A 68960-nucleotide genomic window follows, 5' to 3' on the forward strand; every position below is an offset into this window, starting at 1 on the left:
GTGAGGTGTGGACGCGTCACGTGCAGCTGCTCAGTTAAGTAGGAAATTGTTGAGTTCATCGTCACCACTCTCTGCCGGCCCCGTCGTGGCCCAGAGTCAAGCCTCCCCCGGGAGCCTCCACGAGAGCCAGGGGGACATTGGAGGCCTCGCCTCTTCCCTGCATGGCCAGGGTGGAGGCCGGGCTCCTCCAGCGGCACCTTCCTCGAGTCTGTGGCCCAACCCAACATGACTCGGAATAAATGATCACGTTCTGAATTAAACACCACAGAATGTAATTACCGTGGCAGCCAGCTGAGAATAAAATGGATTATACATATAACAGTCATCAAACAGCTATTGCATGTGCCTGACTAACGTGCTGCCGATGAAATAAATCTAAGTGCAAACTGTCATTCAGAGCAACTGCTCTCCAGCTCGTCTCTGTGCCCCGGGAGCTGGCATGGGGAGGAAGGGCCTCAAAGTGCCCCCAGCACCACTGGTCCTTCAGCTTGTGGACCCCCAGCCTCAGTCCACAGGGGACACAGAGGGTCCTGCACCGACCGGGATGATGGCAGTCGAGCACACTGTGTCCAGGAGCGTCCTCGGGGCTCTGCACAGGACTGATCCATCCTCACCTCGCCTTATGAAGGGGGTCCCCGTATGGGTCCCACCTGCAGCTGAGAACACTGAGGCGGGGTTCGCCATAACTCTCCCAAGGTCAAACCACTTGTACGTGCCAGAGGCCGGGATCAAACCCAACTCCAGGGCCAGGTTTGGAACTCACTTCATGGGACAGCACTTTAGAAGTGAGCGAGTGTCTGTGTGTACGTGGTCACGCTTGCACACGCCCACATGTGTGCCCACACACTGTCATTCGATGGGGTGAGGCCCCGGATTTCAGCAGATGCCCCAGGGTCCTGCAAACTCATGTGGCATCCCACCACCCCCCTGAGGGGGGTCCTCCCCAAATCGGAGGTGGGGAACTGTGGGAAGGATGGGCTGGGACCTGGATCTCAGAAGACCCCACCGCACCCCCAGGGGAGGTGTCCTGTGAAAGGTCCCCTTGCCTGGGGGCTCCGGCAACATGGCCACAACCTGTGAGAACGTGGCCCCCCAGGCGCTCCCAGGCCTAACCTGGCTGCTCAGGTGGAGGAATCTCTGGGGGACGGGGAGGGGGAGGGTCCTGCTCCAGCCACTGGATCCGGGTATTTCTGGTTCCCCTGAGGCTCCACCCCAGGACGAAACCACACCCCAACCTGCAGTTTGCTCACTTGTATCTGGGCTAATTTCTGGGTCAATTCACACCTGTGCCTTGTAGGTTCAACTGTTGTAGCGATGACTCCCCCACGGCTCCCTGGGGAAGGGCGTTGGGTAACCTCTGCCTTTGCAATGGGTCTTGCTCCGTCCTCTGGTGGCATTTCAGGAACTGCCATCTGATGTTTGTACCATATCCCTCTTGGCGAGCTGCCACGTCTACCTCCTGCATGGGCAGGACGCAGGCCAGTTGGCCGGCCCGTGGGGTGTGCGGTGCCGCTGCCCCATTGGGAGAGCCACCGATGCCGGCCTGTCCCCCTGCAGCTGCTTCTCCAGAGTCCTGGCCATCGCCTCCTGGGCCCCACTCATTGTCCCACAAACACTACTGAGCACCGGCTGTGAGCAGGCACTGCTGCAGGGGAGCAAACGAGATCCCCGCCTTTAGGGCACTCGCATCCTGGCAACAGACAGCACAGCTACCGATGACACCATGGTTGGAAGGTGTCGGGCACCTTGGAAACAGTTATGGTCGGGGAGCAGGGGTGCCAGAGTGGGGTGTGGGCTGCCATTTCCCCGAGGCCATCAGGTTGGGCCTCATGGCGAAGGAGACGTTTGATCCAAGACTGAGGGGGAGCCGTGGGGATGTCTGGGAAGGTGGAGCTGCCCGTGCAAAGGTGCTGGGGCAGCAATGGGCCTGGTGCGTGTGTGGAGCTGCAAGGAGCCTGTCAGACAAGGACGAGGAGCCGGGTGTGGCCGGAGGGCGGGGCCTGGACCTCTGGAGGGAGCGTGTGACCCGTCTTTGTCGTAAAAGCATCCTCTGGCTACTGGTTTTCGCTCCAGACGGAGGCGCTGGAGATGTGGATCCTCCTTCCACCCTGAAAATCCGCCGGTTCTTCCTGCCGGCCCTGGCTCGCAGGAGGAGGTGGGCCTGGAAAGCCTCCCAGCTGGGCTTCTGTGTCGGGCAGTGTCTCCCCTTCAGAGGGGTCTCCGCGGAGCCTCTGCCGCTCCGAGGGCCTGGCTTCCAGTCTGCATCTCCCCCCCCCCCCCCCCCCGCCTATCCCCCAGGCTGCGTCTCCACCCCCCGCCCATCCCCCAGGCTGCATCTCCCCCTTCATCTCTGCTCCCCAGCCCACCAGCCTGACACGTGAAGCTTAATTACCACGGGGACTCGAGTGACAGCCCAGAGCTCCCCAGGAGTGTTTGATGCTCTGATGCTGTAATATCTGATTCCGATTCTTGGGGGTTGCCCTGCCTTTCATTTCAAATTCTGCTTGTTTGTGTCACTTAAACATTGATGCGCGCTGTCAGCAAGGAGGGGCTGTTTTGCATATGCTCTTTGAAACACCCCAACCTGCCCACTATGCTGTTCACCTCAAATGGGAGAATTACACGCATGTCATTTATATTTCACTGAAGCTGTTTTTCCTTAAATGTCATTTTTAATAAGTTCCCACCCAGCTCAGCGGGTGCACACACCACAGACACACCCCTTCCAGGGCGAAGACAGGAGTAAAGGAACGCAGGAGCATGGGCTCTGCCAGGGGCCCGGGGTCCCGCCCCCCGAGGGGGTGCACTCCAGGCCCGGCTGGCGGGGCTCTCGCGGGCCTGGGGCAGGGCAGGTACGTGGGGCAGATGCTCAGTTAATGCTCGTGTGTCGTCTGTAAGGCCGCGAGCCTGTTTGTTCCTTGCTTAAACCCAGGCCCTGCCCAGTTCCCAGCAAATAGAGGGCCAGGATTTGAGGAAGGATTGGTGTCCAGCTCACATCTCAGAAATGTCCCCCAGGGGAGTGGAAGGGAGAGACCCCCATTTTGTTTTGTCCTGCATCTGCGGGGCAGGGGACGCTGGCTGGGGAAGGAACTGGGGTCCGTGTGGCCAGGTGGGCCCGTGGGCCTGGATTCCTGTGCCTAGGACGCGTCTGTGCCGCCCCCGGTGCCTGCGGCCACAACTGCGGATCCTCTGGGCTCCCTGGGAGGTGCGGGGCTGGGGGCCGGCTCGGAGCTCACAGCCAGAGCTGGTGCTGGGGGACCCCCACCCAGATCCAATTAAGCAGCCCATTCCGTCCACACCCCTGGACTCCGGGGACTTCACAGACCCTCCCAGAGTGGGAGGCAGAGGTGTCTGACGCGCCCTGTGCGATGAGGCCCCAGACGGGGGAGCCACCTTCTGACAGCAGCCACGAGCCAGATCCCTTCTCTTCTGCTTCTTCCAAGAAGCGTCGCTGAGAACCGCCATCGCTATCCTCTGGCCCTCAGGAGAGGAAGCAGACAGGGTCGCGGCCCAGCCTGGTCATGGCTCTGCCACATTTGGACATTTAGGGAAAGAGTAACCCAGTGCCGGCTCTCACCTGCGTGCGTACACGTGTTCACGCACATGTGTGCTGACCGCAGCGCTGGCCACCCTGACCGAATCCCAGCACGCCATGACAGTGGCGGGAAGTGGGACACTGGCTGAGGACCCAGCCCCCCCCACGAACCTGGGTGCTGGGCCCTGAAGGGAGGAGACCCTTGGGTCACAACTGCGGAGGGGTCACTTCGAGGGGTGGGGGGACACCCACCGGGGGAACCCAGCCAAGCGAGTGCTCACCCCGGGCAGCCCACGGCGAAACAAACTCACGAAAGCCCACCTGGAGGATTTGCAAAACTGCCAGACTTTGCAGATTTGTAGAAATAAAACACACGGGGCAGGAATATATGCTTTAAATATTAAAATATATTTACATACCCACAGTTTTAACTGAGATCACCCACAATAGACATTCCACGCAAGTCCCGACACCCTCCGGGTAGAATTCACAAGTGCTTAGCACACCGTCAGGTAAAAAACAAATTCTATAAATAGATGTTTATGCAAAATACGCGTCCATAAATACATCCTTATGCAAGTCGCTCCCGTCCTGCTGCAGCGCTGTGGCCCCAAGGACAGGAGGTGACGGCAGGTTCAGAACACACGCAGGAGAGGGGTCCATGTGGATGTGCCCCGGGGACGGCAGCCCACCGGCCTCCTCTGCATCAGGAGAAACACAGGAAGTCAGGGCCAGGCCGCACACAGGATGGTGTGGACCCGCGCAGAAGCACCGCCAGCTCCGGCTCACCCACGGGGGTGGGTGCTTTGTCCCTTCCACGGAGCAGCTCCAACAGCGCCAGCATCACCGGCCTTAACGTCTCCAGAGAGAAGAGAGCTTGTAAACCGCCGGGCAGCCACCAGCTCCACATCCGCCATTCAAAGGAGAGATCAAGGGATGCCAGAAGTGTCTCCCCGAAGTTCACAGGTGGTTTCGCACTTTTCGTAACTACTGACGGAGTTACGTAGGTATCGCACACGTTGCTCTGGAAGCACAGCTGTCCGTGTTTCCGAGGGACCCTGAGGCCCCAGGGGATGCTATTTGGCTAAGTCCGTGGGAGAGGGCCAGAGTGTGAGCGGACCAGAGGGAGGCAGCCCCGCATCCGGCCGGGAAGTGGGCCGCTCCTTCCGAGCCAAGAGCCGGTCACCCCACTCTCTCTGGCGAGGTCTGGGGGGCTGGGGCAGGGGCGTCCGTTCGGACGTCTTGCGTTCTTTCTCCTCGGTGCCTTTGAGGCTCAGTCCCCCCAGACCCAGTGGCAGAGTTTTGCAGGGTCCTCAGGGCCGGGGATCAATCAGGGAGGCGTCACCCCTTCCGGGGAGAAATTAGATAGTGTTCCTAGGAAGTGTCGCGGCAGGCCCGTGCCCCCGGGCAGGCGGGTGGGCTGTCAGATGTCGCTCTGGATCTGGAGGGCTGAGGGGGCTTCCTGAAGGTCCATGGGGTTGTCGGAGGCTGAGGACTGGCTGGGCAGAGAAGCCTCCAGGCCGTCCGAAGACCTCGACAGGGGCTTGTACAGGAAGCAGGCAGTGGTGAAGAAGATGAAGCCCAGGACCTGTGGAGAAGGGAGCCGCTAGGCCTCTCCTGAGCCGCCCGCCCAGTCCCGGCTTTCTCACGAGGTCCCGGGGAACCAACCCTACTCTGGCCAGAGGGTCCACCCGTTCTGCATAGCCAGTCCCTAGCCTGGACCCCAATATTGTTAGGGGGGAATGAAAAGTATGATTTGACTTAAATACAGAGGCACTGGATGAAGTGGAGGTGCTTGTCGTGGGCTGAACGGGGTCCCCGCAAAAGATGTGTCCAAGTCCTGACCCCCAGAACCTGTGAATGGGACCTTGATTTGGAAATAGGGTCTTTGTAGATGTAATTAAGTTAGGGATCTTGAGGTCACTCTGGGTTAGGGTGGACTCCAGATCCAGTGACGGGTGTCCAAACAGAGAAAGGGGAGGAAGGTTTAACACAGTGACACACCGGGAGCAGCCCCGTGATGACAGAGGCAGAGACGGTGAGGAGTGTACAAGCCCAGGAGCCCCAAGGATGGAGGAGCCGCCAGGAGCCGGGAGGGGCACGGGACAGAGTCCCCTCAGAGCCCCCGGGGGGACGGGCACTGCAGACACCTTGATTTTGGATGTCTGGCTTCAAGAACGAGAAAAAATGAATTTGTTTGAGCCACCCAGTGTGGGGTCTTTCGTCATGGCCACCCCAGAACCTAAGTCAGAGGTGGCCAGCTTCAGCGGTCACTCCACCACAGCCACCACCTTGAGCTCCCTGGGAATCACGCGCAGGCTGGAAGATGACAGTGTGGGCGCGCGTGCTAGTCTCTGTACACGGGTGTGTGCGTTCAGCGTGTGAACCCTGGGTTTCCTGGAGCACCGCCCAGGCAGATGGGCCTGAAGCCACAGGAACGAGAGGCTGTTTCCACTCTGTGGCCCTGTGAGCGAGCAGGATAGCACTTCGGGGGTGCACCCGGCTGCCCCCACCCCCGCTAAAATTAGCACTGACTCTGGGAGCCAATCCTACCCCTGTGCCGAGGCCGCGGGGGGACTATCTGGGCAGACAGCCGTCCCGGGGTCCAGCCTGCTGCTCTGGCCGAGGGACCCTACAACACAGGGAAAAAGAAGAGCAAGGGCCGGCTCCCTGCGCGGGGCGCGTCTATTTGAACTGACCCGTTTGTCCAGAGCCGCGCAAATCCCTTCTCACACTTGGGTATTTTTAAGCTGATCTTCGGGGAGATAAACCCAAGGGTGGCTGAGAATCCTCTTCTCTGAGGCCCCTCCCGAAAAGGCTCTGCCAGTGGGACGTTCCCGAGTCCACCCTCCACCCAAAGAAGAAATCCAAGACATTCTTATATACCAGCCCTAGGACTTCATTTCATTTGGGAAGTTGTGTGCCTTTTCCTCCAACGGGGGGAAACTCAAAACATAAATGCTATGCTTCACCCCACGTAGCATACGCCAAGAGACACAGCAGGAAGTTTCCATTAACAGCTTGACAGCAGAGGGTCAGGCTAAGAAGCAGGACATAACTCAAGACCCACTAAGGATGGAGAAGGAGAAGCGCTGCCTGTGGACCCGGCCAGGCGACCCGGCCCAGAGCGAGCGGGCCTGCCCGGGCTCTCGCAGGGGGAGCAGTTCTGATTTCTCCAAAGCCTTAGCTGACCAGAGCCCAGGGGCAAACCACCAAGCCGGGATGGTGAGGGCCCTGCAGGGCAGGGGGCCTGGAGAGTGAGCCCCTGTGACCTGGGCCTGCTGTCCCACTTTTCCCGCCACTGGCATCACGGCATCACGATCCCCAACAACAACAGCTCAAAAGGGGGAAGGATCCCACTTCTGGAAGCCAGGCTGCAGGATGATGCCCGGGGTTCCAGTGGGAAGACCCCAGTGGCATGCCCAGGTGCCCGAGCTAGTTGGAAAAGGCTCTCGGCCCTTTGGAGCAGGCTCTGGGACTCCCTCCCGCCGCCAGCGCACCTGGGGGCGAGGCCAGCCCACTCACCTTGTACGCCAGCCCTGCGATAAGCAGGTACTGGCTCATGGCCGAGTTCTGGTACACGAAGCAGGAGCCCTGCTGGCCGCACTGCGTCTGCCAGAGCAGGCATGCCTTGTCGATCACCCAGCCGAAGGCGATGGGGCCCGGGATGCCCCCTGCGGAGAGAGGCACATTCAGTACCTGGACAGCCCACGGGGGCGTCCAGAGACCCAGACCAGGCGGGCTCTAAGGAACATGGCTTCGGCCACTGGTGTTCACAGCGGGTGCAAAGGAGCTTAATGGTCCTTTCTCTGGGGGCTTGCCTCCATGCCGGGAGATTCCCCACGGTCTTCGACTCTGGTGGAGCCCGTGTGTTAATGAGGAAATGGGTCCCTCTGGGCAAAAACATGGCCATGGGTCCCTCTAGCGGACGGTTAGGGAATGGAGCCCTTCCCCGGGCGGGCACAGCCTCGTGCCGGGACGCACCCCAGCCTGGCGCGTGCCCTTGTGCGGTGAATGCACACCACAGCTGTGCCCGGCTCCCTCCCACAGCACAGTACCTAGAGTTCTAACCACGATCCACTGGATTCCTAGCGCAAAGGATCGCTGCTGGTCACAGACACACCTGCAATGGAAAACTGGCGCGTCAACGCCCGGGAAGCGCGGCCAAGTCACACCCCACGCCAGTGGCCGCGTCCTGGCCGAGCCCCGGGCCGCATCCCCAGGTGGCAAGCATCTCACAGAGGCAGTTAGCTCTCTCCTGCCACAGCTTTCCGGGGGGCCCGGCACGTACCCCGCAGGGGTCTGCAGAGCTCCGCCGTAGCTGCAAAGGGAAGGCTCTGGGCCAGAGGGAACCCAGGCCCGGGCTTACCGTAACGTTGCCGTTAGTGCAGGGATGCTGCTGAGGAAGGTAAAGATAATTACAACGAATATGAAAAGCAGAAGGAGGGGTTTTCTTTGACAAGTTGAAGTGCATTTCCCTGCGGTAGCATGGCCAAAACCAGAGGAAAAATTCTGAGGGACACAGCTACAGTCTCGGTACACCTGGGGAGCGCAACGACAGCGCTGATTACAGGAGGAAGGGGCGGAGGCCGCCCCGCCCCGCGTCCGGGTGCCACCGACCGCCTGGGCAGCAGCCACGCACACTCACCTTCTGGCCACCGGGGCCAGGCGAGGCCGCCTCCGGGCACCCCGCGTGGCAGGGCGAGTAGTACATGAGGCCGTCGGGGCCACACACGGGGCTGTAGTGCTCTGGCTGGCAGCCGCAGGCGGCGTTGCAGGCATCTGTCAGCCCCAGGTGGCCTTCGGGCAGGAGGCTGCGGGTGGGAGAGAGCGACGGTGGGGCGCAGGCCAGCGTGGGGTCTGGTCCCTGAGGGCCCGCGTCTGCAGGTTTTCAAACTCGCTGGGTTTGTTCCACCCGAGGACCGGGGCTTCCTGCATCGCCTTGGCTCCTAGAATCGCTGGATGTGCTCAGAGCGGAGCAAACCAGCCCCGCGCGGTGCACTCCCTGCCTGGCTTGGTTCTGGGTAGGCAGTGCGTTCACAGGGCTCGAAGTGCAACAACTGCTTGAGTGCCGGGTGCAAAGCGTCCCCGTGGCCCCGGTCCCTGCTCTACAGCGCAGGCGCGGACGTTCCACAGATCGCTCACCTGCGCCCTCACAGACACGCACGCTCCCTCTGCGCTCAGGTGGAGCACACTGTACGCATCGTTGTGTCCTGCTCCTTCCTTCCCGCTCAGCACTATCTGGGAGGCGCCCAAGGGCTAGACTCCTCCCTCTGCCATGGTCCCAAGCCCTCCACCCTGCACCAACTCTTGCCTAGTTTGGCTGTAACGGTACGATGGCATCCTTGCCCTCGGCACTCACACTGCCGTCTCTACGGGGAATTCCCGGCCAGCAATCGCTCACCTGCGTCTACGTCAGGTATTCCCAAATCACCCCCAGCGGGCTGTTCCCCTCACGTTCCCAGCGCAGCGACGCACGGGAGCCCCACTTTCCAAGACAACTCGTAGAGAGGAGGTGGGGCTGGGACTGTCCCGTTTTACAGACAGAGGACTGGGGCTCAGGTGCCGCGTGTGAGTGACTGGCCATCGGTCCCCGCTGAGGACACCATCCTTACCGTTACGACCATCTCCGATGACCTCACCTCAAGTGCCCGACACCCCCCGTCCTCCCCAGGGGCCACCGGTGCTCCCAACAGGTGTGCCGAGGTCTCCCCTCGCCCAGGGGCCACCTGGCCCTTACCTCCCGTTGTAGCCGGCGGTCACGCCCGCCATGGGCACGTTGGGGCAGTGCATGAAGAAGACGAGGAAGGCCAGCATGCTGGTCAGGCTGCAGAGCAGGCAGAACCGGATGATGCCCGCGCCTCGGAGCTTGCACCTGCTCACAAAGAAGCCGCCCAGGAACGTGCCTCCGCCGCCCGCCGGCACCACCAGGTACCCTGTGGGGAGGGAGGGGCTCGGTGAGTCCCGGAGCCACGGGGGTGGGGCCCGCAACCCCCTGGGCCTGGTCTCCTCTTTAGCGATGGGAGACAGAGGCCCACAGCCATGGCCCCAATCTGCGTGGCGGCACCGGGCTCTGCTCTCGATGTGAGGACCCTGACCGGTGCTCACAGGGGGCCTCGGAGCCTGGGGAGGCCACCCGGCCAGCTGCTCAGAGGCCCAGGGGTGCAGGGGCAGAGCAGGAGAGGGAGGAGGAGAGGTCCCTGGGCCCTGCCCCTCCCACTGGCGAGACCCAAGGACAATTGCGCTCCCCTGGCCCACACGGCCTCTGCGGAGTCTGACCACAAGGGGGTGTTTGGAGAAGCTGGTGGCCGCCGTTTGGTAGCAAGTTGGGCTTCATCGGCATGTGGCTTCCAGGCCTGCCCTGGGATGGGGTACAGATGGGAGGGGGGGCTCTCCAAGGGTGGAGGAGATCTCAAAGACCCTGGGTGCGGTGAGCCCGTCTCCCCAGATGGAGACCGGCTCTGGGGGCAGAGGGGGGGACCCAGAGGACACAGCTGTCCCAGGAGGGTTGTTGGCCGCTGTGGGGCAGGGAAGCAGCTGGCGGGGGTGGGGCTCTTGCAGGTGGGGTCACAGCCAAGAGGCCAGCAAGGAGGGGAGTCTGGGGCACTAGTCACCGGGGAGCCCCAGTCTGACACCGTCCTCCCTGGTGGGAGGCGCCCGGCCAGGATCGACCCACATACACCTCCTGCCTGGCAGGTTCTCGGTGAGGCTGTGGCTGCCCCCCCCGCCCAGCGCTACCCGTGGACAGGGCCAGAAGGCGAGGGTCTGAGGGGGACTCTCACTCTGGCCACTGAACGCCTCCGGTCAGGCAGGCCCAGGGCTCCAGCCTCAGGGAGACCCCGGGACACCCACTGCCTGGCTCACGGGGACCGCCAGGCCCGAGGGAGCATGGTGGGACCTGCCACCCAAACCCTCTCCGCCACAAGCCAGGATGACGCATAAGGCCCAGGCTCTGGGTGGCAAGGGGGGCGGCAGAGAGAACGGGTCAGCAGGCCGTGTTTAGCACTTCCCAAACTGTCCTGCCCATTGCGGCGGCAGCCTTTGTAAGTGTGATTAGAGCTGTTGTGTAAGAGCCCAGACACCTGCTCCGGGGCCCCTGCCTGGGGGGACCACACGCCCAGGATGTGCGCCCCGTCTTTCTAGAAGAGACCTTCAAAGGCCCCTCAGTCTCTAAGAACCAGTGAAAAAACGGAGGACCCCCACCACCACAAGATTCAGGGAGCATTCTCACCAAACAAGGTGGCAGCTTCCGAGGCACTGAGGCTGAACTGGGACTCGAGGAACTTGGGGCCAAACGTGGACATGCCAGCGATGAGCGTGGCCTCTGTGGCCCCGGCCAGGCAGAGCAGGATGAACGTGGGGTTCTTCAGGAGGAGCCAGATGGAGCTGGATGTGGGAGGGGAATGGAGACCAGAGAGAAGAGACAGAGGGTCAGAGTGGGCCAGAGCCCTGGCCCTTCCCAACTGAGCACAAAGAGCCTGGTTCTGAGAGGGGAGTGGAGTGGGGTGTGGGAGAGCCAGGGGGCACCCCATATTTACTCCAGAGAAACCGAGAGTGGGTGTGGGGCTGGGCTGGGGCAGGGGGAGAGCTGGCACCAGGATCCAGAGCCTGTGGCTTGTTGTGAAAGCCGCTGTCACAGAGGTCGGCTGCAGTGGGGAAAGAGACCCTGAGTGACTGTGACACTGTTGAAACTGCCCCAGGGGCAGCCGGGAGAACCAGCAGAGGGGCCTGAGCCAGGAGCTGGAGGCTGCGGGGGAGGCGGCTGTCACCAAGTCCAGGACTGGGTGCCCCCCCAGGAGAGGGGAACGGGGCCTGAGGGGTGGGACCACTTCTCAGTCGCCAGCTGGTGAAAAGGAGGGACAGAAATCCCTGAGGGCTTGGGCCGAGAGGCCCCTCCAGGGAGACCCTGTGTGGGCTTGGCTGTCTCTCCGACTTCTCTTGGTGTGCACCTGGGGGGCAGTGGCTGGTGTAGTGATGCCAGGGGCCTGAGAACTGGGCCTTGGACCTGGCCTGAGAGTTCCCCCTTGAACCCAGTGCACACGGCTCTACACCCCGCCTGCCTTTCCCGGGCCCAGCCCCTCTCAGCCACCGGATGGCAGGTCCAGGACTCATGAGTGATGTGGGCTGGGGACAATTTCCCCTGGAGCCCTGGGTCCATCTCGGCGGCTCCGACAAGGCTGCCTTCGCTCACATTCTCCGTGTCTGCAGCTACGGCCTCCACCCAGAGAACCAGCCCCCACCGACCCTACGGGTCATCTCCCACCGGGAGGGAGACCCCCACCCGGCCAGCCGTCAATGCCGACACCTCCCTGTGCGCATCAGAGCAGCACAGACACCCTGACACTCCGGTGGTCTTTGTTTTGAGGACACGGGCCAGCAGTAAACCGGATCCTGCCACGGAGCATGCAGGGTGGCCAGTTAGCCTTCGTGCCCTGGGAGGGAACTGACGCTAAGGAAGTCGCCCCCCACCCCCGGCCCCTGCGGCTTCTCAGGGTAACTGCAGAGTGGCCTCCTTCCCTGTCCTGCTTCAAACAGGGACCCAATTCCTTCAAAACTGACTTTCAAACTCAAGGACTTGAAAAGGTTTCTTTCTGGTCAACAGCCCAAGTCCCACATCCATGAAGGAAACAAGATGCGGAGGAAACGCCATCCTGGTGGGGCTCTCTGGGAGCAGAGTGCGTGCGTGTGTGCACGTGTGTGCGCGTGCGTGTGTGCACATGCGTGTGTGTGCGTGTGTGTTGAGGGGAAGCCCAAGTGCAGCCAGTCCCTTCCCGGTCCTGCCCAGACTTGCCCAGGCTTTGGGGAGGCTCGCCTGGGCTCAGGGGCAGGTGACTCTCCCCAGAAGTATGTGAACTTCCTTATTTCTTAATCTCAGCCTGCAGATTGCTTGGCTGCAACTCCCATGTTGAATTTGCTCAGAGAACTAGTCATGACCTTGACAGAGGGCCCATGTTCCGGTAGTTATTTCACTATCAGCAACCGGTTTGGGGAACCAAGCCTGGGCATAAACCTCCTTATCTCGGGCTTCCCCCCGGGTCCACTGGGGACCAAGCTGTTGACGCCGTCGGTGCCAGTGCTCCCAGGTGGCCCTGCCCCCGCTGCACGGGGCGAGCCTGCCTTGCCTGGGCGACCCCACCGCCCCGGCCACCGTGGCCCTGGGCCAGCTCTGCCGGCCTTGGTGACAGCCTCCTGAGTGGGCGGCTCTCCTGGGGGGTCTAACCAGGCAACGGGTAGCCAGGGGGGTTCCCTGACCCCACGTCACCCCCCCGTGTTGAAGACAGACGGCGGGGGCTCATTCCCACCACTAACAGCCTCCACCTGCCACGTAGACACTCACGGGCTCAGGAAGTTGCGGGGCAGGTGGGCGCTCAGTGAGGCCGAGGACTCGGGCAGGGGACCCTCCGAGGGCCGCCTCCCCCTGGCCAGGAGAGCCCCCCATGGAATGCCCTGATGAGGGGCACCGGCCGGCCAGGAGCCCCCAGCCGCACGCTGTCCCTCTGAGGCCCCAGCAGCCCAGGCTCTGTTTGTCCCAACGGTGTGTGAAGACAGCACAGTAAGACCAGGTCACGTACTAGATAAACGAGAGGTCACTGCCCGAGAGGAGGGGCGGCCGCAGGGCGGCAAGGACGGGCAGCCGGACGGTCCCCTCCTTGGAGCCCCGTGGGCACGTGCAGGTGACTCCCAGTGAAACGGTCAGAGAACGGGGTGCAGGGGTGACTCCTGGGGAATGATCTTGGGGAGGTGGTCAGTTGCTTTCCTGGGGACTGTGGACAAGCTGGCTGTGGGCAACTCGCTGAGCGTCAGGGATTCACTCCGTGACCGTGAGGCGTCAGGAAGAGCCCCCAGAGCCTGCCGTGCGGCAGCGCAGACGGGTCCCTGCGTGCGTGTCCCTGGGTCCCCCACAGGCCCGGGAAGTGAGGGGTGGGCACCATGAGGCTGAGGCCCCGGGCCTTCCGTCGCACCAGGCCCTCGGTTCCCCCAAGCCAGGAGGCTCTGTCCGCTCCCCCTTAATCCCTTAGCCCAAGTGTTGGGGCCAAGCCCTGAAGACGGTTGGGTCAGAAGGAGGTTTAGGGGCTGTGGGCTCCCCATGTGGCCCTGGAGGGGTCACAGGACTCTCCTAGCTTAGGGTCAAGACCTAGCATGTGTAGGACCCTAAAGGGTCTTCAGGACACACAGACACAGACAAGAGGCCCCCCAGGTCCTTACAGAGGCAGGTCTCTAATGGTCTTCCCGAAGTCGGGGTTGCTGGTCACCCTGTGGCTGCTGTCCTTTAACTGGTGTGTGTCAGATGCTCTCATGACCACGTAGCGCTGGGAGCCTGGAAGGATGTGAACATCTGTGAGGGGCAGAGACCAAAGGCCCCGATGCCCCTCCTCCTGGGTGTGGGACCAGCCAGTGGACGAGGGCGCCCAGACAGACGGCCCGTACAGATGCACCACGGTGACGGGTGGCAGGGATGGCGAGGTGGGAGAGAGCCAACGGGCCCAACCTGGGACCAGAGGGAGACGGGAGGTATTGAAAGGGACGCCCATCGCCCGGTGAAACAAGCCTCTTCCGTGGTCCCCGAGCGGGCAGAGGCCACAGGGCTGGAGGGAGCACACCGGCCGGGCCGCCCTGCCAGATGGCAGCCCCCACCCAGAGGACGACGATCCCGGCCCCACCGCTCCTGGCAGGCAGCAGGAGCAGGGCATGGGGTGTCCTTCTGCGGGACGCACCTACCTGGCAGCTGCCGCGGGTAGCCAAGGATGGGCACAGCGATGAGGAAGGCGGCCACTCCAGTGCCCAGGAAGCCCACCCACCAGGCGCCGACCCACAGCGGGCTCTCGGTGGTCAGCTCCGTCCTGCGGGAAGAGGCACGTGGGGACAGCGTTGTGCTCACAGCATCTAGGGCACGCACGCCGGGCATCCTGCTTGCCGGTCGGTGAGAGGCGGAGACCAAAGGCTCTGCGTGAGGCCCCCGCCCTGATGCCCCACCACCCCCGGTCTGGGACCAGCAGTGGACGGAGGGCATCGGGACGGACACGGGGTGGACATGCACCAGGGGACCCTGCCCAGGCCCACTCCTTCCTCTGGGACCTGCGAGGCTGCCTCCCGACGAGGCCATAGGGGCTGGGGGCCCAGGAGGGGCAGGGCAGAGGGTGGGTGGCTATTGCCCTGGCCTCGTGAAGCTCAGGGGGCTTGCCTGCGACCCCCGCCTGCACACAAGTGCACCTTTAAATTCAAAGGTACGTGGGAAAGAACCCTGGGCTGGAGACAGGGTTCAGGAGACAAGGGGCTGGCAGAGGCCAGCCGGCTGCCCCTGAGTTGTGTTCTGGGGAAGAAACTGGCGACTGAGCCAGTGCTGTGCTTTCCTGAGTTCTGTGAGCCATTCTAGCAAATTCCTAGAAGGCGGGGTCCTAGAACCCTCCGCTTTGCAGCCAGGTTGGACGGAAGCGTGGGTAACTGGGAGCCACCACTGCAGTTGGCGTCTGAAGTGTGGGTGCTCTCGCTTACCTGTGGGGTCTGAGCTGACTCCAGAAGTCAGTGTCAGATTGAGGTGAACTGGGGACACCCAGCTGGTGTCCAGAGAATTGTTTGGTGTAGACCCCCCCCCCAAAAAAAAGAACCTGCCGGTGGCAGCAGGAAATCCCCTCTTGGTTCTGCAAAGGGCATTGGAGCAATGGTGGCCTGGTCCCTTCCAGCTTCGGGAGGCCATCCATCCATGCAGTTCCCTCCCTCAGGCCATACTCTCCAAGCTGCCCAGACTCCCAGGTCCACCAGAGCAAGGTCGGCCTGGACCTACCCCACCCGGGCCGCGTCCTCCTGCCCCAAGAGTGGGCGTCTTCTCTGTGGGCCCAGGTCACTCACCGCTGGCCTATTTCAGTGTAAATATTCAGCAGGGCACCTCCGACCAGGTAGCCGGCTGCGGGGCCGAGGATGGCCGCGGTGTAGAAGATGGCTGGAAGGGAAGCAGAGCTGTCGGGGACCTGCTGCGCCCTCTGCGCCACCCCTCCGGCCCTGCTTGCATTTCTGCACCTCCACCCCATCCCCAGGCATGAACTCCTTGAAACTGGGGTTTTCGTTGCACAGTCTCCACTGTGTCTGATATCGGCTGGCATCAGTCTTTCAAGGTGTTTTAAAATTATTTCCCTCAAAGCCCCTATAGACACCATTTGGACTCTTTCCCCCTCAGAAGAGCAAAGATCCTAAGACTCATTTTGCAGGATGAGGGCGGCACCCATGCAGCGCTGCAGGCTCACCCGGGTCCCAAATGCCCCCGGAACGGCAGCCGCTACGTGACACGGATGAGCAGAGTCCAAGGTGGACGTAACGGAGCAGAACAGCGGGCAAATCTGGCTGGGCCGGGGCGTCGGCCGCGGGCTCTCCACTGACCCCGACCCCTTCCCTGGGAGAGCTGACCTCGCAGGAGGGATTTGGAGAAGCGGCTGGCCTGAGGCTGAGAACGCGGAAATCTCACCCCAGATAAACGAGAGGGTCTCGGGGGCAGCTCGGGGCTCGAGCCCAACCCCCGAGGGCGGCGTGGCAGCACCCAGTTCTGCAGCCCAGCCACCAGCCGAGCCCGGCTCGCGGGATCTTAGTTCCCTGACCAGGGATCGAACCTGGGCCCCCTGCAGTGGCAGCGCAGAGCCCTAACCACCGGACCACGAGTGTCCACGCTCCAGACCCTGTGGGATGTGCCAGGGGTCGGGCTGAGGCTGGCGAGCACCACCTCCATCACCTGAGGTGTCACCTCGCCTAGGAGCACCTGGGGCCATTTGGGGCCGCGTGTGGCCAACAGGGACACGCATGTAGGGGGCTTGGACGGGGCAGGGCTCTGAGTAGATGGCCGGCTGGCGTCAGCACCATCACACCCGTCCCACTCACCGATGTAGACAGGCGAGTAGCTGGACTTGACATTCTCGTCCAGGTAGGTGACGCCCAGCGTGTAGAGCGGGGTGGCGCCCACGCCGTGTAGGAACTGGCCCAGCATGAAGACCAGCTGGTAGCTGGACAGGCCAGAGGCGTGGCCCCCGCAGGTTGCGCTGCGGTTGGCCCGGCACGTTCCGACGGCCTCGTCCACCTGCACCTCGTAGGGGCCGGTGGTGAAGTGGGGCAGCGAGAAGACCAGCGAGCCAGCCCCCATGACCAGCACGCCCCAGCCCAGCCAGCGGGGCTTGTGGCCGCGGCCCCCGAAGTAGCCCACGAAGGTGAGGCAGAGGCAGGCGGCCACGTCGTAGGCGCTGGCGATGAGGCCGCTGTGGTAGCTGTGCAGGTCGTAGCGCCGCTCGATGGAGGTGATGACGGTGTTGATGAAGCCGTTCACGGTCATGCCCTGCAGGAAGGAGGCCGCGCACAGGAATAGCAGGAAGCCCCGGGGTGTGTTGAAGGCCTGCAGGCACGTGGGCGCGAAGGCCCGCCAGCCGCAGGCCTCCTCCGGCCGCCCCGTCGCCACGTAGCGCACCTCCCGGGCCGCTTGGGGCCCGTGCTTCTCGGGCTGCGGCTGGCACAGCGGCTGGCTCAGGGGTGAGCCGAGGGACGCCCGCCGGCTGGGGGGCGTGCAGTCACACTCGCTGTTGGTGGCCAACGGGGGGCCGGGGAAGACCAGCTGCGGCATCTCCGAGGGCGTGACAGCGACGGCAGCGGGAGTGGATGCGGAATTCCAGCGGCGGTCCGATCTGCGGGAAGAATCCATCTCCAGGAGAACCCTCCCCCGGCCTGTCCCCGGGGGCACCGACGGCTCGGCCTGTCCGCTACCCAGCCTAGTGAGGGCAGCCCCCGGCCTGAATGAGGCCACAGAGCTGAGAGTGGAGCTGAGACACAGAAGGACTGAATCAGACGCCATGTGAGCCCCTGGTCCACCCTGACCCACACCTTCCCCACGGCCTTGGCTCGCCGGCCTGAGCTGTGCGCTCCGCCAGGGGCAGCTGACCGTGCCCGCCCTCAACTCCACGCCCGGCCTCCATCTTCCCTGAACTCACACCCGGCCGGCCTTGTGCTCTTTAGCGTGAAAGGGAAATCCAACTTAGTCCAGCGTGTGGAGAGTGTGGGAAGTGAGGAAGGGGGTACAGGCAGGCCCACCCAGGCCCCCGGGACGGCACCTGGCGGGAGGGCGGGCTGGCGCCGGGCCTCGCCCGTGGCTGGTCTCTCGAGATGCTGAAACCGCTGCAGGTCGCAGCCCCGCAGACAGGTTCAAGGGACACTGTGCCAGCGCTCCATCTTTCTGCAAACTCCCAGCCCGGCCTGTTCCCGTTGCCCTATCTGGGCCCTCACTTTGACTCCCAGCCCACGGACCAAAAGGAGCTCAGTCGGGCCTGAGAAATGGCTGCATCGCGAGGCTCCCGGGGCTCCCAAACACCCCCAACACCCCCAAGCTTTGAGAAAAGGCGGGACCTATTGCCAGGTAAACAGATCTTTCTGGACCCCCCAGGTGGCAACAACCACTCTGCATCTTAAGAGGAAAAACGCTGACTTTCCCGACAGAAGTAAGCCGGTCGGCACAGGTACAGTCGCTGTGACAGGAAACACCTGACCCTGGTTGTACCCACAGCCCCGGGGGCCCCGTGCGAGGGTCTTCTGCCGAACTCAACACACTTCCGTCGGGTTACCTCTCGCTATGGGCTGAACCGTGTCCCCTGGAATGGGAGTGATTTGGAGGGGGCGCCTCTAAGGAGGTGACAGGTAAAATGAGGTCATGGGGGGGGGCCTGGTCCACTGCGGCTACTGTCCTTTAAAGGAAGGACTCTGGACCCAGACAGGCACACAGGGAGAACCCGCTGTCGGCCACTCAGGGCCCGAGGCGGCCTCAGACCCCCCACCGCGCACGGGTGTCAGTGATGTCGGGAGAGGCCGCTGCCCAGAGGGCTGCCGCTGCCCCCAGACTTGTCTCAGATTAGGCTTGGTGGACCGAGTCCTTCAGGCAGCTAGTCACAGAGCACCACTCTGCTGGGCCCTGAGCCGGGGACGCGGAGGGGCAGAACGGTGGTCCCCACCCCCGGCCCGAAAAGATACATCCTCCCGACCTTGAGCATGACCTTATTTGGAAAAAGTGTCTTTGCACATGTGATCGGTGATTTGAGATGAGGTCCTCCTGGCTTGGGGAGGGCCCCAAATCCAGCGACAGTGTCCTTATTAGAGAAGCCACGTGATGGCGGAAGCAGAAACTACAGTGATGAAGCCACAAGCCAAGGACGCCTGGGGGAAGCTGGAAGAGATGGGAAGGACCCTCCCCCGGAGCCTCCAGAGGGAGGGCAGCCCTGCCCCACCCTGACTTCTGACTCTTGGCCTCCAGAACTGGGCGGGGAATCGAGTTCTGTTCTTTTAAGCCCCCAGTTTTTGGTCCTTCGTTACAGGACGCTCACGCGGCCCCCCAGGAGGCCCGGCTTCCAGGAGACCACAGGCCTGGAGGGAGGTGGAGTCTAACAGATACTCAGAACAGGACGTGAGCCCAGTGGTGAGTGCAGAGGGCGGTACCACTGAGAGTCCTGGGCGGTGGGGCGGGAGGGGACATGGGGTGCCTCTGGGGGAGCTGCGCCTGGCAGGGGCCCAGCTGGCAGAGGGCAGAGAGGACTTTTCCGCCATGCTGGCCACGGGCAGGTCCTTCAGCCCTTGCGACGACAGGCTTTCGGCTGCTGTGGGCTGGTCTCTGTTTGTTCGCTTGCTTTGCTTTGTTTTGTTTTTTGTTGTTTGGCCAAGCCACGTGGCATGAGGGATCTTAGTTCCCGACCAAGGATCGAACCTGTGCCCCCTGCAAGGGAAGCTCAGAGTCCTAACCACTGGGCCTCCAGGTTAGGACTGTTTTTAAACAAAAGATTGGCTTTATCTTGTGTTAACCTTGCAAACTGGGAAGCGGTCCAGGGTGAGGGGAGTGGGCCGTGGTGGGACCACACCCAGGTCTGGGAGGCAGTTTTGCATGTGGGGGGGTCTGGGAGCTCCGCCTCTCCTGATCCCCTCGCACCCTGTTCGTTGAGGCTGGGACGCCAGGTCTTTCTGCCAGACCTCTGCCTCTCCTCCGCTGCGCCGTCTTAGCTAATTTTAGCCTCACCCCGGCCTCCTCTCCTGCCTTCCCTGGGGCCAGGCCGTGGGCACAAATGCCATAAGACAACGCAGCATCCCACTTCCTGGCGGAGTCTGAGCTCCACGCACAGCCCATCGTACAGGAAAGGGAAGTGGGCCCAGAGGAGTCAGGAGTTTCCCCAAGGCCACACAGCCATCCAGGGCCAGTTAGGACGAGACCACGTGGTCCGGCTTCAGAGCCCACGAGCGTGTTGGCTGTCCTCGCCAACGTTTCACTCAAAGAACCACGACCAACTGTGTGGCATTGACACACGGGGCCAAGTCTTTGCTCTGGAAACTGGCACTGCCAGGCGATCGGCAGCCAGATGTCGAGGCCTCCCGCCTGAGTCATTCCCCAGGGCCCGCGACCACGCCCAGGGCTGTATGTATAGAGCCACCACCTCCTCCGTGCACCCTGGTGCATCAGGCTCGGTCACGCGGACGAGGAGGGTGCCCACGGAAGGAGCAAAGTTCACGCCACGTGAAGGACCGTCAAGCCTCCAGGAGGGACAGAAAGCCACGCACCTGCTCCCAAAGCAGGCACTGTAGGCACCTGGGCCGCCGTGGAACAGAGCAGACGGTGACAGGCGTGAGCCCCGAGACAGCACAGCGCTGCTTCCCACCAGCCCCGCAGCTCAGACGGGCTCCCGAAACAGAAACGCGGAAAAAGCTCGACCTCGCCCAGAGGCGGCCGCGTGTTCGTGCTGTGGGGATGCATTCCTCCGCCATGTGCACGCACACACACCCATCTGTGCACACACCTTCCACATGGAAACACGTGAACGCATGCACATAACCAGCAGGGCCCTGGACCCCTTCCCAGCTGGGGTGGCCCCAAAGGGAAGGCATCCAAGCGGGCCGAGGGGCAGCGGCTGCTCTGAGAGGTCGCTCCAGCGGCCTGTGGGGATGGATGGTCGGTGCTGGGCCGGGGAATTGTTATTGGTGGGTGGGCCTTCCTAGGAGGGATCTGCAGAAGCGCCTCCCCCCAGCTCTGGGCTTGTTTAACCATCCCGCCCATCCCCCGCAAGGAGAAATGCAGGGGCCGGGACGGGAAGGATCGGACCCCAGCAGGGCTAAGGGGGCGGCCAGATCGCTGAGCTAGCGCAACTAGGGATGGTCATGAAGAAATAGAGTCCTTCCTATTTGAAAATAAAACCCTCAACAAGACTCCAGTCCCACTGGTGTGTGGCCCAAACAGCTCCACGTCAGCGTAAAGTTTACCTGAGCTAAGAGCTCTGATCTCTGACGTAAACACATAAAGTCAACCTGCAGTCCCGCACATCACTTGCTTGTTGATTCAGACTGAAAATCCCATCTTAGACACCAGCCAGGCGACCGGCGTGGTCACCACCCGCACGGGATGAGAAGCAGATGGCGCCGCTCGGGTGGGCAGCCCCGGGCTCTCCTCCCTGGGTCCATCAAGAGCGGCTGTGATGGCCAGGACACAGCAGCCTGAGTGCAGACTGCACGCCCCCGCCCACCTTCGAGGCAGCGCGAGGACAGCGTCGACCCAATCTCTCACTAAGCCCAGATTCTGCTCCACCTGCTGTGTTCCAGCTGGAAGGCGTTCACCCTTACAGCAGCGCCTTGATCAGAAAGGACGCTGGGCCCTCCCATGACGCAGGCGCTGAGGTGTGAGGTGTGGTGGGGGTGGGGGGGAAGGCGGACAGAAACACCTGCGACGTGGGGCCAGTGTGTCTGGAATGTCCCCTCCGTCGGCAGGCAGCGCCGGATCCTGGGTCCGGGCTGTGTGACACCTGGAATCTCACAGCCACGAGGACGGTCACACGTTCTCGGGTCTTCAGGGGGAGATTCCCGAGTTTGTACCCAGATCTCATGCGGCTGTGCCCGGGCGACGCTTGCTGGGCGTGTACGGTGTCAGGAGACAGCTCCAGAAATGCACACAGACAGTCATGCTGACGCCTGCCCCGGACTTAAAGGACACTTTGCTGTGTGTGCAGCTCGAGGACTGAATCTCACGGCAAAGGTCTGCTGCATAAACGGGTCTGCAGGAGCTGCCAGCTCCGGCACGAGGGCATCTCAGCCGCCGCGGCCGAGTCCAGGACGCAGACTCAGACGTGGAGTGGGTGGGCACGGCCAGCTGCTCTGTCTTGGTCTCCTGGTCATGAGCACCCTCACGACAACGCTGCTGGGGCCTGGGGGTGCAACCCAGGCCACTCGGGGTGATTTCTTTCCTGGACATGCTTCTGAGAGGGCCAGAGTTGACTCCCCGCGGGGCTCAGCCAGGAGAAGGTGACTTCATGGCTGGTGACTCCCTGCAGGTGGCCAACACCCATTAAGGCCAGGCTGGTGGTCCCGAGGCCATTGCCTTTTGTTCCTCTGTCTCAGGTCCCTGTGGTCAAGCTGGTGGGAGGGTGACAGGGGCTGCAGAGTCCAGTGGCAGCACCACTTAGATGCCAGCTGGCTCCCCCAAGGAGTGGACACCACAGCTGGGCTTGGGGTGGAAGTCAGGCCTCCCCACCAACTCCCCCTCTAGGCACTGAGAGTGTGCACGTGGCCTACGGTCCCCTCTGGGCACTGTGAGTGTGTGCACGTGGCCTACGGTTTCTCTCCGCTTGGAAATCGTTTTAGCAAAAAAGCGTATCTGCTTCCCACCTGCTGCTGAGGCCTGATGCAAGGTGTGGTGCCTCTTCCGGGACCTGAATTCTCAGGCTTGGCTGGTGGTTGAGCGGGGCCCTGGTGACTGCAGCCAAGCTGGGTGGAGACTGCACCCCAGGAAGGACGGGCCAGCTTCCGCCAGCATCCCAGGTCCAGTGCACAGGTATCCTCACCTGAGAGACCCCGATGCCATCTAAATCCCGGCCTCTCCTCCCTCCCCTCTGAGGAGCCCACGCCTCAGAGTCTGGTGCCCGGTCCATGATCTCAGAGCCAAGAGCGGAATGATTATAGCTTCTACCTGTCAGTCTGGTGGGTCCCAGGGCGCCCAGACGTTGCGCAAACATTCCAGGTGCGGCTGTGAGGGCGGTTCTGGAAGGTTCTGGAATCAATTAGCATTTGAATCGGTATATTTAGAGCCCGTGGGCCTCATCCAATCAGCTGAAGGGCTGAATAGAACGGAAAGGCTGAGCCCTGAGCTGCCCTGCAGGGCTGCCTTTGAACTGGGACCGGCTTTGTCCTGCCTTCACTCACATGGAAACATCATTGCTCTCTCTGGGTCTTGAGGCTGCCGGCTTTCAGACGGCAGCCACGACATCACCTCTGCCGGGCCTGCAGCCTGCCGACCACGTATCTTACAAAGTCACGTGGGCTGAGCTCCTAGAATTAGTCTCTTTCTATAGCGACCTATCTGCTACTGGCTGGGCTTCTCCGGAGACCCCTGACTCATGCAGCAGGTAGTCCTGTGCCAACACCTGCTTGTGCGAGGCCTGTGCCGGGCGGCGGGTTTGGGGACCGCAGGACACCGTCCTGCCAACAGGAGCTCACAGCTGCCACACCCAAGGCTGTCCCGAGCCAGCGGCAAACTGTCCCGGCTGCAAATCCAAACAGCACGGGCTGCGGAGAGCCGGTGGCAGCAAGACACACACAGCCTGGAGCCGACAAAGGCCGGGGAGCCGGGCTGCAGGGCAGGGCGCCTGACAGCACGCCGCCACCATCACATCGACGCCCGTCCCACGGCCCAGCTCAGCTGAGCCCCCTCCTGCGCACGGCACACCCGTGAAATCCCCCACCACGGGCGCACCCACGTTAGGGATGTGACTTCCACCCCCCGAGCCGGGCACCCTCCCCCGGGCCCCGTGCTGGACCGCCGCCCTAGGACAAAGTCTCCGGGGTGCTCCAGCCATGTGACCCCCAAACTGGGGCAGCAGGGCGCTGGCGGCCCTGGAGCACCCGCTCAGCCCTCAGGCAGGCCTCCCTGCTGTTCTGCTGCCAGCATTCTCATGGAAAGACGTCTGAGGCCGGGAGCAGCTCTGATGAAGCCTTTGACAGCTCTCCTGGCCTTGGAGAGCCCCTCCTTGTACAGAGAAGGGACTGTCCTCCTCGCAGGAGGCACGCAGCTCTCCCCAGGGAGCCCCCTCTCAAGGGGGAATCTTGTCCCACCCTCCCGGGCTGTCCCCGGCCAGGCGGCAGCAGGTCGGCAGAAGGTGGAGGGACCGTGGGAGTATGCCCCACTGCCGGAGGCCTCCCTCCCCTGTCCCCTGGGGAGAGTCAGAGCCTGCGGGATTAGGCAGGCTGATTGGCAGGGGGGTAACGTGTACCCTGGGGCCTCAGGCCAGCAGCTCTGCACTCGGGGCTTCAGCTGGGTGAGTGAGGGTGTGTACACGTGTGCACACGTGTGAGCGTACTTTTGTGTGCGTGCACGGCTATCTTAGAAGGAAACCACAGGCTTCTTCGGACTCCCAAGCTGGCCTGGCCCATCAGCTGAGCCGAGAGGTGTCTGTGCCGAGGAACTCCCGGCCCCTCCCCCACGTTGCCTCCCCCCGCTCCGCACAGCCTCACAAGCCCCCCCCCCCGACAGCTGTATGGTAGGAGGTCAGGGGCCCCCACTTGGACGGCTCGCCGTAGCTCCACCTGTGAGAGCTGAGATGCTGGCGTCAGTCACTACCTGCTGGCTCTCCAAGTCGAGTTGCTCGGAATTGGGCACTCAGACGGGACCGGATGCCAGCCCAAGACCTCGTTCACACGGCCCTCATCCTGCCTCATTCACACGGCCCTCATCCTGACCTCCAGGCTCCCAGCCACCTCACCACAGCGGCGGCGAAGGGTGTGGCTGGGATCTGCCCAGCACCTGCTGCAGGGACTACACCCGAGGAACCATGGATTAGGTCATAGCCACCCGGGACGGAAGCAGCCCCGTGAAGAATTTCCAGACGATATCTGCCAGCCCTGCCCGGCAGGACGGGTCCTGCTGATTCAGGGCAGTCAGGGGTGCGCGGGTCCGACCAAGAGGGCTCTCCCTTCCCTCCCTCCAGCAGCACGTGGGAAAGCTGGGCTGTGGAGGCCCAGAAGCATCCCGCCTGCATCCCACAGGCCTGGACTGTCCTGGCCAAATGCTCTTGTCCCCTTAGGTGCCGCCCATCTTTCGGTGGCAGCAAAAGACACCCTGCTCTGTGTCAGGCCTGGCCCTCCTGGGCCTCCTTCTCCCCCAGGAACAGAGCTGCAAAACGTCTGGAATCACACAAATGTGGTTCAGACCTCTCCACCACGTTCTGCCTGTGTGACTTTGGACAAGTGCCTCGGTTTACTCATCTGCGGAATGGGAGCGATAGTAGCTCCCTCGTGGGTGGTGGTAAGGATCCCATGAGATGACGCCCAAAGCACGCAACACAGGGCCTGCGCGTTCTAAGTGACCAATAAAGCGCCTGTGGTCGTTATGATTACTGCCGGTGTTAGAGTCACCCTCCAACCCGGCTAAAACCAAGTGCTTTCTCTCCTCTGAAGTCCATCTGCCCCAGGCTGCACAGAGGAAACCTCACAGCACCGCCATGCTCACGGCTCACCGCCCCGCCAGCCCCCGGGAGCTGGTTTCTGATTAGACAGAGGAAACCCAAGTTCCCCAAAGCGCCGCGAAAGGCGGCCACTAGGAAGCTGGTTCCTTCACTGTGGAAAACTACTGCAGCTCCTGGCGGCTCCAGACAGAAACAGGCCCATCACCGAGTCTGACCTTGGCAGCAGGAGCCTCCAGGCACCCACATGGGGGATGGGGCCCGGACCCCACTGCCTGATGGGCTCCTCCCCACCGGCTTCCACACCGCCCAGGCTGGAAATCTCAGCATCTGCCTAGGTTTTCCCGTCCAGAGCCAAGCGTGCCCACTGGGTGCAGAGGGTGGGCCCCTCGTTTCCATCCTCCCTCAGCCTCTGCCTGCGCCCAGGGGCGCCCGGTCTTCCAGTGCCGGCTCTCTACCGGACGCGGGGACCTCGCGTAGTGGGGCGGGGACAGGGGCGTGGCCCGTATCGCCCAGGCTGGGGCCAGTCCCTCGCGCCCACCCAGTAGCTCGGCCCGCGGGGCCGGCTCCGCCCGCGCTCCCCTCCCCGAGGTGCCTGGACCGCGGCTGGCGCGAACAAAGCCCTGCCGCCCGCGAGAAACTTCAGTTCGAGACGATTTCCTCCTTGACTCAGCGGCAGCGTCATCCGCGGCAGGTGTGGGCCCCGCCGCAAGCCTGCAGCTCCGGGAGGCTCATCTGTCCCTGGTGCGACTCTCGTGGCCTGCGCCCGCGTGCGCGCCCGGCCACCTGCCCCGGCCGCTAGCCCTGGCCGCTCCCCCCATCCCCGCCTGACCCCAACCACCATCCATCCCCTCCCCCTCGGCCCGCCTCCTCGGAAGCTCCCCGCCTGGGGAGCGGGCAGCTAGAAGGGGCACATTGTGCAGCCGATTCCCTGGAGGCAGGCGGGATGTGGGGTGCTGGTCCGCGCTCGGTCCCGCCTTCCCGGCCGCGGAGGGGCTTGGGGCGCACTGCCGGCGCCCCGAGTCCCGCCCCGCGCGGCCTCCCCGATCCCCTGGTCCCCGCCCAACGTCTGAGGGCACCTGCCGCGCTCCTGACATCAGCAGGTCTGGGCCTGGCGCACCTGGGCGGCGCGCCCACGAAGGTGGCCTGACCCTCCGCGGCCCACGCTGCCCCGAGCACTCACCGTCCAGAGGACCCAGCCGCCGCTCTGCGAACCAAGCTCTGGCTGCCGCTCAGCGCCCACTCCAGCTTCATTCATCCCCTCCCGGGCCCGCCCCGCCGCGGGGAGGAGGCTGCCCGGCCTCACCTACTGCGGCCAATGGCTGTGCCGAGCGGTCTGGGGCCGCGCCCCCCCCCCCGGGCCCGCCCACTGAGAGGTGACAGAGGCCTGAGTGCGCGGCTGGGGAGGGAGCTGGCGAGGGGCGGGGCCCGGGGCTGGAGCAGGGAGGAGGGGGCGCGAGACCCGACGGGGCGAATGGAGGAGGGGCGGGGGCTGGGACGCCCCCTCCATCCCCCAGGTCGCCGCCGCACGGGCGCCGGCGCGCGCCTTCGCTGACTAATCCCTCCCAACCCCAAGAGACCCCGATCTCCGAGCTACAGGCTGGGAAACCGAGAGCCGAGCGGTGAAGTGTGTTCCCCAGGCCGCGCGACTACTCAGTTTCGAACTGACTCGGAATTGAAGCAGGGCGTGTAGGGCCGAGACCTTTGGGAGAGGACGTGGGAGGGAGGCAGTTTCCCGCACTACCCCTTCGGCAAGGCCACCTGTGGCCCGGTGGGGGCCGGGGCAGAGGTGCAGGAGTGGTCTAGACCCAGGTCCGGGCTGGGACGCCCACCTGGGAGCAGCCCCTGCGGTGGGCCCCCGGCGCCCGTGGGAGTTGGGAATGCGGCTTTGGGGACGTGCCCTGGGCGCATGGTGAGGCCAGCACCTTCCCCTGGGGAATCAATCCACTGTTTTCCCTCTGTTGCCTTTTCAGTAAAACGATCCTCCTTTGACGTCAGCGCTGATGTCAGGAGAAGGGGAGGCACCAGACACACTGCCCTCAACAGGGGGGCCTGTTTGAATCCTCCCAATATTCCTGCTGTGTGACCTTGAACACAGTGCTTAATTCCTCTGAGCCTCAGTTTCCTCATCGGTGAAAGAGGAGTGATGATGGGGCTTCCTTAAAGGGCTGTTGAAAACACTGAGTGGAATAAAACAGGGCCAGAGGTTGGCCCATGTAAGGGCTCGTAAGAGTTGCCAGGAAGTGACATATTAATAGCCGATCACAGTCACACTCCACAATGTTTCCTTTAAATCAATTTATTTTAAAAAGAAGCCTACAAAGGTCAACCGTGTGTGTGTGTGTGTGTGTGTGTGTGTGTGTGTGTGTGTGTATTTGAATCCTGAGATAAGTTGGGTAAGGGAGCAATGACCAGTGTGACCTTAGCCTGGTAAAGCCCATGGAACCGCAAAGGAGATGCAAGAGGCTGGCCTCTTCCTGTGCGGGGGTGGGGAGTCAGAACTAGAGAAGGAGGTGCTGGGGCTTATGGGAGACTGTCCCGTTCACAGTTAATTGTGAAATGCTCTTCCTTCAGTGCTGGGCTTTTGTCCACTCACATCTGGTGCTGGGAGTCCCTAGTGATGTCTGCAGGGCTCCCGGCCGCCTCCACGCCTCCACTCCTGGAAGCTGGGGCGATGTCCAGTTACTCCTAGAAGACTGGTCTCCGCTCCTGGCACTGCCCTTTAAGAGTAAAAAACCAGCAACTGTTGTTCCTGGATGGAAAAGTTCCCTCCAGGAGGATGAGGGACTGCTGGGGAGTCGGCCGTTCTGCCTGGAGAGGAGGCTGCTGGGAGTGGACGGGTGCCCGCTCCATGAAGCTTTCCTCATGAGGACAGGGAATTGAGCTGCCCTGCAGACCTGGGCTCAGTGTGGAAACTGCTGGGAGCAGCGTTTCCCAGGAGAGCCGAATGGAGATGCTTTTTGTAGGTAGTGAGCTCCCCGTCACGGGAGGTGTGTGAGCAGAACTAGCCCACCTTCTGACGGTGATGCCGTGAAAGCATTTCCAATGGCAGAAGCAGGATCAGACTTGGGGTTTCCAAACTTCATTTTGGATTTTATTCCTTGAAACCATTATTTACACTTTTTCTTCCTCTGAACAATTTATGTATTTTATTAAAAGAGTGAGTTTAGTTTTAAAAAGGTAAATCTGTGTCATTACCATAGAGAGGTTACCATAAAAAATGGGTACAAGAGAAAGTGGTATTTGACGTTAGCCAAGTACTGCTGCCTGAGAAGGGCCCCTGAGCCTTAGACCTGCGCGTTCCTTGTTTGTAAAGGGACACTGGCGAGTGTCAGACAGGTGCTGGAGATGGACCGTCACTAACAAGACGTTTTCTTGGATGTGACCGGCACAGAGGAACGAGAGGGTGGAAGGAGCCAGCTCCCTCGGGCCATTGCGTCCATTACCCACAGGCCACACAGGCCCTCACCCGCCCTGGGGGGAAACACTGGCCCCGAGGCCCCCGAGGAGCCCTGTCTTGCTGGACCGTGTCTGCACCAGGGATCCTCCCACAGGACTCGGCTACGGGCACAATTTGAAAGGTAAATCGGGGACACACATTTCAGGTGTGTTAATGCAAAACGCAGATCTCTGGTGCTCAAGGCGAACCCTGAGCTCAGGCACCTTGAGGGGCCCCGGGAACACCTGTGCGCCCTGGGACCACGTGCTGTGCAGCCCCGGATGCCAAGGGGTCCAAGATCTAGCTCAGACCCCCCCGGCCACCAGCACTGTGGGCTCAGGAGACTCTATCCTCGCCTTGCAGGAGCTCGGAGGCGTGGGAGGAGGCCCTAGAGGTCACCCGCAGAGCACAGCAGCCTTTGAGAACAAGGGTAGCCTGATAAAGTGTCCTGGAACATTCTGAACTCGCTAAGTTCTATCCCGGTGGGGCTTTGTCTGCAGAGGCAGTCATTAAAAGGGACAGAAAGCACGAACCCAGGTCCCTCTGGCTCCCCTCTGCTGCCTGTCCCGGCAGCTCTAGGGGCTCAGAATAGGCACTTCACACTTTTATGGTCAATCACGGTCCTCCGGCATAGTGTTTGGAGCCCCTCCGCCCAAGAACTGAAATGGAGGAGCTGGTGCGGACACACCCCCTCTCTCCACGGACTTCAGCTGGCTCTATGGACATCTCACTTTGGGGAAAGTGTGTCTCCTCCTGAGATCAGAAGAGAAGTGAAGAGAGAGAGAGACAGAAACTTTCTCCATGTCGTTGGAGACAGGAAGCTCCCCCGCTGCCACACGAGACTTGACACCCCAGTCTGGTGTCTGGCCCGGAAAAGGGACCATCAGACATGGTATCTGAAAACAACATAGCTTAGCGAGCGTGCTGTATTTGAAGAACACTTAAAATCCTATGTTCACTGCTATTTTGGCGAATTTTGCATATGTGTCAGTTGAATCATTTGAAACTGCCCATGTTCTTCCTTTTTTGACTTCCCAAGATGTCCATTTCCACCTAATGACAACTGACACCACACCTCAGAAATGATGCAAACATGTTGCAACAAAGTAGGCTGATTCCACTGTTTCGCATGAGAAAGAGGATTTTGCTGAAGGTTAAGGAGGTCAGGCTTGGTTACAGACAGTGGCTGTGTGAGCTGTTGTGATCTGTCAGACGCTGTGGCCAGGTGAGGATGAGTATTCAGTGCGGCAGGTGTGGGCTGACAGCTGGCTTACCGAAGAAGAGAATCATGAGGTCAGAGTGGTCCCAGGAAGAGACTCAGCCCAGAGACGTCCAAACTTCCTGGAAGGCAGAGCTTCATGGGGGATTAAGCTTGGCAGGTGAGAGGAGGGCATGGGCCGCTGGGAGGGTCTTTGGTAGCAAGAGTCTATGTATGGTCAAACCGTTTTCTGTCCTCAAAGTTGTAATTCCACCCTAGGCGGGGAGAGCCCCTTTGCAGCAGAGCAGACGGCTCTGGACTCTGCACGGCTGCCTGCTGACCTTTCCCTGGGTCACTTCATCAGCTTCCCGCACCTCTCACAGCGCTCAGTGCCGTGTTGGGGGTGCGCAGGCCCTCCACTCAAGCTGCCACCGTCGTGGCAGGATCTCTGTGCTCCAACAGCACTGCTTTGCTAACCTCTGATGTGAACTGAGATGTTGGCCTCGGGGGCCGGGACACCGTCCAGCTCAGTGCAAGCACCTGCTGGCTGGTCCAGGCAAATTGTGAAGGGCCGACTCGGGGCCACAAACCTCCCCCCTGTTCCTCACTCTTTGTGTCTCCCCGGCAAGGTGACTCGGAGTTTCAATTCCATCTTTGTCTTTTTTAGAGTATCTGCGGCCTTTGAAGGCAGCTGCTGGGGAATCGGATTCCCCTGCACAGGTCCCGGGCATTCTCCCAAAACGCTGGTGGACGCGGGAGGCTCTCCCTGGGGTTACAGATTCACAGATAAGCCACACGGAGCAACATGCGTTTACCGTCCAAAGGCTGCCCTTCTGGCGGTGGTGATGGGAGCGCTGGGCCAGGAGAACAGAGACCCTCATTCACAAGCACTTACTTGGGTCGGCTTATTCCGCCGGTGATAACTCAGGCGTCTGGACAGGCAGATGCCGGCGGTGTCAGGTTCTCTCTAGAAGCCACTGGAAATTGCTCAGAGAGCTTGGAGTTAGAGACTAGGTTTTGAGTAGAAAAAGATGGAGTCTGGACTTCCCCGCCCTCCCTTAGAGCCCTGAGCCCTAAGGACACCATCTGAGGACACCCCGGGGCACCCTAAGTTCCAGGAAAGGCAGACAGCAGAGTGAGGAGAAGCCCCCCTCCGTGCCGGGGGCTCCACGGCACAGGCGTTGCCGAAACTGCGGGCAGGGACGTGCCAGGCCCCCCGGCGCCCGCAGAGCCCAACACTGTCCAGACCCAGGGCCTTGGCTGCCCAGCATTTCCCTATAAAAATCATTTGAGTTTCATTGTGGACTCACTTGTGCGGTCCTTCTGCATCCGCTTCCATAAAGAAGCAAGTGTCTTTGCCAGGTGGAGGGCATGGGAACTGCCCAGGCCTGCCCAGTGCCCGCCCTGCCAGTATGAGGGTGGAGGTGGGCTCAGAAGGTCCACCCGGTGGAGACTTCACATTCCGGAAGGACCCCACTTCAGGGGAGTCGCTACAGTAGCTTCAAACACAGCTATGTGTGCAGCGCGGGGTCCATCATGGCAGAGAGACGCCCGCCAAGCCTCCCGCCTGTAATGCACAACGTTATTCGTCAATCCTGTAATTGCCACGTGACTAGGAAGATTGTATTGCATCGAGGGTGTTTTTGTGTTAAAGACAATAAACGCAGACCTTCAAATTATCAACAACTATTTGCCGCGCTGCTCGGGCCTTTCTTCGTGTTTTATTTGGGCGGGAATCTCAGCAAACCGTGCTACTGAGACCCTGCCCTTGGTCTCTTCACCCACAAGCTGCTACCTCCCCAGGAGCAAATGCCCTGCTACTCAGGACAACCAGCAGAAAAGAGCGTCAGACCGTGGAAGGGAGGGATAGACCCAGGCCGCCGAGAGGCAGGGGCCTCTGCTTCTCCAGCGGAGCCGGGGTGGACCGTCCTGCTCTCAGCCTCTGGACTCCCCTGTGCCCCTCCTGCCCCGTCCTTCCCTCGTTCAGTGGCCTTGTCCCGTGTCCCCCACTGGCCTGGTGCTGGAGCTCACACCCCCCTGCCTGGCTCCTGGCTCCCTGCCCGGCCTGCCCCACCGCCCCACCTAACCCTCACCCTAACCCTCGGCCTCCCAGTGATCCGCCTGCCGTGTCCACTGTAGCCAGGACCTTCCTCTCGCCAAGGTACCCTGAAGGTCGTCCCCCACCCCCGTGCCTTGGCACTTACAGTGTTCTTGAAAGCTTCCTCCTTTGTTGACTGTGCAAATCTCTACCCCGCCTCCTCCAGGAAGTCCTCCAGAACCACTTGTCCTCTCTTCTCTCTTCTTCACCCCTGGAAGCCAATGTATTGCTGGGCTCTGTAGTTCTGTAAAGAGGGCCCCAGTGTCCCCTCTGCTCAGGATGTCTTTATCAGAGTCCCAGAACTGTGACCTGGGCTGGCTCCTTCCTGCCGACCACACTCATTGAGTCACCAGGACTGGCCGAGCCGGGGCGGAGTGGCCTGAGCCCTTGACCCACCTTCCTCCCCAACCCAGGACCTTTTTGACCTCCAGAGGGGCAGCCACGGCCAGATATCCTGGTTGGCCCTGCTCCAACCTGCTGACAGGTGCCCAGGCCTGACAGCCCCTCCCCTGGAAAATAAGAGACAAATTCCCATCTGAGAAGCCAAGCTCCAGGGGCTGCAACGACAAGGCTGCAGCTGCTGCTGCCCTGGGGCAGTTCCCAGGGTGGGGTGGGGGTCTGGGAGTTTGCTGGGAGGGAGATGCCACCTCTGGGGGCGCTGCCACCCAGGTCCTGACAAGTGCATGTGTTGTGGCCTTGAAGCTGGTGTTGACATGGCTCTGGGGCAGCTGGAAAGGAGGGCCAAGTGTGGCTCCAGGCCGGCGGGGGTGGCAAGGCTGCAGGTGGGGCCGGGAGAGCCAGGCGGGCGCTGTGGCCGCAGGCAGGGGCGCTGCCAGCCCCGGTTGGGCGTGGTCTGACTCCTGGAGGGCCTGGGGTTTGCGAGGAGACAGAGCCGCTGCGTCTGGACGAGAGATGGGGCTGGTCAGGCCTGCGGCCTGAAGAAGCTCCTCGGGCCGGGCTGACCCTCCTGGGGACCCGCTGAGACTCTGGGGCTTTGCCTGAGGTGTGTGGGTCCCCGACTGGCCCTCTCCAAGCCCCCGGGGCCTGGCCAAGGCCACTGGAAGGGCTACAGGGGATGTCAGGAGAGAGCACCCAGGGGCATAAAAGAGGGGTGCCTCCTGGCCCCCGAGATTCCTTCCGGGGAGGTGTCTGCTGTCTTTGGGGCCCGGGAAGCCTGGCGGCCACCGGGACCCCATCCAGCTTGTACCAGCTTGCTCTGACCTGAACAGGCCAGCCAGTGGGCGAGGCGGGCTCAAGCGAGTTCTCAGGGAGGGTGAACGACATCTAAACCCACTTAGTGGTGAGGAAATCTTTCCAAAACTCTCCATGATTGTGCGGCCCGTGGCCAGCGCCCTGCAGAGGAGTTGGGCCCTTTCCCACTTGGGAGAACTCTCACTTTCTCATTCCAGGGGAGAAACGCGATTTTCTGGCTCACCGAGAGGCCTGAATGTTCTATTAAACCCCAGGAACACGCAGACCCAGAGGGGATTTGAAGAGCCGGCTCAATTTCCGGGTCCCAGATGCCTTGATCACCACAGGAAGTGGGGTGGCTGGTGGCTCTGCGGGGCCCGAGGGTGCCCGTGTGTGCAGGCCCCGCGAGGCGCCTCTGGGGCTCTGCACGGCCTGCACAAGCACCCCCGCGACCCGCCCGTCTTCCCGCCCCGTGGCTCCTCCCTCCCCCGGCCTGGGGCCAGGCCTGGGATGCCCTCTGCAGCCACACCTCTCATTTCTGTGGGAAATGCTTCCCACAGACCTTTCCAGACGCCCCTGGCTGGGCCAGCAGCCCCCCTGAGGTCACCTCTGAACCTGGGCACCTTGGTGACCGTGGCCGGGTCCCCACGTCCTCCTCCTGTGCAGACCCCACCCCATGCTGCGCCTGCTGCCCTGGGCTCCATCCAGCCCCGAAGCCCCCGACAGGCCCCGCCCGTCATCTGCCACCCCCAAACCACTCCCGTGCTTTCCCCTGGAAGCCCCCCTCCAGCGGCACCGCCTGGGAACTCATCCCCCCGCCCTCCAAGGCCTCACCAGCCTGGCGCCCTTTGTCACTGCCTCTCTGTGCCCTCGGCCTCAGAGCGGGCGCTGCCGTGGCTCAGGCCAGCTTCTTTCCTCTGTCCGTGTGCCCCAAACCCGTGTTCCCACCAGGCGTCCTCCCACTTCTCCCTGTGGAGGCCTGTGGTTCTGCGAGGTGTCCACATGGGTCTCTCCAGTGGTCCCCCAGATGCGGTCATGGCCCAGGACCCCCCCCTCTGCCCACACCCAGGCTTCATTCGCTCTTCCTGTTCTCCATTCTGCACCTGGCCCATCACCTCTGCTTGCCGCTGTCCGCATGGGTCCCCTGGCCAGACCTGTGTGCCTTTGTGCAGTGCTTGCATCCGGGATTCCAGCTCAGGGACTGTGCTGGCCACCAGTGCAGACAGGCCCCTGCATTTCACCAAGAATATCGACCAGCCTCTCTTCTGCCCGCTGTCTGCACCCCACGCATTGTCCCAGCCCTGCCCTCCTCAGTGTCCAACTGCCAGGGCTCCCCACAGACCCCAGAGCCCTGGGCCAGGACGTCCCACAGCCCTCATCAGGCCACTTCCATTTGCTCCCTCCCCGGCCCTGCTGATCCGCCCCCGCCAGGCTTTATTCTCCCCTTGGCTCTCTGCATGTCTCTCTGTCTCTATCCCTCTGTTTGTCTCGTTCTCTGCCTCCTGTTTGTCCCAGGCATCTTATTTATTGCAAGATCGACATTATAACAACGTTAATGGATATTTTTAAAGGAGAACCGTTCGCTCGTGGTTCCACACGTGCACAGCGGCTGCGTTCCTGTGTCCACGTTCTCTCCAGTCCTGGCTGGTGACGGCCACTTTCGCATCACACAGCTTGAGAGATACCCTCTCCTAACACTGTGTCCACATTTACCCACTGCTCCATCCCTGTCACCAGTGTGGTCCCGTCCTCATGCTGATGGCCATGGCCTGGCGTGGACACGGGGCTGGGGCCCTTTTCCCTGCTTGGCCGCCGTGGGGGCCACTTGTGCTCTGTGTTTTTCTTTGTTCCTCGTCTCGGGAATGTCTCTGAGGTCCCTGAGGAGCTGGCACAGGTGACTCCAGAGAGGACTGGTGGCTGTGGTTACCTGCTTCCACTTTGGGGGGAATGACCTGGCAGAGCTGCTAAAACACAGACTGCACGTAACCCCACCAAGCTCGTGCAAACAGCCCAGTGCCCGTCGGCAGGGGAGCAGAGGGTGCGTGATGGGAGAGCAAGGTCCTTGCTACTGGAGGACATCCGTGCTGCACTGATGCTTCAGAGCGAGGTACCCGGGAGCTGCACCCCTGCGGCCTGGCACCTGTCTTAGCAAAAGGTGGGGAGGGCACCCACTGTCCACCCTGGGGGGTGTGGGCGGGGGTGCTGACTTCCTAGACACCCTTAACCTGGTCCACTGGGGGTGCAGGGCTGGTTCCTCAGTGGGCTCCAGGCACCCCCAGCCCAGTGCACGGGAAGCAGCGAGGGAAGGGACCGTGGTGGAGAGCCGGGCCCAGGACAGCACATTCTCGAGGCCAGAGCTATTTCCCCACTGCAGCACCGGCTTCCTGGGTGGCCTCCTCACCCAGCAGTTACCACTCAGCACCTCCCACTCATGCCTGTCCCGAGCCGGTCTAGTGGTGGGCGGCTGGGCATCTCCCAGCATGGTCCCCAGTCCACACACCACCCACCGAGGGAGGGGGCTGGGCTCCCACCTTCGAGCCCTTGGTCCTCAAACCTGCAGCTCCTCTCCCCCTCCTCCCTCCTCCCTCCTCCCTCCCTTGCCCAGCGGTGTCACCGTCCAGCACATCACTAGGCTCTGCCCCAGGTGTGACCTTGCCCCTTTGCTTCCCCCTTTCCCACCCCTACCTTGTTCCTGTTCCGGCCTCTGCATCTCCTACAGCCAGTACGCGTTCTGCCGTCTCTCCGGCTGCGATCCAGGCTCCACTTGTGCCCCTTTAAATCCCCTTCCAGAATCCCAGGCCTGGAACCTGCAGAGAAGGTGCCCCCAGCCCACTCTGCCCCCTGTGGGGGACCCTTACTGCTTTTGGGTGGGTGGCGGTGCAACTCCCAGGAGAGGGGGCTGCCCTGGCAGCCTGGCAGCCCAGACCAAGTAACCCAGAGAATGGTTTTGGGGAGGAGATCAAGCTGATGGGCTGGGAGCTGCAGCTTTCAGGGTCAGAGACCAGAAAGGCTGGCTGCCTGCCCCCAGGTGTGCTGGGCCCGGGCTGGACACCCTCCTGGGCTCAGCCATTCATGGGGAAGGTCCCTTCTCCAGGCTGCTCCCCATGCACTGGGCTGGGGGTGCCTGGCCCCACTGAGGACCCAGCCCTGAGGAGGACCCACCCCTCCCTGGCCAAGCCATTCTCTTTCCCTGGAAGCCCCCTCTGCCGCCCGCACCAGCCTTGCACCTCCTCAGAGTTGTAGCTGCTCTGATTCAGTCTTTGTTTCCTGCTCTCATCCTTTCCGTGTTTGCAAGTGACACGGGAGCCCGGCTCCTGCGTGGGCTGGGGCCACTGGGGGAGGCCAGGGGTAGCTAGGACCTCAATTTCCAGGGAATTTATGTCAGCATTTCTCAAGAGCACACCCACCCCATCCTCTACCCGCTGGGGGCTTTTCAAAAAGTCCGCCTGCATGCATTGCTGACGGGAATGTAAAATGCTGCAGCCGCTGTGGAAAACAGTCTGGCAATTCTGAAAAAAAAAACACCCTAAAAACGGAATTACGGTGTGATCCTGCAATTCTACCTCTGGGTATATTATCCCCGAGAGAACTGAAAGCAGGGACTTGAAAAGATGTTTGCACACCCATGTTCAAAGCAGCATTATTAACAACTGCCAAGAGCTGGAAGCGAACTAAGTGCCCGTCGATGGGTGAAGGATAAACAAAGCGTGCCTGTCCGCACAATGGAATAGAATTCAGGCTTCAGGAGCCCGTGGGGGGCAGTTGTGCTGGGTGGGGCTCCAGATGGCAGGCTCCACGCTTGGCTGAGCGAGATGGGGGCTGCCCAGCCTGCTTAACTCAACCACGAGTGACAAGTGACTCATAGCCAGTTGGCTCAGGTCAGGGAAGTGGAAAAACCCTGAGCGTTTAATAAATATTTTCCTCATCACCTTCATTAATTATGTCTCTACATGGCCTGGGAGGTGTTAATTTCCTTCTTTCCAGGCCTCGCTCACAGTGACAGAAGCACTGTCTGGGGATGTCCTTGCCTCCTGGGTTCCACTTGTAGGGAGATTCTCCCTTGCTTTGTAGGCAAACTATGGTGATGACAATGGTGGTGATGGTAATGATGATGGTGATGATGATGATGGTGGTGGTGGTGATGATGATGGTGATGATGGTGGTGATGATGATGGTGGTGGTGATGATGGTGGTGGTGATGGTGATGATGATGGTGATGATGGTGGTGATGGTGATGGTGATGGTGGTGATGATGGTGATGATGATGGTGGTGATGATGGTGATGATGATGGTGGTGATGGTGATGATGGTGGTGGTGATGATGGTGATGATGGTGATGGTGATGGTGATGATGGTGATGGTGATGGTGGTGATGGTGATGATGGTGATGGTGATGATGATGGTGATGATGGTGGTGATGATGATGGTGGTGGTGATGATGGTGGTGGTGATGATGATCGTGGTGGTGATGGTGATGATGATGGTGATGATGGTGGTGATGGTGATGGTGGTGATGATGGTGATGATGATGGTGGTGATGATGGTGATGATGATGGTGATGATGGTGATGGTGATGATGGTGGTGGTGATGATGGTGATGATGGTGATGGTGATGGTGGTGATGATGGTGATGATGGTGATGGTGATGGTGGTGATGGTGATGATGGTGATGGTGATGATGATGGTGATGGTGATGATGGTGATGGTGGTGATGGTGATGGTGATGATGGTGGTGGTGATGATGGTGGTGGTGACGGTGGTGGTGATGATGGTGATGGTGGTGATGATGGTGATGGTGGTGGTGATGGTGATGACAGTGATGTATGGAGGTCCTCCTATGTCAGCGCTCCTCCTAGCACGTGATAAAGAGCTTGGACTTTATCTGGAGAATGATGGTGAGCCATTGAGATGTTTTCACTGCTTTGGGACATGATTCTAACTGTGTTCTTGGGGGATGTCACGGTATGGAGTCAGACTCCATAGTGGGTGCAGGGTACCAGAAGGAGCACAAGGAGTCAGGCAAGAGGTGAGGGGGACAGGAGGAGTGACGAGAAGGCAGCAGGTTCAAGAGATGTATTGGAGGTAGAGCCCAGGACTAGCTCTTAGAGCAGATGTGACGGGTAAGGGAGAGAATCACCCATGAGATGTGGAGGTGGGGAGAGCAGATCTGGACCAAAGTTTCTGAATTCAGCTGCTCAGAGATGCCTGTTGGACACCCAGGATCAGCAGCTGGACACACTGCTCTGGGTTTCAGGGACAGTCAGGCCTGGATGCAAGAAATGGGACTTCATCTGCGGAAATTAGGCGGTACTTATGTGGGGCTTGGGGCCCCCGGGGTGGAGGTTGGCAGGGAGGAGCCTGGGAAGGAGGCGCCAACAGAGGAGAGGGGCGTGGAGAGGAGGAGGGGGCATCAGCTCCTCCCCCGTGACCCTGACAGCTGACAGCAGCACCCAAGAAGCCCATGTGAAGGCTGCTGACCTCTCCCCAGGTGTCCTTCTACCCGGAGATCCCTGCTCCCTGGTCTGAGGTCTCGGTGGGCCCCGAGTTATCTGGAGCAAGGAGGGGAGAGCACACAGCAAAGGCCAGGCTGCAGGGAGGAGGGCAGCCTGTTGCTCACTGAGTCACCTGTCACCCCAGCCTCCCCTGGGCTCCTTGCCCTGGGCCCCTTGCCCTGGACTCAGGTCTGAGCAGCCCCCCAACCCCGGCACATCCCAGACTGGGCTCAGCTGCTTCACTGTGCAAAGCCCTGGGGGCATGGGGCATGGGGACCAGGCCTGGGGGCAGCAAGGGTCCTGCCCGCAAAGCTCCGCCCACCTCCTGCAGGTGAGGTCGTGCTGGGGCCTGTGGTCGCTCCCATTTCACAGAGACCCACCTGTCTGCCTTCTGATTTCTGGGGTCTCCTTCCTGGATCGCCCACGGCTGTGCCCTTCCTGCCCTTGGCACTGCTTTCCCGGGCCGACCACACCCTTGGCAGGATGGGCCCAACAAGGAAATCGATCCTGGCAGCTGTCATCCTGGCGCCGCGGGGGCAGGAAGGCGGCCACAGGGAGGGCTTTTCCGTGAGCTGCTTTGTTCTGTCTTAGTCGGAGCAACATTAAGTTACAAACCAAAGGGTGGAAAATGGTGGGAATTTCACTGTGCTTGGCAGCGGAGCGGACTTCTCATGAGGGTGACGGTCAAGGAAAGTGCTCTCGGGGCCCAGTTGCTGCCGCAGACGAGGCTCTCAGTCACCACCCTGGTGATGCCCCGCTCTGCCTGCCGCGTGGGGCTGCGGGTTCCAGCCCTTACAGCGCTTTCTCGGCTTCTGTTCTACTTCACAGGCAGTTGCCTGGAAATGGGGAGACGTTTTATAATGAAAACCAAACTCATAAAATGGGGATTTGCATTTAAGTTTTCTTTGCCCTCATTTCTGGGGAGGAAAGCAGAGGTGGGGTGTCTCCACACAGGTGATTCTGGAAGCACGTGCCAGGGCTCCAGTGACCTGCGTGGACTCCATGGGATTCTATTCAGACCAATCTGTAACTGTCAGTGGCCAACAGGGACTCGGGGACATGGGGACGTGGGGACACAGTCTGTGTCATCCCCACTTGTCCCTGGCAGGCACTCGAGGGTGGAGACAGCGTGGCCCCTCTGGGAGCAAGAGGATGTGATGCCCGCTTCCTCTATCTGGATGAAGGCCTCGCTCTGTCCCTTCATGCAAGTTCCGGTTTTATCTGGCCTTTCTGGTGAAACTGGCAGAAGTGTGGTTTGGATGGGCATTTCCTTCTTTTTTTCCCCCCTTTTTTTTTTGATAGTGCCATATTTAGATAATAATAAAGAACTCCCCTTAAAGATATCCAAATAGAGAACTGCAGAAGTTGCTTAGTAGAGGGGGCTCTGTTAGCGGCACTTCTGGGGCTGAGCCCGGTTCAGAGGTGCAGCAGTCAGCAGACCCTGTTCTGCCGCCCTAACGAGCAGGCCCAAGGTCCAGGGGCTCCGTCCCAGGGGGCCCCAGAGGGGCCAGTGCAGGGGCCCAGGTTGTCAGGGGAGGAGGGGCAGGTGAGCCTCACACCTGCTGAGTCCTGAGGGCTCCCACCTGAACCTCAGTTTCCACGGGGGCCTCCACCCCGGTGCGGGGAGGTGACCTCCTGCCACGTGCCCTGAGGCCAGAGAAGGACTTCCGGAAAGAGTCGTGGCCTGACACTCCTTTTCGTTTGGGTCTGATCCAGGGGTCATCTCGGGGGAGCTGGCAGAGCTCAGGCACCCGGCCCCGCCATCTGCACTGTGACGGGGAGGAACCTGAGTCTGCGGACCCTCCCTCCTCCCCCAGATGCTCCCACCAAACGGGAACAGGGGCCAGGTACTTCCGTGGCCTCTCTCCCACCTTCGGCCCCGTCCTGAGCCTCCGCCCCCGGACCGATCTATACCCGTCAAGGCTGCTCACGTGAGGCCAGAGACGCACGTGATTTGAAAAGTGGGGGGCGGCCAGACCATCCCACCCCGACCCGACATGGCGGTCCCCAGGCTGCCTCCGCCACCCACCCTGCCCCGCCCCTTGTCCTGCTGAGTCATGTTCCGTTCCCGCTCAGGGAGGCTGTGGCTTCTGGTGGGTCAGAAATGTTTCTGGTTGAGCTGTCAGTGGCTGAACGTCCTTCCTGCCCCTTGAGAGGAAAGTTTCGGCTCTGGAAAATTACCAGGCCAGGAAGCTAGGGAGGTTTCTGCCCTGGGGCAGTTTGAGAGAGAAATTTCCCGGCTGGTCTCAGACTGTGAGGACAGACACGGGCTCCTGGCAACCTTTATTAGAACCACTTTCCTGACCCTCTGGCAGCAGGAAAGCCGTGTCCCAGACTGTCCTCGTGGACACAAGCTAGTTTGTGTCAGAGAAGCGGCTCCGCCGTTTGGAACAGGTGCAAACCCTAAGTTGTGAGTTCAGACACATGGACTCCTTCTGGAAAGCATGGCAAACCCCAGAGACTGCCTGAAATGATTCCTATGTGCGCAGGAGTCCGGGCCCTCCCCCACCCTCCCTGGGCAAACTCCTTTTCAAAGCACCTAGAAGTCAGGTAAATATGGAAAGTGGGTTAAGTACCAGCTAAATCATTAGAGCAGAAAACATAATTGCCAACCAGCCTACTTAAGGCTGGAAGTCCTGGGGTGGGGGGCAGGTCTAGAGCCCACTGAGCTCCCCAACCTGCACAGGGGATGCCGTTCAGGTCTGTAGATGCACTGATCTGAATATTTGTGTCACCCCTCTCCCTCCTCTCTGATCGAGGAGGGAACGTGACCCCCTCTGATCTCCCTCTATCCCTGGTTGGGGCACCTGTCCCCCCTGTGTGGGTGTCACACCAGCACACATGGGTAAACCCCGTCAGTCCCAGGGAAGGTTCCTAAACGCTCCAGGGGAGAAGCCACTGGAAAGTTACACACAGCTCTGCTTGGGTCCGTCCGGGGCCACATAAAGCTTGACGGATGGAAACAGGGGCAAACCGGAGCAGCCGACCCTAACCCTAGGCACATTAAATGTCCGCATGACGACATCAACCCTTCCGGGTTCCTCCGTGATCCTGTGTCCAAGAGGCCAGCACACAGGCTGCACCGTGGGCCTCAGTCTGTCCGTCTGTGCAGTGGGGGAGCCAGCAGGGCTGTAGGAGCTCCGGAGACAAGGCCACAAGCTGCCCAGAGCGGTGTGAGCATCGCTCGGGCCGGCCCTGGGGTGGCCGTCCCATCACGAGCCCATATTTCAGAAGCACGGATTAGACTGTCCCTTTCCTGCCTAAAGCATCCACGGCTCCCGGCACCCAGCTCCTCCCCAGGAGGTGGTGAGTCTCGGCTGCTGTGACAGATCACCGAGCCAGACTGGGAGCAGCACGCAGACAGCACCTTGCAGCTCTGGGGCCAGAGTCTTGGGTCCCCCGGGTGCGGTGTCTGTGGGATGGAGCTCCTGGAGGCTTTCTCTTCCGTTCCAGCCCTCAGAGGCGCCACGCCCCGTGGCTCATGGCCCTTTCCTCGCATCACCCCAACCTCTGCTTCCATCGCTGCGTCTCCTCTGGCTCTGACCCTCCGGCCTCCCTCCTCTTGGGACGCTGGAGACCAGTGGGCCACCCAGACCACCAGGCTCATCTTCCATCTCACGGTTCATACCCCTTTGCCAGGTAAGGTAACATATTCGCAGATTCGGGGGTTAGGACGCGGTGCTGTTGGGGCCAAGAGGCACCCTCCCTCCACTGGTCACCTTGCTGTCCTTCCTCCCTCTTTGTGCCTGCTCCCAGGGGCTTTCAAGCCCTCAGCCTGGCCATCCTTCTCACTCTGGGATCTCGGCTGGTGTCCCTTCTTTCTGCCAGGGTGGGGCTGGCCCCCCAGGGTCACCCTGCTAGTGCCTGGTCCCTGTGGTTTTTCTGCTGTCGGTGCTGTGCTGGCAGGGGACGCGTCTGCTACCGTCCCACCTTGTTTGTCCCTCGGAACACCGATAATGTCATCTCACAGCTGCTCAGCCAGGTGGGCTGCCTGAAGGTGGGGGCTGGAGACACTGTCTCTGAAACTCAGTCCCACGCAGCAGCCATGGAGAATTTTATTCTGATTTTAAGTTAAATTTAAAAATTTAAACTGATACCCATGCAGTTTCTGAAAACTTTTATGTTTGAAACAACTTAAGTAAATGAGTGTCCTTTTCTGACCATAAATTTTATGAAATTTAAGTATAAGCAACGATTTCTGATAAAGATTTAGGTTCTGAATTTAGATGTGCTGTAAACATAAAACATACATGGGGTTTTGAAGACTCACCAGAAAAAAGGGAAAGTAAAATATCTCATTAATAATTCCTTATGTTGATTGTATGTTGAAGGGATAATTTGGGGGCTATTTAGGGTTAAATTAAAAGATATTAAAATTACTTTTACCTGTTTCATGGAAAATTACATATATGGCTCTATTATATTTTTACTGAACTGTGATGGTCTAGATGCACAAAAGTTTAAAAAACAAAACCTGAAAGTTTAATGCACCACCTAGTGGCAACTTTGAAAGGGCAGCTGGGGGCTGTGAGCATCTCTGCAGGGTGGTGGGAATGTGTGTGTGTATGTGTGTGTGTGTCTATGTGTGTCTGTGTCTCTGTGTGTGTGTCTGTGCATGTGCATGTGTGCGTCTGTTGGTCTGTGTGTGTCTCCGTGTGTGTGTCTGTATGTGTCAGTGTTTCTATATGTCTATGTCTGTGTCTCTGTGTGTCTGTGTGTGTGTGTCTGTGTCTCTGTGTGTCTGTGTCTGTGTCTATGTGTGTCGGTGTGTATGCGTGTGTGTCTGTGTTTCTGTGTCTGTGTCTCTGTGTGTCTCTATGTCTGTGTGTGTGTGTGCGCGTGTGTGTCTGTGTCTCTGTGCTTCTGTGTCTGTGTGTCTGTGTCTCTGTGTGTCTGTGTCTCTGTGTGTCTGTGTGGCGCAGGGCACAGTGCTGGCCACACAAGGATGTGAAGCATGTGGTCTCTGCCTCCAGAGGGCCAGTCTGGGCCACAGTCCCCAGCACAGTGGGCAGAGTGGACGCCCCACTGACCCCTCCTTTGCTGGGGGTAGCCCAGCTCACTGGCTGGAGCCCAGGGGAGAGGTTGCTCTCCATCCAGAAACAGGACTCCTGGGAGGGAGGTCCAGGCTGGAAGCTTCCTCTTCTGAGAGACGCACAGCTGGATCACATACAGGTTCCTGGGGCCTGAGGGGCGTCCCAGCCCCCAGCCCCTGCGTGTCAGGGGAGGCAGGTCCCTGGGCAGAGGGTGGTTGTCAGGAAGGCAAACCTGGGTGACAGGTGGTTCCCCTGCAAGGTGGCAGGCCTCGCATGGGGTGTTTCCAGGGAGGGGCTGGGCTTCGCTGGTTGCTAGCTGCTCTCGAGCTGCGGTCTCGTCACCCTCCCATCAAGGCCACTTCCTGGGGCTCTGCGGTCCCAGGATTGCTCAGCTCCTGCTCCCCCGCCCCCCACCCCCGTGCTCAGGAAGTGGAGGTCACATGGCGGGCACTTGCCATGGCAGCCACGTGGAGGCGTTGACAAGTCGGAACTCTGTCTTTGGGACACTCTCCCGTCTCCCGCAGGACCACGAGTTCCCCGGGCGGGCCTGGGGGAGGTGTTGGTGGGGAGCTGACCTGAGCCCGGACTGGGAAGGGGGCCACCAACCCCTCAGGCTCCCAGGTGGCTCCGGGCTGGACACCAGGCCGGGGGAGGGGTCTGGCAGCCCTGGCCGTGAGGCGGGTGAGGGTGGGATGGGGAGGGGGGCGCGGTGGCCTGACCCATCGGGCTCCAGCAGGGAGTCTGTGTAGCGCAGGCCCTGTTTTCTCAGTGTCCCCGCCAGGGCTGGTGGCAAAGCCAGCCTGAGGCAAGAAGCGGGGGAGCCTGGTGGCGTGTGGGCTGGGGCCGCGGGACCCCCCTAGAGCCGGGCCACGGTGAGGGCTGGCCCCCACCCACTGCGGGACGTCCGTCCTCCTGGCCTGGGTCTGCCGGGGTGGCCGTGGCTCTTTCCCCGGGATGCTCAGCCCGCTGTCCTGTGTCCCCCTCGAGGTCACCTGCCTCGCAAAAGCCGGGAGGTGCCCGTCGGCCTTTCCCACGGCCACTGAGGGTGAGTGGCAGTGCCAGGAGATGGATAAGAAGGAAGGCGGTCTGACACCCGCTTCTCCTGGTGCCTCCCTGGGGTGGCAGGTGCGATGAAAGCCCAGTGGGCCTGGACGGTAGCTGCTTACGAGGCCGCAGAGAGCTGGACGCCGCCCAGCTGGCCCCCAGCACCTGTGTTTCCTACCTGTGTCCTTCCTTTGTGTTTCCATCTTGCCCCTCAGGCAGCACCTCCCTGGGACGCGGGTCTGAGAAGGTCGATGAGGCAGGAAGGTGATAAGTCAGCTGGCTGCCATCGGGGGACCCTGGAGTCACCGAGAACACAGGCAGGCCAGCCGGGCATGTCTGGTCACCACCCCCTCCTGCCCTCCTTCCTGGCCCTGAGAGGGGTACAGCCACGCAGGAAGCCTGCCCCTGGAGGAAGGGGCTCTGTGAGAAAGCCCGCCCAGGCCCGGGTCCCGCCCTGGCCGCCCTGGCTGCGGCAGCCACAGGACAGGCGGTGTTTTTGCTGGTGTCTGTGGGCTGGAGGGGAGGGGCGGTTGCTGGTCCTGCTGAGGGAGAACCTGGGACTGCCTTCCCAGGAGGGGAGTGAAACGGCATCACCTAGGAAGGTGGCCTTGCTTGGCGACCTTGTGAGCACTGGCTTCTGAGCCGGATTCCCGCCCGAGGCTCTGTGTCCAGACAGGCATGGCTCTTCCATGCCCAACAGTCCCTGTCTTTGCTGCAGCAGGAGAGGAAGCTACAAAATCCCCCAGGAGGCTCCGTTCTCCGGTTCCCATGTCTGCCCGGCACCCGCGGGGCTTCCGGCGTCCACTCGGATCCTCTCAGGAGGGGGCATCCTCGACCGAGTCCCTGTCTTGAATCATCAAGGCCACGGCTCCTCCAGGGCAGGCCTGGGCTCCACATTCCCCCAAACAGGAGAAAGAGGGTGACAGGAAGGTGGGTGTGGGAGACCTAGGGGACACCACCTGTTCCAGAGCCGTCACCTCGTGCTTACAGCTGGCTGCCATCGGACGCCACGGGCAGGGGGCTGTCTGGAGGCGGGGTCTGTGGAGGAAGCCCCTGTGCGTGGGTGAGGGGAGGGCGCACCGTGCACAGGTGCGGATCCACCTGCAGGAAGTGCTGTGTCAGGTCCTCAGCTGGGCAGCGGGGGGGAGGGTATCTGCCGGTCCTTTGGCCTCTGCCTCTTTGCTCTGTCTGCCCAGGTGATGAGAACCCAGCGGGCTCTGCTTGAATGGAGTCCACTTTCAACTGTTCTTTTGCGAGCAGCTTCTCCTTGGCATCTTCCCTGAGATTTGAATCCACAGAGAGTAGATTCAGGAAAACAAAACCTCCACACTTTTACCAGCTGGCCAGGAGGGAGGCCACCCCACTCAGAGTCCTGCCTGTCTAGGGGTTGGGCGGGACCATGGAAGATAACAGTAAGAGCCATGCGTGGGAGCCACGGGCCAGGCACCGAGCATGGCCTTCCACAACAAGCCTATGGAGCACAGGCTGTCTCATCCCCACTTTATAGATGGGATAACTGAGTCTCCCAGCTAAGAAATTCGGTCCAGAGCCCACCACCAGCTAGTGGCAGAGAGAGCTGGCTTTGAACCAGGTCCTGTAGGCTCCAGGGCTCAGGTCCTGAGCCCCTTCCAGCCTGGGGAAAGCCATCCTCAGGATGCGCTCTGCCCTTGGGTCCACGACCAGGGGCTGGACCATCCTCACCTCCAACTCCGTCTGTCCTACAGGTCCCTCTAACTCTTGGGCCCAGCTCTGGGGTTCTGCTTCTCGTCCTTGACCTGCAGCTGTGGTGTCCTTCACATCCCCAGATTGGTCTCCCCTTTGTCTGTAACCCGTGAAATCCCATTTTCTGATTCATCCAGGTGAGACGGCCCAGAAGGGGCAGCCCTGGTAGGAGCCTCCCTTTGCCCTCCAGCGGGCTTCCCTGCTGTCTGGGTCTGCATCACAAAGCATCCCACTGAGGGAGCTGCCCAGCCGGCACTGGAGCTGCATGCCTTGGGGTCAGCCCTGGGCCTGGCATCCCTGGGGGATCTGCCGTCCCTCCTTCAGCTCCGCCCTCCCTCCCTCCTCGCCGCCCTCCCTCCCTCAGCTCCGCCCCCTCCCTCAGCTCCGCCCTCCCTCCCTCCTCTCCGCCTCCTCTCCACCTCTCCATGGCCGCTTCCCAGAGTTTTCTTCACCTTTGGTTTTTGGCAGTTTGATGATGATGTGTCTGGGCGTGGTGTTGTTTGAACTGATTCTGGTCGGGGTCCACTGAACTTCTTGAATCTGCGAAGTTATGTCTTTCACCAAATTGGGGGTTTTCAGCCACTATTTCTTTAAATGTTTTTTCCCTCTCAACACTCTTTCTCCTCTCCTCCAGGGCCTCCAAGGATGCGACTGTCAGGACTGTTCCTCCCTCCCCCCACTTCTCTGCCTCACTCCCTGAAGGATTCCTGAATGTTCTCTCCTCTGCGCTTGTCTCCCCGCCGCACAGCAGAGATAGAGGTGGAGCTTGGCTTTCTGCACTTGGGGGCTGCTCTTTGGGGAGGGCAGGGGCCAGTCTCCCAAATCCCTGTGCTGGATCAGACGTCAGGGTGCTGGGTGCAAAGCAGAGATTCCTTTCCTTCCTTCCGGCCTGGAGAAAAGGAGCAATGCCCTCTGGTGCCGTGGAGCCAGCCAGCCCAGCCTCTGCATTGCTGGGACGGAGACTGACTACATGCTAAACGCTGACCCCTCCATCCCCCCTGCCCCAGCCCCTGGCACCCACCATTGTACTTTCTGTCTATGGATTCAACTCCTCTGGGGACCTCCTATAAGTGGCTTATTTCACTTAGCATCATGCCCTCGGGGTTCATCCATGTTGAAGCTGGTGTCAGAATTCCCTTCCTTTTTAAGGCTGAATAATATTCCATTGCATGGACCACATTTTTTTGTCCATTCATCCATCAATGGACATCCGGGTTGTTTCTGTCTTTTGGTGATTGTGAATAATGTTGTTATGAAGATGCATGTGCAAATATCTTTTCAAGACCCTGCTTTCATTCCTCAGGTAAATACCCAGAAGCAGAGTTGCTGGATAAGATGGTAATTCTTTTTTGTTTATTTATTTGTTTGTTTGGTTGGTTGGTTGGTTGCACCAGCTCCTTAGTTGCAGCTCGCCAGCTCCCCAGTTGTGGCATGTGAACTCTTAGTTGCGGCATGCATGTGGGATCTAGTTCCCTGACCAGGGATCGAACCCGGGCCCCCTGCACTGGGAGCTCGGAGTCCCAACCACTGTGCCACCAGGGAAGTCCCATCAGACAGTAATTCTATGCTTCTACTTTTTTGAGGAACTGCCGTCCTGTTTTCCAGTTCTCCCGTCTTTTACCTTGGGTGGAATCATTCGGTACATGTGTGTGTATGGCTTCTTTCATGTGACATTATATTCATGAGATTCATCTGGTTGTCACATACAGCGGCAGACTGTTTCTTTGCACTGCTTTATTGTGCGCCATTGTACAAACACACAACAATTTATCCATTGAATGGCTCACGGACACTAGGCTGTCTCCAGTTTGGGGCTGTTACGAATGGTGCCACCTGCACATCATAGCCCGTGCCTGGGGAGACCTGCGCAGAGCTGATGGGTCCAGGGTATGCACGTGCCTTAACTGGATTTTTTAAAATAAATTTATTTATTTATTTTTGGCTGCGTTGTGTCTTTGTTGCTGTGCGTGGGCTTTCTCTAGTTGCGGCAAGGGGGGGCTACTCTTTGTCGCGGTGCGCGGGCTTCTCATTGCGGTGGCTTCTCTTGTTGGGGAGCACGGGCTCTAGGCATGCGGGCTTCCGTAGTTGCAGTACTTGGGCCCTAAAGAGCGTGGGCTTCAGTAGTTGCAGTGCGTGGGCTCAATAGTTGCGACGCACGGGCTTCAGTAGTTGTGGCACGGGGGCTCAGTAGTTGTGGCTCGTGGGCTCTAGAGCACGGGCTCAGGAGCTGTGGCGCATGGGCTCAGCTGCTCCGTGGCATGTGGGATCTTCCCGGGCCGGGGCTCGAACCCGTGTCCCCTGCATTGGCAGGAGGATTCTCAACCCCTGAGCCACCAGGGAAGCCCTTAACTGGCTTTTCACAAGCCTTATCCATGCAAAATTCCCTGGAAAGGAGTTGTGTTGTGCTTAAATACAGTAACATACCAAGGTTGACAGTCGCCACACATATTCCTCAAATACTTCCAAAGTGGATTCTAACCCTGTGACAACCCCTCTGTGGGCCAGACACGATCGTTCCCCAGCGTCTCAGGTCAGGATAAACCCTGAGGTGAGGTAGCTTGCCCAGATCCCCCTGCGGGTGAGCGGGGAGCTGGAATGCAGATCCGGCGGCACCGGTCTCCACGGCTCACACGGCCTTTATTCACCTCTGAAAGGCAGGCGCTTGTTTTCCTCTCCACCACTCACGTTACCTTTTAGAAATTCAGTTTTAATTGCAAGGAAAATATTATGACGGTAGGCCTTCCCCGGCCGCCTGCTGCTTCCCCCTCTGTTACTACAGTAATTGACTTGCTGGATCCGGCTGACCGGAGGGTGCCCGTCTTCCTCGTCTGTGTTTGCCGGTCTCAGGCAAGTGCGTGCCTCTTGGCGTTATGATTCCAAATAACTCAATTGGAGGTGATTTGTAGAACAAAATTATCGGGAACAGAATGATGATTAGTCAGCAGGGTAGCTGGGAAACTGATCCACCTGTCTTGTAATTTCTTCTGATTTGTAGCAAGAAAGTTTATGAAGGTCCTGTGGGCACGTGAGAGCGATGACCAGTGTGCACACGCCCTTGACCATCTATTTATCTACTCGCTCCTTTCTTATAAAATAGCACACATGCGATGCCCGCCGTTTTTTGTAACCCTCTTTACCACTTAGCAGTGTATAATGGATAACATTCTGTGCCCATAAATAGTCGTCTACAGCTTTCTCGGGGGCTACATCCTGTTCTACCATAATTTATCTAACTTACGTAGATTGTTCCCAGCTTTGGGGATTATGTGTAATGACTATTCTTGCCTGCGAATCTTCAGGCAGGACGCAGTTCCACGGATCTTATCGGGATTTTAGTCCATCTGTGCACCCTCCAAAAACGACGTGCCAATTTATACTTCTGCTGGCAGGGCCTGAGGGTGTCTTTTCTCTCTTCTTTGGCCAGCATCAGCTTTAAAATTTCAACCATTATTCGCCAGTTTGACAGAAGACAAACAGACCATCGTCGGGGCTTTCATTGCACCTCTTTGATTCAGGCAGAATCAGGTGTTTGTCACGAGCCGATCAGAGCGTTTGTGAGACGCCTGTTCAAGTCTTTTGCCCATTTTCTGTGCAGGTGCTTGTCCTTCAGAAACTTACCGCTTTTTCAGAACATTATTAACCGTTTGTCTGTGACATGGATTGAAACACTTACTCCTGGTTTGCCATGTGCTTTTAATTTGGGTTTATGGTATCTTTAACCATACAGACGTTTTAAATGTTCATGGAGCCAAATATATCACGCTTTCCCTCTGCGGTGCTTGGAAGGGCCTCGCCGTCCCGGAATAATGAAGTGATTCATCTGTGTGCCCAGTACTTTATCTGCCTGGTGGACGGGGTATGTGGTGACGCAAAGCTTCTAATCTACGTTTCAGATGCTTTACCTAAAAGTTAGCTGAGGATCTTGCATTGGTGACTGGAGATTGCACATGGAACATGATTACATGGTTTCTAAATGGGTAGAAGCTGATACTTCCTACAGATCCTATAGATCTTCATCAACCCCTCTGAATACAAAGTTTTCCCAGGTCAGTGGACTTGGAGAGAATTGTTTTCCCTTAATGGGTCATCTTCCATCTACCGGGCAGTGACCCCCCTGAAGTAACAGTCAGTTTCAGAGCCGCTGCTGACCCCAGCGAGCACAAGGTCTCAGAGAGGAGAGCCCATGAGCGCCACAAAAGCACAGAAACACGGTCCCCCAGATACGGCCGGCGTGGGCGTGGCCGGGTTCCCGCGGGAGACGTGGACGCTAGGGTTGCTGCCGCTGTGTTTGGAGTCAGCGTGCGAGGCGCTGGGCCCTGTGGGAGCCCGGGAGGGTCGTGGATGTGCCGGTCTGAGGCCCCCCGCCCCGCGCCCGATGGGGCTGCCTGGGAGGACGTCCCTGCTTCCAACGCCGGGCGATGCAGAAAAGAAACAACTGTGGAACTTCATAAATCAAGACTATTTTTGTTCCAAGGGTTGAAAATTGATTCCGGGTCGTGCGGATCCGGGAGGCCCGACTGCCTCAAGCTCTCTCCGTGCCAGAGTCCTGCGCGTCAGCAGATTTCCCGGAAAGCAATCCTTTTATGTTGAGCATCCTTGCGACCGATGACTGTACTGCGGCTGCCTGGCCAGACAGGGGATGCAGAAGGCGGGCGCGCTGTTCCCAAAGCTCCTGGTCCTTTGATGACCCCTCGGGGGGAGAGCTGAGGCCTCTGGGCTGGACTCCGCTCAGCCTTCCTGCTCCTCCACGTGGACAGCCTGGGAGCCCCCCCGCCCCGCATTTCTTTGTTCATTTGACCCAGGTTTGCATCGGACATACCCCGGGGGAGAGGCCTTTTAAAACAGTTTACACGCCTAGTGAACACTGCCCCGTACGATGACTTGAGGCCAGTACCTCCCCCTTTGTGAAGCTTTTCCTTAGGCCTATGATAAAGGCTGCTGGTCACTGCCCCTTGAGTCCTCTGAGATGACCGGGGACGGGAGCGCTGTCCGGGCCGGAGGCCCTTGTTCCCAGGGGCAGTCCTGGGACTCCACACCCCATAGGGACCCTGTGCTCGACAGCAAAGGCTCGCTCTGCGCGTTGGCGGGTGGGCCGTGCTCTGCTTCTCTCTCCATGGGAAGGACTGGCCCTGGCAGCCTGCTGCCTCCAGAAGAACAAGAAGCACAGTGGGTAGAGCTTGTGGTTCCACAGCCCACCCCCAACCAACCCACAGACCCAGGAGTGAGGGGGACACGCCTGGGGCGCCTGCCACGGGATGCTGGTCACACGGTGACCGCTGACCTCCACAGCCCACCCCCAACCAACCCACAGACCCAGGAGTGAGGGGGACACGCCTGGGGCGCCTGCCACGGGATGCTGGTCACGCGGTGACCGCTGACCTCCACAGCCCACCCCCAACCAACTCACAGACCCAGGAGTGAGGGGGACATGCCTGGGGCGCCTGCCGCGGGATGCTGGTCACGCGGTGACAGCTGACCGATGCAGGAAGGGCCTCGGCTGGGCGTGGCTGGGACTCATCCCTCTGACTTTGCCCCGAGTGTCCTTGGTGTCTGTGGGCGTCTCTCCTCCCCCCGCCCCGTACAAACCGTCACCTTCTGTCACCTGACACCTAACACATCCCCCCACCACCCCATCATCCCTCACCCTGCCCCCTCCAATCCAGTCACAAGAGCAGTGATCTTTGAAAGACACAAGCTGCTGAATCATATCACGTCCCCCTCCCCGTCGCCCCAGTTTAAAAGCCCATTAGTGGTTCTCTATTGCGTTAGAAACAGACCAAACCCCTCCCAGTGGCCTGGCCCAGCTTCCCTTCAGCCTCTGACCACACCGACTCCCTGGAATGGGCTGTCCTCCTCCCTCCCAGTTAAGCACCACCCATCCTTCCATTCGCAACTAAAATGCTCCCAGGGGCTTGCCTGGTGGCGCACTGGTTGAGAGTCCGCCTGCCGATGCAGGGGACGCGGGTTCGTGCCCCGGTCTGGGAAGATCCCACGTGCTGCGGAGCGGCTGGGCCCGTGAGCCATGGCCGCTGAGCCTGCGCATCCGGAGCCTGTGCTCCGCAACGGGAGAGGCCACAACAGTGAGAGGCCCGCGTACCGCAAAAAAAAAAAAAAAAAAATTGCTCCCAGGCCTGCCGGCTCGGGCCCCTTGCCCACGTAGGCCTGTCCTCAGGGGCTCGGGGACACGCCCAATGGGGGTGTGCACGCCGGTCCAGCTCCCACATGCCTGCAGGGGCCTCCCAGTGTCCCCTGGCCCAGGCGGTGGGGGGCAGGGCCCTCCACCCAGTGTTCCAGGGGCCCCCTGGACGTTTCCAGCGACCTCTTCCCTCTCCTCCCTACTCCACTCGCTCCCCTGGGTCCCCTGACAGGGCGGCCACCAGCCAGGACATGGCTTTGGGGGGTGGGGGTCACCCGCCACTGCGGGGAGCCCCTTGGCCCCCAGTGTCTTCTCCCACCCTCCCTGTCCCTGCCGCCCCAGCCTGGCCAACGGTGGGGGGACCCCGGCTTCACCCTTTTCCTCCCAGGCTGTTCTCTGCACAGCACCTGATTCATTTAAACATTTCACCTTTATCATGGCCAACAAGGCCTTAAATCGGTGATTCTCGGGCCCCACTGCACATTTATGAACACGAGATCCACCCTGCCCACACTGCTCTGCCCTTGCAGGCCCATCTTGCCAGCATAGAAGCAGCCCCCTGAAAAGACAAAGGCTGCTCCTTTCATCACTGCTCGTAGAACTGAGTCTCCTTGACGCCGCCAAGGCCACGGGCCAGCCCTGGACCAGGGCCAGCCAGCCAGACCTGGGACACGTGGGCTGGGAAGGGGCAGGGATGGATCCCCCAGAAGAAACCAGGTCCCCCCACCTCCAGAACGGGGTCCTCCCCCAAATGTCCTCTGCAGCGGGGAAGGAAGTCCCAGCTGACCCCATCTCCCCGTGGCCTCGGAGCTGCAGAACTCCGCTGTAAGTGGCCACGGAGCAGGGGGTCAGGGGAGCGGCATTTTCGGGTTCACGAGACATTTTATTGGCCCATCTCAGATCATCATAGAGTGTGAGATGCAGTGTTTGCCCCCCCGCAATAGTTTCCAGGCAGGAGACAATAAAGCAGAACGGATTTCTAAATGTGGGCGTTGTCGCCTTGGTTTGAAGGTAGGCCCTGTATATATATATATAAAATGTATATATATAAAATTATATATATTGTATATATAATTTTTTTAAATTGAAGTCTAGTTGATTTACAATGTTGTATTAATTACTGCTATACAGCAAAATGATTCAGTTATACATATATACCTTCTCATTTTTAAAAAATATTCTTTTCCATTATGGTTAATCACAGGATATTGAATATAGTTCCCTGTGCTCTACAGGAGGACCTTGTTGTGTATCCACTCTATACATAAAAGCTTACATCTGCTGACCCCAACCTTCCCCTCCATCCCTCCCCCACCCCCCTCCCCCTGGCAACCACCAGTCTGTTCTCTATGTCCGTGATTCTGTTTCTGTTTCATAGATATGTTCATTTGTGTCATATTTTAGATTGCACATGTAAGCGATATCATATGGTATTTGTCTTTCTCTTTCTGACTTACTTCACTTAGTATGATCACCTCTGGTCACATCCATGTTGCTGCCAATGGCGTTATTTCGTTCCTTTTTAGGCCCGAGTAGTGCTGAGCACAGGAAGACTTTAGCTGCAGTCTGGGCGAGTGTCGTTAGGGAGCATGCTGCGTACAAGGCCCTTTACTCTGTCGGGAGCTTGGTTGGGGGGTGAGTTTGCTAGTCCCCTTGAATGCTATTTAAGGAGGAAACCAAATTCCCTAAAATGCGCGCGCCCACAGCGGACACATAGCGGACCCTCATACTCCTCAGTGTGAATATTGAGCTGAAATGAGCTGCGGTTCTGGCTGGGCCACAGCTCGGAGAATCTGCTCGTGACAGGCATGCAGTCGAGGGGTTCCCTGGGCCAGGGCCTCAGTCACCCACAGAAAGTGAGAGCTGGCAGCCAGCTTCCTTGGGCAGGGCCTGGGGACGGGTGGTGAGCGCTGGGGGTACGGGTCTTCTGGGACACGCCCCCAGAGAGTAGGGAGGAGAGGATGCTGTGGTGGGGGGTGCACCCTGCCTGGCCCTGGGGGACGTTCGCCCAGAGTCCCGCGTCCCTCCAGCCGTGGAGGCAGCTGGGGCCCTGCTGGGGCCCTGCCAGCCAGCTGAGTAAAACAGCTAATGAATAACACCAGTTAAAACTGGGCCGCTCTCAGCGCTGAGTGCTTCACTGGCCCCCAGCCCAGCACTTCCCAGCTCAGGGTCAACCCGCAGGTCCTCGGAGAGCTGGGGGCAGGAAGAGCCGGCATCGCTCGCCAGGAGTGTGGTCCATTTAGCTGGGTTGCTATTTTTACCCTTTGTTCTCCAGCAAGGGATTGTTCTTGACGGCAGGGACTTCATCAGCCCCTGGCCCTCCCTGCTTTCCGCCCTCTCTGACCAGCAGTGTCTTTCTCTCCTTTTGGAATTTCAGATGATGCTACCCACTTGCATGAAAGCCAAGTAGGTTAGTCGTTGCATTTGAAGGAAGGTGTCGTCCATAAGTGCTCTATTCGTTATTAATAAGATGGTGGCCAAAAGGTGGGAGTGGCAATTTGGATTTTATAAAGTTGCCCGGACAGGTGTGAGGGAGAACATTCCGGAGATGTGTGCTTCCCTGCAATTCCCGAATGCGAAAAAGTTTAAACATTCTGGGGCCGTCCAGCTCAACTATTCATCAGGTCATAGAGTGACATCAGAGAAGAGTTAATGACAGGACTTCCCTGGTGGCACAGTGGTTAAGAACCTGCCTACCAATGCAGTGGACACGGGTTCGAGCCCTGGTCTGGGAAGATCCCACATGCTGTGGAGCAACTAAGCCCATGCGCCACAACTACTGAAGCCCACGTGCCCAGAGCCCGTGCTCTGTAACAAGAGAAGCCACTGCAATGAGAAGCCCATGCGCCGCAATGAAGAGCAGCCCCCGCTCGCTGCAACCAGAGAAAACTCGCGTGCAGCAACAAAGACCCAACGCAGCCAAAAAAAAAAAAAAAAAAAAACGATAAAAAAAAGAGTTAATGACAAATAACAGTTCACATGATTCCCAACGGCCAGCCGGTCTCCACCAGTGGCTCACTCACCTGGAAGAGTGGCCACCAGTGAGGGGCCACCTGCAGGCCTGCTGGGTCCTGAAGCTGCTGTGAGCTGTCCCTCGGCCCCATGAGGATGGGCCTGCAGGGCACCCCTCCTCCCACTGTCCCTGCGCGTGGGCCGGCCCTGGCAGAGAATGGCTGGCCATTGCTGAGGGCCGCAGGAGCGCTGCAGGGTCAGGGAAAGGTGGCATCAGGCCCCAAAGGGGCCCCAAGTGGGGCTCGACCGGAGCTGCCAGAGATCTGGGGCTTAGGGCTGGTCCAGGTGGCCCCGTCTCCCCACTCGGGGCCCCTTCCGCTCAGCCTCTCCCCCTCCCACCCGGCCACTCCCCTGCTGCCCCGCACAGCTGGAGGGGAGTGGGCACAGTCTCCTTGGAGGGAGTGTAGGGACCACGTCCTCAGACCCCAGCCAGGCTGAGACCCCCCACCTCTCATCACACCCCCCAACCCCCGTCACCGATGCAACAGAAAAGCAGACATCCCAAGGGAGGCCAGTGGATCACCGGGCTGGGCTGGGACGAGACGTCTGTGACCAGTGGAGCCCAGCTGGGTGGTGCAGAGCAGGGGAGGGGCCCCACGTTCACAGAGGGTTGAGCACAGCAGGCTGGTGGGCGCCAGGCCACCAGTGTGGTTCCAGTGGCTCCAGACGGGCAAGGAGGCTGGGGGCCGGGCCTCTCACCTGGGAGCACGGCTGGGAGGGCAGCCGAGCACAAGAGCATGACCGCAGTCGGGGTCTGGGAGCTCGTCTGGGCTCAGCCGGGAGTGGGTGTGCTTTCTCCCCCAGGCTCTGAGCAGGGAGGCCCCGACCTGAGTCCTGTCCCGGGCGAGCTCTGGGAGTGTTTAGGTGTGTGTGGGGTGCACCCCTTCCCCCAGGGGTCACAGTAATCAGAGAAGCAACTCCCACTGTACCCAGGGCTCCAAGGAAGGAGGGCTGCCTGGCGGAGCAGGACAGTCCGCGGGGTCTGGCGGCAGGGCCTGCGGGTGGCTGCGCGTAGCTCTGGGCCTTGCTGGCAGCCACTCAAGGGTCGGATGCACTTTTCCAAAGACAGGTCTCTCCCAGCCCCAGGCTCTTCTCCAGTGTTACTCTGACACACTTCCATGGAGGGGTGGGGGTCTCTGTCCCCTCTTCTGGAATCCGGCGGCCTTGTAACCATGGTGGAAATGACGCCATTCCACTCCAGAGTCTTGGCCATAAAAGGTGGCCCAGGCTGCACTGGTCTCTGCTGGGCGCCAGGTGCCGAAGTTGGAGCCATGTTCAGGGCCCCGGGAGGGGTCCCAGCCAAGGTTCCGCTGACAGAGGCCACGACTGCAGGAGACGCCCTCAGGTGACTGGACCCCAGGCTCAAGTCTTCCCAGACCTTGAGGAACAAAACCAGGCCATCCCATGGGGCCTGTCCGAATCCTGCCACACAGGCTCTGAAAGCAATGGACTGGGTCATCTTACAGCCCAAGTCTGGGCGCCCGTGATGCAGCAGTAACAGGAACCCATGTAGTCAGGCCCTCACTACCCCGGCCTCCCAGCCTCTGCTGGCAGGTCCCGGGAGGGCCCCCAGGGGAGGCAGGCGTCACGCTGAACAGGCAGGGTGGGCCCGGGTCCGGCCCCGATGCGTCCCCATCTAGGTGCGGCCGGGTGGTGCGGGTCCCCAAGAGGCAACCTCTTCCCCACCCAACCACCGCCCCTCCAAGGTCAGCAGGTGCTGCAGCAGGAGGTACCACCCCGCCCTCCCAGCCCGGCCAATGTGTGGCCTCAGCTCAGAGCCTCCCCAGGCCAGCGCATTCAGGGGCTGCTCTAACCAAAGGCCATTACGCTGTCACGGCCCACATGTCTCACGTCCCCCTTCCTGCCCGTTACCGCTGGCCGGTGTGCGTGAGATGCGTCTCTTCCCGTCTCCTCCTCCTTACTGAGTCACCGCAACCCAGCCAGACCGCCCCCCACCCCACCAGCTCTGACCTCATCAGCTCTGCCATCAATTATTCACCCCCAGAGCTGGGGTGTGGGGCGAGAAACTTGGATCTGACAAGGGCTTTGTGTCCCAGGCGGCTTGAGTGGCTCGGAGAATGGTGGGCAGGGGCCAGAGTGGGCTCCAGCCCCTCTGCTCCTAACTCCACGTGTGGCCGAGTGGCTCCCAGCTCCCAGCTCAGACTTGGAGTCCGGCACTGCCCCACTTTCCCCACGGTCGAGGCGGCAGGATGGGCAGCTGCTGCCCAAGTCCGAGGATGTTGGTCGACTTTGACGCAGAAAAAGAAGAGGTTGCATCAATGTGCTGACACCTCAGCCCACCCGACCGGCTGCTGGCACTCAGCCTCCCCTCCAGCTGCAGGACAGCTGTGGTGGCTGCCCATGGAGTCCTCACGGCCTCCCTGAGCTAACGGCACTGCCCAGGCATCGTAACTGGAATATCGAGTATCGCGCCAGCCATGCCTTCAGAGCTGGCTCCGCTCAGCCACGACAGGCTCATTGTTTTTGCTGGAATCAACTTCCTAGTGTCTGTTGGGGACTTTTGCACATAATGGACTGCACCTTTGGGTGCCCCTAAAACTACCCTGAAACCCATGTGCTGAAGCCTCGCCTCCAATGCGATGGTATTTGGAGAGGGGGCTTTGGGAGGTAATTAGGGTTAGATTAGGTCATGAGGATGTGGCCCTCATGGTAGGATTAGTGGCCCCATGAGAAGAGCCACTCTATCTGCAGGCACAGCGAGGAGAGGCCCCGTGAGGACATAGCAAGAAGGCTGCTGACTGCCGGCACGAAGGGGAGCGCTTGCCAAAACCGGATTGTGCCAGCACACTGATCTCGGACTTGCAGCCGCCAGACCTGTGAGAAAACGACTTTCTGGTGTTCAGACTACCCAGGCTGTGGTATTCTGTTGAGGCAGCCTAGCTGGCTAAGGCAGTATTGATGTTCATGTGGCCCGGCCTCCCCTCAGGCTGTCCAGGTGAGGTCCAGCATACGCTCCAGCACCCAGGCCTGACCTGCACCAAGGCCTGACCAGCACCCGGGCCTGACCATCACCCAGGCCTGACCAGCACCCAGGCCTGACCAGCACCCGGGCCTGACCAGCACCCGGGCCTGACCAGCACCTGGGCCTGACCAGCGTCCAGGCCTGACCTGCACCCAGGCCTGACCAGCAACCAGGCCTGACCTGCACCAAGGCCTGACCAGCACCCAGGCCTGACCATCACCCAGGCCTGACCAGCACCCAGGCCTGACCAGGACACAGGCCTGACCAGCACCTGGGCCTGACCAGCGCCCAGGCCTGACCTGCACCCAGGTCTGACCAGCATCCGGGCCTGACCTGCACGGGGCCGACATGGCCAGAGGCCCCAGGGGCTACCGAGCTGACCTGGGCTGAGCACCCGTACAGCCAGCCCTTCCCCCCCAGGCCACACGGGGACTCATGGGGAGCGGTGCTCCCGGGAAGACGCAGCCGGCGTCTGTCCCAGGCTGACCACCTGGCCTGGAGCCGTCTGCCCTCCCGGCTGCTGGAGGGTCACTGTCATTGCGCTATGGAGGTGACTCCAGGGGGCTCATCTCCGCCGATTCGGGTGTTAGGAGCCCAGGGGCGGGGGTTTTGTCCTACTATGCGCTGGGCCTCCACCTGGCTGCTGCCCTCCTGCCTGTGGGAGCCTCAGTCACCTCACCTGGATGACGGGCTTGAACACCTGCCCTGCAGTCACAGGGAGCGTGGCCCAGGGCAGAGGTCCACGGGAGGCCCTTCCCCCGGCCTCGACGGAGAGCACACGGGAGGTGCGCGAAGGCCCGCGTGGGTCCCGGAGCAGCCCTCACACTGCGCAGGTTGTGTAACCCCGAGCCTCCGTTTCCCTCTGTGGGAACCACGTGGGCGCCCTGCCACGGCGACGGCACCACCCCCGACACCAGGGACCCGTTCACTGTCCATCCGGACTCAGACAGCTAAGTCCCACTGTCTCTCGACCAGGGAACTTTGTGTCAATAACTTACTGACTTTGCATTTATTGAGCACTTACTGTGTGCCCGCCCTGACCACACACACTGTCCTCCAACTTCCCCTCCCACTCCCCCATCCAGGCCCCTCCTCTTCTCTCTGCTTCCCAGGGCCGCGGGACCCAGGCCTCCTCTCCCCGCTGTCCACACCCCTCATGACCTCAGCCAGTCCCAGGGCTTCAATGTCACCCGGACATTGACGATCTGAAATTCACGTCCACGTCCGTACATTTCCCCTGAGCTCGTCTTAGCCCTCGAAGGCCTGCTTGTCCACGTGAAGGCCAGCAGGAGCCTCAGGCCCAGCGTGGCCAGGCAGCACCGTCCTGCTGCCCCGTCAGGCCCAGGCCATCCCACGGCCCTGCCACCCGTTCAGCCGCCTCGTCCCATCCCTTCTGTGCTTTGTGGTTCCTCCTTCACAATAAGCCTCAAGTTTCCCTCTGCCCGTAGGCTCCACCCCCCATCTCCCTCCCACAGCAGCCAAAGGGACCCTGTGAAAACACGGATTAGATCCTGCCGTCTCTGCCCCCACCTCATTCAGAACAAAACCTGCTCCTTACTGGGGTCCACAACGCCCCCCAAGACCTACCACAGGCCCTCTCTGCCTGGGCTCCAGCCGCATGGGTCTCCCCTCTGGCCGTGGACTGCCCCCCAGCCTGTTTGCCTCAGGGTCTTTGCACCTGCTGCTCCTGCGGCCTGCGATGCTCTCCCACAAGGCTGCGTGGCGGCTCGGGCATGAATCAGACATTTCTTCCGGGGGAGTCCTCCTTGGCCTTCCATGCCCCCATCTGCCTATCTCCTATAAAAGCTGACGTTGTCTCAGCTGCCCTTATATAGGCGCTGCCCCCCGATACCTCCCACTAGAACGTGAGCCCCTGCGGGCAGCGACCTCCTCTATCCGGTTCAGAGGTTTCCTGGATCAGTGCTGCCCATCGTGTGGATGAAGAAATGGAGACACACAGCAGTGAGCAGTGGAGTGGGGCTTGAACCCACCTCGGGGGGCCACGGCCTCGTCCTGTCTTGGGACGTGCTCACGTGGGTGCTCTCCCATGCTCCATCCGCACCACAGGCAGGTCCTGGAGGGAGGCTGCTGCCGTGGGGTCCGTGCCCAGCCCAGAAAGATTCCAGGCAGCTGCCAGGGGTCCGACAGCGCTCCTGCCAGGCTGGGCAGGGCCTCCCTGGGAAAGGGGGCTGGAGCAGGGGAGGCGATGTGCCCACCTGGGACGCCTGAGGAGCCCCAGGGCAGACGCCAGGAGGCAGCCCTCCCAGCCCCGCCGATCCCTCTGCTTGCCTGGTCCCGGTGAGTGGCTGAGTGGGCTCCAGATCTCGGGGCTCAGGATGCCCTCGCTAAGCTAGGGGCCGGTCAGAGCATCTGGGGCCAGGGCAGGAGGAAGCAGCCATTGTGTCCTGGCTGGGAAGCCCTGCTGCTCCCCCCGGGAGGTGCGCTCTGCTCCTGGAGGCCCTGGGGCCCTGATGTCACCTCTGCAGCGGAGGCTTTGCTCAGCTTGGCGGGAGCGGGCCTGCTGTGCCGGGGAGCCAGCCCCGGGGCTGGGCAGGGAGCCCTCCAGGCCTCAGCTTCCCCAGCTCTGAAATAGTCACCGATTGCTCTCTCCGGGGACGTGGGGATGACACACAGCACATACGGCCCCCAAACCTCGTCCTGCCCGTCCTTCGCAGGCTGCCCGGAGCCGCCCTGCCCGCCTGTCCCAGCCGGCCTGCTGCATTATTCACTCGGCACAGGGCTGGCCCCGGCCGGACGAGGCCGGTAAGGGGGGCCGGGGGCGCCCTCCTGGACCACGTCCCTTCCCTCTGGCGCTCTCTTAAGTCATCTCCGCCCACGCTGTTAATGGGCCCTCAGCGGAGACTGCCGCAGCCGGGCCGGCCCCACGCTGGCCCTGCCTCCGCTGCCCGCGGGGGCCACATTCACTGCGCCAGGCCCAGTGCTGCAAACAGGCTCCACCCAGTCACCGAGCTGACCTCCACCCCCACCACCAGCCAGGCAAGGACTCGGGATGGAAACGGGCTCCAAGGCTCCCCGGGCTGGGGTTGCACATGGTTCGCCTCGTTTTCTCAAAAAGTGCTTCCCAGGGCCATGGGCTGTGCCTGTGTGTGCACATGTGCGTGTGCGTGTGCATGTGTATGAAAAGGTTCCTGCATGAGTCACGTGTGCAACACTGTGCACTCAGCACAGCTTCCATTGTCCTCTGACTCCCCTGTGTACATGTGCGGGACTTGCACACGCGCACAGACGTGCAAAGGTCCTGGCCGGGCGAGGTCTGGAGCTCGGGCCCTGCGTGCCGCGGCCTGCTCAGCACTAGCTCCCCCACATTTGGTTTTGGGGCTTATCACTGCCGTTTGCTGCTGGTTTATCCAGAGCGCCCCCCCGAATATGTGGGCCCCTGGAAACCTTTGGCACCAGCTCTGCTGAGGGAAGGGCCCCATGAACTTCCAGGCCTGTGCCAGGCCTGTCCTGCCCCCAATAAGCAAGGAGATATATAGATGGATGGATGGGTGGGTGGGTGGGTGGATGGGTGGGTGGATGGATGGGTGGGTGGGTGGGTGGATGGATAGATAAAGAAATCCCAAGACGTGGAAACAATCTAAGGGTCCATCAGTGGATGAACGGATGAAGGAGATGTGGTACATGCACCATGGAATACTGCTCAGCCATGAAAAGGATGCAGTCCTGCAATTCGTACAACATGGATGGACCTGAGGGTATGATGCTAAGTGAAATAGACAGAGAAAGACAGCTATCGGATGGCCCCTCTCACATGTGGCGCCTAAAAATACAAAACAAACGGCACACAGAAGGAAACAAAAACAAACTCATAGACACAGAGAACAGGCTAGCAGTTTCCAGAGGGCACGGGTTGGCGGTGGGCTACAGCTGGACCTGTGGTGGGGCCACTCTGTAGTGTATACACATGTCGAACCTTAGTGCTATACAACTGAAACTCATATAATATTAATAACAAAAGCCCTGGCAGATTAGTAGGAAATTGGTTATTCATGCCCCAAATGAAAGAGCAAATCTCGCCCCCATGTAAATCGCTGCTTGAGAAGATGTTACCCTCAGCAGGTGCAGCGCTTTCTGCCTCGGCCGGCGGGGACATAAAACCCTGCCTTTGACGGGAGCCGAGCCTGGCGTCAGCTTCCCGGAGAACACGGATCCCGGGGTGGGACCAGCACAGGCCCGGAGGCCACTCTCCTCGGTGCTGAAAGCGAGTCTCACAATGGGAGGCGGGGGGCCATGGACATTCTCGAGGCCACCTTGGACAGTTCCGGCCTCTCCCACCCACCCAAGAACATCTCTGGCCTGAGTGGACGGCGTGCGGGGCAGGTGGAGAGCCTCCAGGAGAGAGAAACCCCAAGCAAAAGGGGCGGGAGTTGGTGGTAGACACTCAGCATCCCCCACTTGGGGGTCCCCCACTCGGGACCGCAGCAGAGAGTCCTCGGCGGTCACTTCTCATCAGCTCCGCCCCTCTGCCTTTCCTCCCCTCCTGGCCTCTCCTCCCAGCTCCTCACGGCATTTGCTGGCATCATCTCCACACAAACTATGAGCCCCAAACCTTTGTCCAGGGCCTGCGTCAGGAACCCAGATGAAGACACCAGCGCTCCCCACTTGTGGCAACCCTGGGGAATGTGTCACTCCAAGTTTTTCTTGACAGAGGTCCCCACGTCCGCCCTCCACCTTCAACAGTGCCAGCGGGGGCCCAGCCTCACGGTCCCGGGGTGAAGTCGGCTGGAAGCAGCTCTTCCCACCGTGGGTACCCAGGACCCTCGGTCCCATGGACGCTCCACGAGCCTCAGCACACGGCTTCCCAGAGGTGGCCCGCAGGCCAGCAGGAGGGGCTCTGTGACCTTGGTGCCAGGTGCCCCCCCAATGAACTCGTCCAGGAAACCCTTCTTTCTGCTGACAGCTGTCAACCCGTGTCCCAGAACCCGTGCTTCCTGGTGGCTCGCAGCTCATGGAGGGACTGATTGGACATGCTCCCAGAGTGGCTTTCCTTAGCGCGTTTAAATAGCGTGAAGGCACCAGATTAGCTTTCCACACTCGGCCTCAGGAACATGTAGTTCACACGTCTGTGAAATCCCGGAGCGGCAGTGATGCGTCATCCCGGTTTGTGCTTCCAGAGCCCCACGGCAGAGCCCCAGGCAGCCCAGTAAGTGTTGGTGGCAAGGATGAGCCACGTGCAATGCCAGGTTCTGCTTGGGTGGCAGCCTCAGGGTAGGGGGGCCCCTGAGGCACCTCCAGCCTCGGGCATCTCTCCGCCCAGCTCTGGGCCTGAGAGGCGCCCCCCCCCACAATGTGCTGGTTTTCTGTCGTCGTACTTTACCGATGAGGAAACCGAGGCCCAGACAGAGGCAGCCTCTTGCCCAGGTCACACAGGCCCCAGCCTCCTGACCCACTCTGCCTCGGAGAGTCCAGCTGAGCTGCGCTAAAGAGTGTGGCCCGCGGGAGACACAGCTCTGTGCAGAGCCACCTGCTGCCACCTTGGGCTGGCAATTCCAGATCCCCGCTGGCCGTGGTCACATGTGCACTGCACTAGACGCCAGCCACCACCTGGTCTGTGAGGCGACCCGTCACCTACTGGGGACATGTGTGAGTGGCATGTGTGTTTCAGGGTGTGTGGTGTGTGTTTGTGCGGCCATGTCACACCTGACCCGTGATGCAGGTGGGCCTCACACAGCAAATTGGGTCTGAGGGGGTTCCGCCCACACATCGTGTGTTCAGCTCTGCTGTGAGTGTCCCGGGGAAGGCGGGGCAAGTCCACTGTCATCGCAGAACAAGCCCTCTAGTTGGTGTGGCCAAGACCTGCAGGGGCCTGTTGCTGGTTCTCAGAACAAGTTGTACATACCTGTCCCCAGGCTCAGGGGGCACCTCAGATCTGAGGTAGCCAGCAGGTGTGGGGACAACTGGGGAGAATTTGCCTGCTCAGAACTCCTACCCGTCATCTGGATCTCATTTTACACATCCCTTCCTCCAGGAAGTCCTCCCTGACCACTCACCCAAAGCAGGTAATGAGTACCTGCCATGAGCCCCACACCCCACGTGCCCTGCCCCTCACTGGACTCTGCGATGCCTGGGACAGAACCTCCTCAGGTATTTCCTGGGTACATTAAGGTGTGGATGAACGCAGAGCTCGGCGGTACCCAGGCTTGCAGATTTCCTTGGACCAGAGAGCCACAAATCCGTCTGTGACTCACGCCACCGGATCACTGGCCTCCTTGGGAAAATGGGTGGAAGATCTGACCTAATTCCCAGGAACACTAGACTTCTGCTCCTCTTGGCAGTGAAGTTCAGAAGACACGCCCCCCCCCATCACCCTGGGGAAGGCAAAGGTGATTTTATGCGTTGATTGGTTGGGCCTCGGGACCCAGTTCTTTGGTCAAACACCGGTTCAGATGTTGCGTGAAGGCATTTTCAGATGTGATCAACACTTAAACCAGCCGACTTCAAGGAAAGTGGGTGACCCTCTGCGATGTGGGTGGGCCATCCAAGCAGCTGAGGCCGCAAGAGCAAAGACTGATGTCTCCCCGGCAAGGCCCCCTCCTCCTGTGGGCACACGCGGCCCTTCAGCCGGAGATGCGAGTGGGTGCGTCCAGCCCAGCTGTGGCCCCACTGGGGAGGGTGGGGAGTGGCTACCATTTACCGGCATCGGTTTCAGCGGTTTTACTGTTTGCCCATCTTTCCTCTCAGCCCAGAGAGGCAGCGACTGGCATGCCCCTCTGGAGCAGGGGGGCGGGGGCTTGTCTGCCTCCCCGACCTGCGCGCGCCCAGGTTCCTGGACAGATATTATGGGCAGCCTGGGTCTGTAGGTCTGAATCACAGAGCACTCATATATCACACCTGTGCTGGGCTGCAAACCCTGGGGGAAGTACTAATGCTTTCTCTCTAAACAGCCCTGATACGCGGAGCTAACAGAAGTTAAGTGAGAGACCAGCAGCGCCCTTGTGAAGGCCTCTGGGGTGAGGGTGGAGGCTCTGGGACTCCTCCGTCCCGCCGGGGCTTCACAAAGGAAGGATGCTGGGGGCTGGGGGGCGCTCAACCCTGGTTTCTCGGGACCTGGGTCTGCATCGCCCTCCTCGCCTGAACTTCGTGTTCCAGAAGTTTTCAAGGCTCATTTTTAAATGCAAGCAGCCGTTGCAGCTGGTTGAACATCCAGACGGTGAGAAAAGTGCCAGTCACCCCGCCCGCCCGCCCGCCCTTGCCCCTCCCCCAAGTCGTCTGCCCAGCAGTCTCTCCAAAGCCTTAGCAGCAGCTCCTTGGTCAAACTCGCTTTAGAGTGAGTCCCCCGATGGGAGCGCACAGCCTCTCATCACACAGGTTCCCGGCTGTGGGGCTCGGTGCCCGCAGAGCCCCCGCGATCTTCGCAGCTGCTGCTGAGGTCTTGGTGCAGCTGCACCATCGCCTGCAGGCCTGCAGGGCCTCCCGCTACAGGAGTTTCCCCCTCGAGGGCAGTTCAGGCAGGAACAGCATCTTCGCACAGAGAAGGAGGCCAGGCCTGGGAAGGGGGCTGCACCCCAGTGGCACCCACAGCCCTCTGGGTCCAGGGGCCACCAAGGGGCCGGGCTCTCCTGCCCACCTACCCAGCTCTCCCCATCAGATGCTGAGCAAGGTCTTCCCTCTGACCCTCGGGCAGCCATGAGCTGCTCGGCTGGCCCGGGACACTGACGTCAGGACATATGGTCACTTGGCCACAGTCGCCCAGCAGGTCCCATGTGTCACACCGCCTCTGCACCTTGGCTTCTCCTGGGAGGCCTCCTGCCCTCAAACCCATGGCCCATCCAGGACCCCAATGGCCCCCCTCCCCATCCCACCGCAAACCCCACCTGCACAGTCCTAGTTCCCTGCATGGTTGCTGAGCTCCGTGGGGAGATGCCACCCAAGAGGGGCTGCGTCAGCCCAGCCCTTGTCCCCGAGGTGTCCCCAAGGCTCGAGGCTCAAGGACGCCACGCCGGCGCACAGCTGGCACTGGGGGGACCGACAGTGCCCAGCAGCCCTTCCCTGGACCACTCTGGACAGGAGCCCTGCCCCAGTGTGGGCCTGGCACAGCAAACCCCCATTTCCTGGCTGGGATGAGAGCCAGCCTCCAGGGAGAACTCATCGTGCACACATGAGCCCATCCTCCCGGCGTCCTTGATGACCCTGCCCCTCCCCCAGGAAGCACCAGGGGACAAAGCCTCGCTGGGCCCCTCCGGGATCTCGCCGAGATGCCGGGGGGGATGCTTCGCTCAGGAGTGAGAGGCCTATTCTGGGGTAAGTTGCCAAAAGGGCATAAAAGCACGTTCCACAGCTTTTGTTCTTTGTGACAGCTCCGCTCCGAGTCACGCCGCCCCCGAGGACCAGCCCCCAAAGGCCAAGGACACGAGCCTGTGCGGGCAGGTGTGAGGCTGCCAAGGGTCCCCACGTGCGCTTGGAAGGCGCCGTCGGGGACAGGCTTCATATGCTCGGGGCCCTCCAGGTAATTACCCTGGAGCCATCATTACAGGGGCAGAGAAAAGAGAGAGAGAGAGGCAGAGAGAAAGAGGGTGAGGGGCTGCAGGACCATGCAGGGCAAGGGGCCGTCTGACGGGAGGAGGGACACCTAGTGGTTATGGCCTCTGGTTCTGGAAACTTCTGCCTGTATTTGAAGCCCAGTCTGGCCTGTCTGTGGCTGTGACCTCAGACAAGGCACTGACTTGCCAGTCTCCCTTCCAGCCCTGTAAAATGGGGCTAATGACAGTGGTCTGGGTGGAAGTGTCGCCATGAAGAGGGACTGAGAACACAGTGTCGGGAGGGCTCGGCACCAGCCTCCACAGCATTCTCCAAACACCAGCCCCCAGACCTTGTTTTTAAAACAAGCCTATGCCCCACCCCTCGCCCCCTTTCTGGGCCAGGCGGGGCATAACGCTAAGGAGCGCAGCGGTTTCTAGAATTTACTGCCATGCTTCCCAAGGAAGGAAATTAGGCAAAGCCCTCAGGGGGATGATAAAGCGAGTCCAGGCGCCTGCTTTCGACAGGTGCCGCACCCCTGCCCGGTGGGAACCCTCCGCAAAGCGATCCAACCGCTGTATCCATGCTGCAGATGGCAAAGCGGAGTCGCGCGGGCCCGGAGCTCGCGCACCCCGCCCCCACAGGCCTGACGCAGCAGCACGGAGCTCGCAGCCGACTGTCGGCGACACCTGTGCAAACGGTCAGCTCAGGGACACGCCTGGCTGCGTCCTTGGGCTCCCCCCCCACCCCCCCCACCCCCCCTCCCCGGGAACACCTGGAGGCGGAGCTGCACCACCACGCCATTCGGCGCCGCTCTCCCAGCACCTCCCTGTGGCGGGGTGGGGGCACTGCTCTCTGCTGCCCTTCAGCCAGGCTCCAGCGCCTTGGAGCTGTACGCCCTCCCCCCCAGGGCGGACACCACGGGGACGGCCACGGCAGCGGTTATCAGCATGTCATTATTAATTATTAATACATCAATACAGTTAATACAGTCCCGCCTGAATAATTCACGCATCGGCGCTCCATCTGTGGAGGGCATAGTAGAAGCTTGTCAGGACTGTTCTCAGGCCAGGGCGTCCCCAAATACGGCGAGTCTCTGCGTTAACACCCTCATTCCAAGTTGTGCCCAAAACCAAGCAAGCGTTTTAATTAACTTGCTGAGAGTCTGATGAACGGCGCTCGTCTTCCAGCTCGAGGGTTCGTGTGATAGAGCTGGGGCTGTCCTCCTCTGGACAGACAATCAGTGCCTGAGACTCCGAGACACACGGAGGGGAGGCGACTGGGCGCCAGGTTCCTGCAAACCCACGTGTGCCCACGGGCGTCCTCAACTCCCCGGCCCGCCCAGCGCAAGGTTCGCCTGGGGACCGGCGGTGAGCACTGCAGCAGGAGCTGTCCGCAGGCAGGTCCTGAAAAGGCTCTGACAACGTGGCATTTTTCTACTGTTGAATGAAGCGCTGTGCCCACAGCCTCTGGCCTGACCCGGCTGGCCTTCTCGGGCAGGTGTCGCTCAGGTGCAGAGGGCAAATGACTACCCAGGGTCCCTCCACGAACCACTGGCCTGTCCTGGAAGTTCCTGTCCCCGAGCCTTCCTCTGTGCCCCATCCAGTTCCCTGAGCCATCTCTTCCCAAGCAGGGAACTCCTGGCGGGCGCAGGAGGGCTTTCGGTTTGGGGGTGATGAGGCTGCTATTTTTATTATTGGGTTAATATTATGACAGAACTGATTGGAAACTGTGTTCACTGAGAGTGGCCGAGGTCACTGCTGTGGATGGGGAGACACCCACCAGGATGGCTGAAGGTTTGGAGGGGGGCCTCTTGGAGGGGGGCCTCTGCTGACCTGGAAGGAGGGACAGGAGTAAGACTGGCGTGGAGACCACGGCACCTTCCCCCTAGTGAGAGACTTGGGGTCCAGGGGAGTTTGGATGTTCAAGGGAGAACATCCTGCACCCCGGGGGGCTCCCCACTTCTCTGTGCCCCCAGATTCCCTGCTTGTCAGACTGCACGAGACAGAGCAGGGCTGGGGGTGGAGGGGTGCCCCTCGTGGGCTGTGAACCCCGGGCCCTGCATCTTTGGTCCCTCACCCTCACCGTAGGAAGAATGCAGGGCAGCCCCGGCTTACAGATGAGGACAGGCTTGGGGACCTTCCCCAAGGTCCCAGACCAGG

General features: G+C 60.5%; 1 protein-coding gene and 1 long non-coding RNA gene across 10 annotated transcripts; one reads left to right on the forward strand and one right to left on the reverse strand.

Annotated features, from left to right (window-relative positions):
- Nucleotides 1-3922: 3922 nt before the first annotated feature.
- SLCO4A1 (solute carrier organic anion transporter family member 4A1) lies at nucleotides 3923-26288 on the reverse strand. Of its 9 annotated transcripts, none has more exons than XM_012537666.3 (13): nucleotides 26156-26288; nucleotides 16400-17190; nucleotides 15383-15473; nucleotides 14255-14376; nucleotides 13742-13853; nucleotides 10767-10921; nucleotides 9276-9471; nucleotides 8184-8349; nucleotides 7905-8077; nucleotides 7594-7658; nucleotides 7061-7209; nucleotides 6089-6167; nucleotides 3923-5123 (listed from the first exon to the last, which is right to left on the reverse strand). In XM_012537666.3, exons 1-13 carry the CDS (start codon nucleotides 26224-26226, stop codon nucleotides 4897-4899), a joined length of 2397 nt encoding a protein of 798 aa, XP_012393120.2. In that variant the 5' UTR covers nucleotides 26227-26288; the 3' UTR covers nucleotides 3923-4896. The 9 variants fall into 9 exon arrangements, 6 of the variants coding, with proteins under 6 accessions (XP_012393120.2, XP_049555634.1, XP_033266295.1 ...); XM_049699677.1 differs by having other exon boundaries at nucleotides 16400-16847; nucleotides 26156-26245; XM_033410404.2 differs by lacking the exon at nucleotides 26156-26288 and having other exon boundaries at nucleotides 16400-16847; nucleotides 16977-23994.
- Nucleotides 26289-28186: 1898 nt separating this feature from the next.
- Nucleotides 28187-31295, forward strand: LOC117197666 (uncharacterized). Its single transcript, XR_004478422.2, has 2 exons — nucleotides 28187-29790; nucleotides 29872-31295. It is a non-coding gene; the product is annotated as an uncharacterized LOC117197666 (long non-coding RNA).
- The last annotated feature ends 37665 nt before the right edge of the window (nucleotides 31296-68960 follow it).

The sequence above is a fragment of the Orcinus orca genome, chromosome 16 (genome assembly GCF_937001465.1).
Source record: "Orcinus orca chromosome 16, mOrcOrc1.1, whole genome shotgun sequence".
Lineage (NCBI taxonomy): Eukaryota > Metazoa > Chordata > Mammalia > Artiodactyla > Delphinidae > Orcinus > Orcinus orca.

Excerpts from the sequence above, each read along its gene's own strand:
- SLCO4A1 (XM_012537664.3), bottom strand. The coding sequence starts at position 17,357 with ATGGCGTCTGATTCAGTCCTTCTGTGTCTCAGCTCCACTCTCAGCTCT. Across the intron at positions 8,350-9,275 it reads ACCGCCGGCTACAACGGGAG|CCTCCTGCCCGAAGGCCACC; the intron begins GTAAGGGCCAGG and ends TCCCACCCGCAG. Across the intron at positions 7,659-7,904 it reads GCACTAACGGCAACGTTACG|GTGTGTCTGTGACCAGCAGC; the intron begins GTAAGCCCGGGC and ends TTTCCATTGCAG.